At 36.1% G+C, this 66,244-nt stretch overlaps 2 protein-coding genes across 2 annotated transcripts; one reads left to right on the top strand and one right to left on the bottom strand.

The window, feature by feature from the left end:
- Positions 1–16,871: 16,871 nt before the first annotated feature.
- LOC138312216 (U11/U12 small nuclear ribonucleoprotein 48 kDa protein-like) lies at positions 16,872–17,965 on the top strand (the record flags this gene model as incomplete). The annotated part of the gene is made up of 2 exons (XM_069253215.1): positions 16,872–17,035; positions 17,360–17,965. Coding segments are annotated over 2 exons (653 nt in total), but the record flags the coding sequence as incomplete, so codon positions are not given.
- A 22,160-nt stretch (positions 17,966–40,125) lies between these two features.
- Positions 40,126–46,628, bottom strand: LOC138312215 (uncharacterized). Its single transcript, XM_069253214.1, has 3 exons — positions 46,472–46,628; positions 41,757–41,798; positions 40,126–41,378 (listed from the first exon to the last, which is right to left on the bottom strand). Exons 1-3 carry the CDS (start codon positions 46,626–46,628, stop codon positions 40,126–40,128), a joined length of 1,452 nt encoding a protein of 483 aa, XP_069109315.1.
- Between the last annotated feature and the right edge of the window lie 19,616 nt (positions 46,629–66,244).

The raw sequence follows: 66,244 nt of genomic DNA, 5'->3' as shown, positions 1-66,244 counted from the left end.
ACCAATTAAAAACTGTCAGAGCTGATCCAGGTGTCTATTACCAACAATGTTAGAGGTACCAGTATACGTGTAGCTACTGGTGTAACGGAAAAGATATGACCTTCTGTCGGACTTTTTCCTCAAAAACAATAGCTAGTTTACATGTTTATGTATCCATACAATTAACTAAGAGAACAAAATGTCTATTGCTTGCTCTACGGTTGGACAATTATTGGTTTGTTTTTAAATTTTCTGACAGTGCTTACCTAGCTTAGTGATAGTGGATGGATCTGAGGAAAGAAGCCTTCATTGGTGGTTTGTAAACATTTTATAGTTGTTTGTCCAATATGATCTCAACAACATTCTCCAGGATGTAGAAATGGACTCCTGCGAACATCCTCGAGGTAATGGAATTATCAAGTATTGGATCACAAAATTAAACATTGGTACACCTAAAAATGAAAGCAGACGCCAATAAATCTAATGTCTCAATTATCTTATTAATGTAATTAATTGTAAGAATCAGGAAAACAGTTAAATCTCGTGCAGAGAAGGCCACACCCGGGAGGGGACAACTAAACTATTGTTGTTAATAGGTTAGTCTAAGTTGTAGATATTATTATGGTGAGGGGGACTTTCAGAATTCAATTAAAAAAAATAACCCCCAAATCATTTTTTCCCTAGCTTACATCCCCACAAATAATTCACCAGTGCTATTAATTGTATTGATCAGTGAACACATTTGATAACACCCTCCCACCCCACCCACCCAACAAGATGTCTGTGCAAAAGCTGATTCACGTATTTTCTATTAACACAAACATATCTTGTATTGGTATTTATCTTTGTACAGCCATGAAGACAGAGGTCTCTTTGTCGCCATGACAGTAGCCATGTGTTGTCGTCAACCAGTCTAGAGAAGCAAATGAATCCATTTGTCAGCTTTTGAAGAAAGGTTACACAAAAGAAGATGCGGGGGTAAGCTATAAATAAGAGAGTGTACACATATTTCACTAGGCATTTACGTATACTCCTTATCTTCGTATCCTGCAGCTCACACTGATTTACTGGCTCAGTCACCCAAACGTCACTTTAACCAACACTTAACTTGCTGTTAAAACGTCATCCGATAAAGCTCACTATAATAAGCTACTTGTAAACCAACTATCTTTAGCAGCTATTAATTTCGCGATTTTGATTTCACAAAACAAATTTATGAAGATTTTACTTTCACTAATTTACAAAATTAATGGAGATTAACTTTACAACATATTGAAGTATATAACTATATACATAATATTAATATTGAGTGATTAAACTTTCATGAAAATCACTTTGATCTCGAAATTTGCGAAGTAGTAAATCGCACTACGAAAGAAAGTTGGTTTACAGTAAATATATCTTACTCTCATTGAGATAAATTCTGATGAAAAGCTTATGTAGTCACTCTCCACAAATTTGTGTTTTTAAGATACAGCAGAGAGGAGAGTAGTCGATTTTTCTACGAACGCCAGGAAGCAAAGGTGGCCAACAGTGAAGATTGGTCAGTATCCATGTGGGACCTGGCCCCAGAATCATGAAACAATCTAAGACTTAAGTTTAGACTTAGCCAATCAGAAATGGACGTAACTTTTAGTGACGTCGTCGTTGATTGGCTTCATTCATCTAACTTAAGACTATTTAAGACTTAAGACCTTTTCAATGATCTTGGGGCCAGGAGTCTCAGTTATTGTGAAATACAGCGGTTTCGAGATACCAAAACAACATGGGTGAAGTATGATTTAAGGTTGATATAGACGAACTTTCTGGTGATTTTGACGTCATAAAAAACCACATAAAAATATTTCTATCACCAGAGTGTGGGACGTTAGGTATGATCGACAGTAAATTGTACTTCACCCATGTCGTTTTATTATTAGCTCACCTGGCCCGAGCTTATATCATGGCGCGGAGTCCGTTCCGTCCGTCTCTGTCCGTCAATATTTCCCTTAAATCGCTACTTGTACTAGAGTTCTGCATGGATTGTAACCAAGTTTGGCCACAAACTTCCTTGGGGGGAAGGGGAACAGAACTTGATATAAAATTTGGCTCTGACCCCCCGGGGGTCAGGAGGGGTAGGGCCCGATAGGGGAATTAGAGGTAAATCCTATTAAACCGCTACTTGTCCCAGAGTTCTGCATGGATTGTGACCAACTTTGGCCACAAACATCCTTGGGGGAAGGGGAACAGAACTTCTTTAAATTTTGGCTCTGACCCCTGGGGGCGGGAGGGGCGGGGCCCAATGGGGAAATAGAGGTAAATCCTATAAATCACTACTTGTCCTAGAGTTCTGCATGGATTATGACCAAATTTGGCCACAAGCATCCTTGGGGGAAGGGGAACAGAACTTGTATAAATTTTGGCTCTGACCCCCTTTCAGAATCGACATATTGTGACACCGTTATTTTGGATTAATGAAAATCTCCATCTCTGTAGATAATTCTACTTCTTTCAATCGAAGATTTTATAAAGACTCTTTCATATGAGGGGTATAGAGGGTTGGGATTATTCCTTCAGAAGTGTACGTCATTCAATAAAACTCAACTCTTCAGAATATCCCTATCTTTCATATTCACCATATTAGAGTATTTTTCTCCTCTCACATTGCAGTTATGTTATGAAAAATATTGACAAATAGTGTTTATTCCTTCTGAGTTTGGCTTTTAAGTGAGAACACCATATCATAATCAGGTCACTGCAATGCTGAAAATGTCATAAACCTTAGTGACTTCACAAATGGAGTTTTCGTACCCATGAAAAATTTGTTTGAAAACTTTAAACACAAAAGTGCTTGTAATTAATATTTGGATTTTAATTACAGATCAAGAAATGACCAACAAGATACTTTGGGATCACATGTGAAAAATCGATCAAGTAAGACACAAGATACTGTAACCAGTAGCCATTTTATCTAGTGCTTCCTCAACAGTAAAATCAAGGTGTACTGCTTTTTATTTATTAGATAAAAAACAATCATTGTTTTAAAAAGTAATTAATGAGTTGAATTTGTATTCTGAAGTCAGTGTTGATTCTTTGTTGCATTTTGTGGTCGCCAGATCCTGTCAAAATAAATACAGTCTGTTAACTTAAGTCATTTTATAAATAGGACAGATTAGAAATGTCAGATTATAGATAGAATGCTTGATGTCAGATTAAAATAGAGAACAGAATGTTGTCAGATTAATAAATAGATTACAAAATGTTGTCAGATTATGTCAGATTTTAAATAGAACAGAATGTTGTCAGATTATAAATAGATGCATGTCAGAATAAATGTCAGAACAAATGATCAGATTATAAATAGATGTTTGTCAGATTATAATCAGATGATGTCAGATTATAAATAGAACAGAATGATTGTCAGATTATAAATTGAATTATATCAGATTATAAATAGATGAACAGAATAGATGATGTCAGATTTATAAAAAGATGAGATGATGTCAGATTATAAAATAATGATGTCAGATTATAAATAGATGATGTCAGAATGAATTATGTCAGATTATAAATAGAGTGACAGAATGATGATGTCAGATTATAAATAGATTGAGATGATGATTATCAGATTATAAATAGAAAAGAGAATGTTGTCAGATTATAAATAGAACAGAATGTTGTCAGATTATAAATAGAACAGAATAGATTATAAATAGATGATGTCAGATTATAAATAGATATGTTCAGATTATAAATAGAACAGAATGTTGTCAGATGTCAGATTAAATAGAACAGATGTGATGTCAGATTATAAATAGAACAGTGATGTCAGATTATAAATAGAACAGAATGTCAGATTATAAAATAGATGATGTCAGATTATAGAATAATGATGTCAGATTATAAATAGAACAGAATGATGTCAGATTATAAAACAGATAATTGATCAGTGATGTCAGTTATATAAATTGTCAGATTCATAAATAGAACAGATTAGATTATAAATGATGATGTCAGATTATAAATAGAACAGAATGTTGTCAGATTATAAATAGAACAGAATGATGTCAGATTATAAATAGAACAGAATGATGTCAGATATAAAGAATGATGTCAGATTTTATAGAACATTGATCATGATGTCAGATTATATAAATAGTATTGATCAATGTCAGATTATAAATATGATGATGTCAGATTATAAATAGAACAGATGTTTGTCAGATTATGTAGATGATGTCAGATTATAAATAGAATCAGAATGTATGTCAGATATAAATAGATCAGAATTGTCAGATTATAAATAGAAAGGTATTGATCAGTGAGGTCACCTTATATAATCCGAATGTTATTGTGATCAGTGAGATCAGATAATATAACGATAGTATTGATTAGTGATGTCAGTTATGATAACACCGTAGGTACTTGATCAGATGATGTCAGGTTATATAACCGATAGGTTAATTGAAACTGTGATGTCAGGTTTATTAACCGATTAGGTATTGATTAGTGATGTCAGGTTATGAAAACAGATAGTTATTGATTCTGTGATGTCAGGTTATATAAATCCGATAGGTATTGAACAGTCGTGCGGTCAGGTTATATAACAGATAGGTATTGTTTAGTGAGGTTCAGGTTATATAACCGATACGGTATTTAATTGATCAGTGAAGTCAGATTTATATAACCGATTAGGTATTGATCTGTGATGTCAGGTTATATAACTGATAAGGTTATTGATTCATTGATGTCTGGTTATATAAACCCCAGATAGGTTATTGATCAGGGTTGTCAGGTTATATAACCGATAGGTAATTGATCTGTGATGTCAGTTTATATGAAACCGAATAGGTAGTTGATCAGTGAATGTCAGGTTATATAACAAGATAGGTATTGATTCAGTGATGTCAGGTTATATAACCGTATAGGGAATTGATCAGTGATGTCAGGTTATTATAACTGATAGGTATTGATCAGTGATGTCAGGTTATATATAACAGATAGGTATTGATCAGTGAATGTCCAGTTTTACTAAACCGATAGGTATTGATCAGTGATGTCAGTTTATATAACCGATAGGTATTGATCAGTGATGTCAGGTCATATATCCGATAGGTAAATTGATCATGAGGTAGGTTTATCAACAGATAGGTATTGATTGTCATGTCAGGTTATATAACGATAGGTATTGATCAGTGATGTCAGGTTATATAAACCGATAGGTATTTGATCAGTGATGTCAGATTATATAAACAGATAGGTATTGATCAGTGATAAGTCAGGTTATATAACCTGATATGTATTGATCAGTGATGTCAGGTTATATAACAGAGAGATTCGATCATGATGACATGTTATATATTGATGAGTGATGGTCAGGTTATATAACAGATATGGTATTGATGAGTGATGTCAGGTTATAATAACAGATAGGTATTGATCAGTGATGTCAGGTTATATAAACTGATACGGGTATTGATCAGTGATGTCAGGTTATATAACAGATAGGTATTGATCAGTGATGTCAGGATTATATAACAGATAGGTATTTGATCAGTGATGTCAGGTTATATAACAGATAGGTATTGATCTGTGATGTAAGATTAATTTTAAACCGATAGGTATTGATCAAGTGATGTGCAGGTTATATAAACAGATAGGTATTGATCAGTGACTGTCAGATTTTTTAACTGATAGGTATTGCTCAGATGATGTCAGTTTATATAACCGATTAGGTATTGAATCAGTGATGTCAGGTTATTTAACAGATAGGTTTTGCATCAGTGATGTCTGATTATATAACAGATAGGTATTGGATCCAGTGGATGTCAGTTTATTTTAACCGATAGGTTTTGAACAGTGATTCAGTGATGATAGGTCAGGTTTAGTTAGAAACGATAGGTATTGATGTCAGTGATAGTCATGTTATTGAATATAACAAGATTGGTATTGATTATTGTCGAGTGATGTCAGGTTAAGATAACAGATAGGTATTGATCAGGGATGTCAGGTGTTCTATAACAGATAGGTATTGATCACGTGATGTCCAGTTTATATAACCGTTGAGGTATTGATCAGTAGATGTCAGTTATATAACGCGATAGGTATTGATCAGTGATGTCAGGTTATATAACAGATAGGTATTGAATCAGTGGGATGTCTGAATTATATAACAGATAGGTATTGATCAGTGATGTCAGGTTTTATATAACAGATAGGTATTGATCAGGTTGATGTCAGGTTATATAACCAGATAGGTATGATCAGTGAAGTCAGGTTATATAACACGATAGGTATGATTGATCAGTGATGTCAGGTTATATAACCGATAGGTATTGATCAGTGATGTCAGGTTTATATAACCAGATAGGTATTGATCAGTGATGTCAGGTTATATAACAGATAGGTTATTGATCAGGGATGGTCAGCAGTTTATAAAACGATAGGTATTGGATCAGGTGTCAGTATATAACAGATTAGGTATTTGATCAGTGATGTCCAGGTTATATAGAACCGATATGGTCATTGGGGGGATCAAGTAGGTTTAAAAAAGATAGATTGATCAGTGATGTCAGGTTATATAACAGATAGGTAGTTGATCAGTGATGTCAGGTTATATAACCGATAGGTATTGATCAGTGATGTCAGGTTATATAACCGATAGGTATTGATCAGTGATGTCAGGTTATATAACCGATAGGTATTGATCAGTGATGTCAGGTTATATAACCGATAGGTATTGATCAGTGATGTCAGGTTATATAACCGATAGGTATTGATCAGTGAGGTCAGGTTATATAACAGATAGGTATTGATCAGTGATGTCAGGTTATATAACCGATAGGTATTGATCAGTGATGTCAGGTTATATAACCGATAGGTATTGATCAGTGATGTCAGGTTATATAACCGATTAGTTATTGATCAGTGATGTCAGGGATTATATAACAAGATAGTTATTGATCAGTGATGTCAGGTTATATAAACAGATAGGTAATTGATCAGTGATGTCAGGTTAGGATATATAACCTGATAGGTATTGATCATCAGTGATGTCAGGTTATATAAAGATAGGCTATTGATCAGTGATGTCAGGTTATATATAACAGATAGGTATTTGATCAGTGATGTCAGGTTATATAACCAGATAGGTATTGATCAGGTGATGTCAGGTTTATATACCGATAGGTATTGATCAGTGATGTCAGGTTATATAACAGATAGGTATTGATCAGTGATGTCAGATTATATAACCGATAGGTATTGATCCAGTGATGTCAAGTTATTATAACCGATAGGTATTGATCAGTGATTGTCAGGTTATATAACAGATAGGGTATTGATCAGTGATGTCAGGTTTATATAACCGATAGGTATTGATCAGTGATGTCAGGTTATATAACCGAAAGGTATTGATCAGTGATGTCAGTTTATGGGGTATATAACAAGATAGGTATCTTCATCAGTGATGTCAGGTTTATATAACCGATAGGTATTGATCAGTGATGTCAGGTTATATAACAGATAGGTATTGATCAGTGATGTCAGGTTATATAAACACGATAGGTATAGTTGATCAGTGAGGTCAGATTATATAACCGATAGGTATTGGATTCAGTGATGTTTGTCAGGTTATAATATTAAACAGATAGGTATTTGATCAGTGATGTCAGGTTATATAACCGATAGGTATTGATCATGTGATGTCAGGTTATATAACAGATAGGTATTGATGAGTAGATGTCAGGTTATATAACCGATAGCGTATTGATCAGTGAGGTCAGGTTATATAACCGATAGGTATTGTTCAGTGATGTCAGGTTATAGATAACCGATAGGTATTGATCAGTGATGTCAGAGTTATAATAACCGATAGGTATTGATCAGTGATGTCAGGTTATATAAGATAGGTATTGATCCAGAGTGATGTCAGGTTATATAACCTGATAGGTATTGATCAGTGGATGTCAGGTTATATAACAGATAGGTATTGATCAGTGATGTCAGGTTATATATACAGATAGGTATAGATCAGTGATGTCAGGTTATATAACATAGATAGGTATTGATTCAGTGATGTCAGGTTATATAACGCGATAGGTATTGATCAGTGATGTCAGGTTTTATAACCGATAGGTATTGATCAGTGATGTCAGGTTTATATAACAGATAGGTATTGATCAGTGTTGTGTCAGGTTATATATAACCGATAGGTATTGATCAGTGATGTCAGGTTATATAACATGATAGGTATTGATCAGTGATGTCAGGTTATATAACAGATAGGTATTGATCAGTGATGTCAAGGTTATATAACCGATAGTTATTGTATTCAGTTGATTGTCAGGTTTATTATAACAGTTAGGTATTGGATCAGTGATGTCAGATTATATAACCGATACGGTATTTGATCGTGTGATGTCAAGTTATATAACCGATTGGTATTGTTCTGTGATGTTAACGGTTATATAACAGATAGGTATTGATCAGTGATGTCAGGTTATATAACAGATAGGTATTGATCAGTGTTGTCAGGTTATATAAACCGATAGGTATTGTCAGTGATGTCAGGTTTTATAAAAGTTAGGTATTGTCAGTGATGTCAGGAGTTGGTTATATAACCGATAGGTATTGATCAGTTGATGTCAGGTTATATAACAGATAGGTATTGATTTGTGATGTCAGGTTATATAAACGATAGTTTATTGTTCAGTGATGTCAGGTTATATAACCGATAGGTATTGATCAGTGAATGTCAGGTTATATAACAGATAGGTATTGATTAGTGAGGTCGATGTCAGGTATTGATATAATGTCAGATAGGTATTGATCAGTGATGTCAGGTTATATAAACTGATAGGTATTATCAGTGATCAGTTATGACAGGGTTGTCATATAACCGCATTGTTATTGATCAGGGATTGTCAGGTTTATTAACAGTTAGGTATTGATCAGTGATGTCAGTTTATATCAAAAGATAGGTATTGATAGTGATGTCAGGTTATATAAAAGATAGGTATTGATCAGTGATGTCAGGTTATATAAACGATAGGTATTTGATCAGTGATGTCAGGTTATATAACAGATAGGTATTGATCAGTGATGTCAGGTTATATAACAGATAGTATTGATCAGTGATGTCAGGGTTATATAACCGATAGGTAATTGATTCAGTGATGTCATAGTTTATATAACAAGATAGGTATTGATCAGTGATGTCACGGTTATATAACAGATTAGGTATTGATCAGTGATGTCAGGTTATATAACCGATAGGTATTGATCAGTAGATGTCAGGTTATATAACCGATAGGTAATTGATCAGTGATGTCAGGTTTATATAACAGATAGGTATTGATCTAGGTGATGTCAGGTTATATAACGAGATCAGGTATTGATCAGTGATGTCCGTTACAGGTTATATAACAAGATAGGTAATTGATCAGTGATGTCAGGTTATTATAAACAGATAGGTATTGATCCAGTGAAGTCAGGTTTATATAACACCGATAGGTATTTGATCAGTGATGTCAGGTTATATAACAGATAGGTATTGATCAGTGGATGTCAGTTATATAACAGATAGGTATTGATCAGTGATGTCAGGTTATATAACCGATAGGTATTGATCAGTGATGTCAGGTCATTATATAAACCGATAGGTAATGATCAGTGATGTCAGGTTAAATAACAGATAGGTATTGATCAGCTGATGTCAGGCATTATATAACAGATAGGTATTGATCAGTGATGTCAGGTTATATAACCGATAGGTTATTGATCAGTGAATGATGTCAGGTTATATAACAGATAGGTATTGATCAGTGATGTTCAGAGTTATATATACAGATAGGTATTGATCAGTGATGTCAGGTTTTATAACCAGATAGGTATTGATCAGTGATGTCATGTTATATAACCGATAGGTATTGATCAGTGATGTCCAGGTTATATAACAGATAGGTATTGATCAGGTGATGTCAGGTTATATAACAGATAGGTATTGATCAGTTGTCTGATGTCAGGGTTATATAACCGATAGGTATTGATCAGTGTGATGTCAGGTAGGTATTAATAACCGATAGGTATTGGATCCAGTGATTTATGTCAGGTTATATAACAGATAGGTACCTAGTTGATCAGTGATGTCAGGTTATATAAAGATAGGTATTGATCAGTTGATGTCAGGTTATATAACAGATAGGTATTGATCAGTGATGTCAGGTTATATAAAACGATAGGTATTGATCAGTGATGTCAGGTTATATAACCGATAGGTATTGATCAGTGATGTCAGGTTATATACAGATAGGTATTGATCAGTGAATGTCAGATTTATATAACAGATAGTATTGATCAGTGATGTCAGGTTTATATAACCGATAGGTATTGCATCAGTGATGTCAGGGTTATATAACAGATAGGTATTGATCTGTGATGTCAGAGTTATATAACAGATAGGTATTGATCAGTGATGATGTCATGGTTATATAACAGATAGGTATTGATCAGTGATGTCAGGTTTTATATAACAGATAGGTATTGATCAGTGATGTCAGGTTATATAACCATAGGTATTGATTCAGTGATGTCAGGTTATAGTAACATGATAGGTATTGATCAGTGATGTCAGGTTATATAACCGATAGGTATTGATCAGTGATGTCAGGTTATATAACACGATAGGTATTGATCAGTGCATGGTCAGGATTATATAACCGATAGGTATTGATCAGTGATGTCAGGTTATCCCTAACCGATAGGTATCTGATCAGATGATGTCAAGTTATATAAACCGATAGGTATTGATCAAGTGAGTGATGTCAGGTTATATAACCGATAGGTATTGATCAGTGATGTCAGGTTATATAATCAGATAGGTTATTGATCAGTGATGTCAGGTTATATAAACGATAGGTATTGATCAGTGATGTCAGGGTTATTATAACAGATAGGTATTGATCAGTGATGTCAGGTTATATAACAGATAGGTATTGATCAGTGATGTCAGGTTATATAACGATAGGTATTGATCCGTGATGGTATTGATTGATCAGTGATGTCAGGTTATATAACAGATAGGTATTGATCAGTGATGTCAGCGTTGATATAACCGATAGGTATTGATCAGTGATAGGTCATCAGGTTAGTATTAATAAACGATTAGGTATTGATCAAGTGATGTCAGGTTATATAACGGATAGGTATTGATCAGTGATTGTCAGGTTATATTAAACCGATAGGTATTGATCACGTCGAGGTCAGGTTATATAACCGATAGGTATTTGATCGTGATGTCAGGTTATATAACAGATTAGGTATTGATCAGTGATGTCAGGTTTTATAACCGTTAGTATTGCACTCAGTGATGTCAGGTTATATAACCGATAGGTACTTGATCAGTGGTATGTCAGGTTATATAACCGATAGGTATTAGATCAGTGATGTCAGGTTTATATAAACCGATAGGTATTAACAGATCAGTGATGTCAGCGATGTATATATAACCGATAGGTATTGATCAGTGATGTCAGGTTATATAACCGATAGGTATAAAGTTGAATCAGTGATGTCAGGTTATATAACAGATAGGTATTGATCAGTGAATGTCAGGTTATATAACAGATAGGTATTGATCAGTGATGTCAGGTTATAACATATAGTAGTATTGATCAGGGATGTCAGGTTATATAACGGAGATAGGTTATTGAACAGTGGATTGTCATGGTTTTATTAACAGATAGGTATTGATCAGGTGATGTCATGTTATATAACCGATAGGTATTGATCAGTGATGTCAGGTTATATAACCGATAGTGTATGAGATCAGTGATGTCAGGTTATATAACAGATAGGTATTGAACATTGGAGTCAGGTTATGAACAGGTAGTCGATCAGATGCAGGTATATATTGATCAGAATGATGTCAGATGTTATTAACCGATAGGTATTGATTGTGATGTCAAGGTTATAAAACCGATAGGATATTAGAATCAGTGATGTCAGTTTATATAACAGATAGGTATTGATCAGTGACTATGTCAGGAATATAACAGATAGTTATTCGATCAGAATGATGTCAGTTATATAACAGAGAAGGTATTGATCAGTGATGTCAGGTTATATAACAGATAGGGTATTGATCAGTGATGTCCCCTAGGTTTTATAAACAGATAGGTATTGATCAGTGATGTCAGGTTATATAACAGATAGGTAATTGATCAGTGATGTCAGGTGATATAACCGATAGGTATTGATCAGTATGATGTCAGGTTATATAACCGATAGGTATTGATCAGTGATGTCAGGTTATATAACCGATAGGTAATTGGATCAGTGATGTCCGGTTTATATAACAGATAGGTATTGATCAGTTGATCGTCAGGTTATAAATAACCCGATAGGTATTGATCATGTGATGTCAGAGTTTATATAACAGATAGTATCTTGATCATGATGTCAGGTTGATAAATAGATGTAAGATCATGTAACAGATAGGTATAGATCAGAATGAGGTCAGATTTATATAACAGAATGAGTGATGTTCAGTTATAACGATAGATTCAGTGATGTCAGATTATAAAACAGATAGGTATTGGAATCAGTGATGTCAGATTATATAACCGATAGGTATTGATCAGTGATGTCAGTGTTATATAACAGATAGGGTATCAGTGATCAGTAAATGTGATCATGGTTAGATTAATATAATAGAGGTATTGTGATCATGATGTCAGGTTATATAACCGATAGGTATTGATCAGTGATGTCAGGTTATAATACCGATAGGTATTGAGCAGTGATGTTTCAGGTTTATATAACTTGATATGTATTTATCAGATCAGATAGGATTGTATGGTTTCATATTATACAACATAGGTATTGATCAGAATGATGTCAGGTTATATAACCGATAGGTATTGTATTAGTGATGTCAGGATTATATAAAAGATAGGTATTGATCAGTGATCACAGTCTCATGATTCAGGTTAAATAACAGATAGGTAATGATCAGTGATGTAGGTAGGGATTATATGATGTCAGATTTAGGTATGAAGGTATTGAGTGATGTCAGGTTATATAACAGATAGGTAGATATAGTGTAGATTGATCAGTGATGTCAGGATATATAGAACAGATAGGTATTTGATCAGTGATGTCAGGTTATATAACCCGATAGGTATTGATCAGTGAGTCAGGTTATATAACCAGATAAGTATTGATCAGTGATGTCAGGTTATATAGACCGATAGGTATTGATCAGTGAGTCAGGTTATATAACAGATAGGTATTGATCAGTGATGTCAGGTTATATAACAGATAGGTATTGATCAGTGATGTCAGGTTATATAACCGATAGGTATTGATCAGTGATGTCAGATTATATAACCGATAGGTATTGATCAGTGATGTCAGGTTATATAACCGATAGGTATTGATCAGTGATGTCAGAATAAATAACCGATAGGTAATTGATCAGTGATTCCAGGTATTATAAACCGATTAGGTATTGATGATGATGTCAGGTTATAGTAAAGAGATAGGTATTGATCAGTGATGTCAGATTATATAACAGATAGGTATTATGATCAGTGATGTCAGATTATAAAACAGAAAGGATTATATTGATCTGGGGGGGGGTGGATGATCAGATATAACAGATTGTCAGGGTTATATAACAGATTAGGTTTGGATCAGTGATGTAGATTATTAACAGATGGTACTTGCGATTAGTGAGGTCAGTTTATATAACCGATAGGTATGTGATGATGTGATGTCAGAGAGTTATATAACAGATAGAATTTGTATGTGATCAGTGATAGTCAGAGTTATATATAACAGATAGGTATTGATCAGTGATGTCAGGGTTATATAACAGATAGTGTTATTGATCAGTGATGTCAGGTTATATAACAGATAGGTATTGATCAGTGATGTCAGGTTATATATACCGATAGGTATGATCAGTGATCAGATGCGATAGGTATTGAATCAGTGATTAGAGAGTTATATAACAGATAGATAGTATTGATCAGTGATGTCAGGTTAGTATAACAGATATGTATTGATGGTATTGATACAGTCGATGTCATTGTTATATAACCTACAGATAGGTAATTGATCAGTGAAGTCAGTATTATATAACAGATAGGTATTGATCAGTGTAATGTCAGGTTATAAAACAGAGTAGGTAATTGATCAGTGATGTCAGGTTATAATAACCGATAGGTATTGATCAGTGATGTCAGGTTATATAACCGATAGGTATTGAATCCGTGAGGTCAGATTAGAACCGAATAGGTATTGATCAGAGTTATTACTATATAACCGATAGGTATTGATCAGTGAATGTCAGATTTATATAACCGATAACAGTGGTAGATTAATAATCGCTAGTGAATGTTGTCAGGTTATATAACAGATAGGTATTGATCAGTGATGTCAGGTTATATAACCGATAGGTATTGATCAGTGATGTCAGGTTATATAACCGAATAGGTATTGATGTCAGTGATGTCAGGTTATATAACAGATAGGTATTGATCAGTGATGTCAGAGGATTATATAACAGGATAGTATATTGATCAGTGATGTCAGGTAAATAACAGATAGGTATTGATCAGTGATGTCAGGTTATATAACCGAATAGGTATTGATCAGTATGTCAGGTTATATAATAACCGATAGGTATTTGATTCAGTGATGTCAGATTATATAAACCGATAGGTATTTAGATCAGTGATGTCAGGTTAATATAACAGATAGGTATTGATCAGTGATGTCAGGTTATATAACAGATAAGGTATTGATCAGTGAGGTCAGGATTAAATATAACAGATAGGTTATTGATCAGTGAGGTCAGGTTATAAAACCGAAGGTAGATTATATGGATCAGGTGAATGTCAGGTTATATAACAGAATAGTATTGATCAGTTAGCATGTCAGATTATATAACCAGATTTTAACTGATATTAATGATCAGTGATGTCAGATTATATAACCGAATAGGTATTTGATCAGTGATGTCAGGTTATATATACAACAGATAGGTATAGATCAGTATGTCAGGTATCATAACACATAATCAGAATTGTCATGATTACATTAATAACAGATAGGTATCAGATCAGTGATGGTCAGGTTATATAACCTCGATAGGTATTGAGTTCAGTGATGTCAGATGGTTATATAAAGAAATTAGGATTGATTAGTGATGTCAAGTTATATAATCGATAGGTATTGATCAGATGATGTCAGGTTTATATAACAGATAGGGTATTGATCAGTGATGTCAGGTTAATATAACCGGATAAATAAGTGATCAGTGGTGTCATGTTATATAATCAGATAGGTATTAATCTAGTGATGTCAGGTTATATAACCGATAGGTATCTGATCAATGATGTCAGATTATATAACAGATTAGGTATTGATCATGATGGTGCAGTTATATAACATATAGGTATTGATCAGTGATGTCAGATTATATAACCCGATAGTTATTATGATCAGTGATGTCAGGAATATATAACAGATAGGTATTGATCAGTGATGTCAGGTTATAAAACCGATAGGTATTGATCAGTGACCGTCAGGTTATATAACAGATAGGTATTGATCAGTGAGGTCAGATAATATAACCGATAGGTATTGATCAGTGATGTCAGGTTATATAACAGATAGGTATTGATCAGTGATGTCAAGGGTTATATAACAGATAGGTATTGATCAGAATGATGTCAGGTTATATAACCGATAGGTCTTGATCTAGTGATGGTCAGGTTATAAAACAGATGATTGTCCATGTCAGATTATATAATAGATCGAGGTATCAGATAACAGTTAGAGATTGTTGTCAGATTATATATAGATAGAACAGAATGTTGTCAGATTATAAATAGAACAGAATGTTGTCAGATTATAAATAGAACAGAATGTCAGATTAAAAATAGAATTAAAATAGAAACTGAGTGATGTCAGATTATAAATAGATGATGTCAGATTATAAAATAGAAAAAGGTGATTATATAATAGAACAGGATGATGTCAAGATTATAAATAGAACAGAATGATGTCAGATTATAAATAGAACAGAATGATGTCAGATTATAAATAGAACAGAATGTTGTCAGATTATAAATAGAACAGAATGTTGTCAGATTATAAATAGAACAGAATGATGTCAGATTATAAATAGAACAGAATGATGTCAGATTACAAATAGAACAGAGGGATGCCTCAAAATTTTGTTATATAAGATCAAGTGTTGGGACTGATCAAATAAGATGATGGGTGTCATATGCAACTACCTTTTAATTGTATGCAGATTTCATGTAAAGTTTCCCTATTTGTATTCCAATATTTCAAAAAAGAGGGTAAAGCAGAAAAAAAACTATAGGGGGCACAAAGATCCACCTGTGATCTCTTCATATGAATGAAGGTCAAGGTCATTCATTTGAACAAACTGGGTAGCCCTTAATCTCAGCATGCTATAGGCCCGATAGGAGTATCCTGGGCCTTCTGGTTCATGAGAAGAAGTTTTTTTAAAATGATTTTAGCCTTTTTGACCCCTGTGACCGTGAATGAAGGTCAAAGTCATTCATTTGAACAAACTTAGTAGCCCTTCATCTAAGCATGCTACATTTCCAATATGAGTATCCTGGGCCTTTCGGTTCTTGAGAAGTCGTTTGAAGATTTAAGACTATTTGACCCCTGTGACCTTGAATGAAAGTCAAGGTCATTCATTTGAACAAACTTAGTAGCCCTCCATCCCAGCATGTCACAGGCCCAATATCAGGTCACTAGGCCTCTTAGTTATTCAAAAGAAGTTGTTTAAATATTTAAGACTACAATGGTCATCCTGACCCTTATGGTCAGATGACCTCAAAATCTCTTTTTGACACTGAATGAAGATTTTTTTCTGACACTTGATTATTTGCTTACAGGAAAGGACAGTGCAACAGGAAACAAACCAGCTAACTATTTAGAATACATAAAATCTGAGAGGGACTATAAGCGCCGTCGTCAGACCTACAGAGCCAAGAATGTCTACACAACAAAGAAATCCTATACTGAGGCAAGCATCAGATTCTCCTTTGTTCATTATCTGTATCTCCATTGTTGGAATGTCGTTGGGTGGAACAGCATAAAATACTTGTACATTGTAATGGTAGAATGGTTGAGATGTCTGACATTCTACCAAAATTTTAATCAAGTTAATCATATTCGATTGAAACTTAGTCGGGTTACCCTTTGCAACAAATAGGCATCAAAGACTACCATGTAAATGTTCTGTAAGGTTCTGATGTTTTTGGGGTGAAGCCATAATCTTACACTTTCCTGGTCCACTTGGCAGACCCATGTAAGATCCTATTACTATATGTTTTGTGATCTTTTACAGGTTATAAGAGATGTTATAGAAAATCAGACAGATTTGTTTGCATCCTTCATGAATCTCGGACAGCAGGGAGGTACAGAGAAGGAGGACTCCGAAGATATGTCAATAGATTCAAGTCGGACTGGTGTTCAATCTGAGGAGAAAAATAAAAATTCCACGTCTTCAAGAGATCAATTCAGAGATAAAAGTGTAGATAGGCCGAAGGAAAGAAAATATGACAAATCAAAAGAACAGGGGAGTCATTGGTCAGGGAATTCAGATCATATTTCAAGTCCATCTGATGAGCGAAGAAAGGAAAGAGTTGTCGAGAATTCTATAGATAGAGACTTTTCAGGGTATGGTTATGGAGATCATAGATTGGGAAAGGAAAAGAAAAGATCTTTATCCGCGTCAGAAAGCAGTGATAGCGATTCCAGCAAGAGACGTAAAAAACATCACAAGAAACATAAGCATAAAAGCAAGCATAAACATAAGTCAAAGTATGCTGAATAAGGTTAGCAGTATAAGACATGTACATAAGGTAGATTGTAAAGGGACACTATTCATTAGTGCTATGTCCCAATGGAAAATAAGTATGGCCTTGTTCAATAAAAATATTAGTAAAATGTTGATGTTAAAATGTTTGTTATGAATTGTAGTACTCGGCCAAAGGAAAACCTATGAGTAGTAATACAATCAAATACATTAACTGTAATCCTTTTAGGGTTTTTCGCATCAGTATTGTTCTGCTAAAATGTGATTGCACTTACCTATTGTATTTTTTTGTATCTAGTTATTGTGGTGACCGCTCTTCATTGTGGCGTAACTCTCTTAGAATGTGAATAGGACAAACTAAGTATGTTTACAGTAAACCAGATATATCAAATATCAGAGAAACATTTAAAATATTCATGTTAATCACTTTTTTAGCTTATGCCATGGCGCGGCGTCCGTCGTCCGTCCGTCCGTCAACATTTCCTTTAAATCGCTACTAGTCATAGAGTTCTGCATGGATTGTAACCAAATTTGGCCAGAAACATCCTTGGGTGAAGGGGAACAGAAACTGTACAAATTTTGGCTCTGACCCCCCCCAGGGGCAGGAGGGGCGTGGCCCAATTAGGCGGTAAATAGATGTAAATCTTATAACATCGCTGACTTATACCAGAGTTCTGCAAGGATTAGTTAGAACAAATTTTGGGCTACACGAAAAACAATCCTTGGAGGGGAAGGGGACTTCAGAACCATGTAAACAACTTTGTTTGGCCGCACATGAGTCTCCGCCTGCTGGGGCAAGGTAGGAAAAGTCTGGGCCCAATAGTTGTGAAATACGAGTGTGTAGTTATTATAAATCGAAGTACTTGTCCTAGTGTTCATGCCTGGAGACTTGTAACCAAACTAATTGGACTACAGTGAATGCATTGATTTGGGGGTAAAGCAGGACAGCAAGCTGTATAAATGTAGTTGTCGCTTCACTCGACCCCCCTGGAGGCAGCGGCGCGGTCGCCGGTCCCTATAGGGGAAATAGTAGGTAAAAGCCATAATAACTTTATGACATTGACCGATATAGTTTTGCTTCGCCTCGGGATTTTGAACCGAAAAAAATGATTGTGCCAAGGTAAGATCTATCCTTGTGGTTAACGGAATTTGAATAAAACTTTTGGCTTTGACAACCCTTTGAACGCAGAGAAGAGTGGGGCCAAATAGCGTGTAATTAGAGGTAAATATCCCAAAATTTAGCCTTCAGAAAAGAAACAATTAACACTTGGATGACAGAATGCCTTCACCTTGGAAATACAAACCAGGTGTGCTATGAACAGGCCCTCTGGGGCTACTTGTTTTTGACTTCTACGAGTTGTAATTTGTAGACGAAGCTGCGTTGCGCTTCGGTGCTATACGTATGTCCGGAAGTTATTTCATACCGAAGAACTCTTGGACGGAATTTGCTGGGCTGACGAGATTGTCGGGACTGCGCGGGAAGAATTTCAGTTTTCTACCGGGCCTTGAGAGGTGAGGGTTGTGTTTTTGAATCCTATGTAATTTTTATATATTTATCGCCCATCCTTTCCCTAATTTGCTGTTATTGTATAGTATGGAAATGCATTAACATTACTGTGTGTGTATTTTTTCGCTGTCAGTCGATATTTTTGCTATATTTTTGAGTTTGAAATACTTGTGAAATTGTGCAATGTTGGACTTGGCATGTCTCGTTTTTAGACGGGTTTCGATAGTAATTAAAGTCTTCACTCTTGTGTTGAGAGCTGTTGGTAGGCTGGAAAAGAGTGGGAGCCTCCTGTGTTGAGTTTCAGGGTTAAAACGTTAAGGAGATATTTTGAGAATCTTCGCTGGAGAACGGTGTTTGTGAAATTGGAGGTTAAACTATCGATAATTGGCCCGGTGTGTTGAGCGCCATGTGCACGGTCCTTTTTCATTGATGGGTAGGAGTTTTAGATGTCTGATTAGCGAAGATGTGAGATATATTAGGCAGCCCTCATAAACAACTGGTCGTCATTTACACTAACATACTGTCCCACTGCGGGTATTTTCTGTGATTCTGTCGCCTTTACACATGTGTAAATATTAATAAAAGACTTTAAAAATGAATTTGATATTGTCTCATTGTCCATACTCACTTAGGTAACCTATTGTAGAACATGTCTTTGCGTAGCGAGCTACATGTAGGAATCTGCAAGCTAAACGCGAATGCGCAGTCGCGGATACCCTCAAGAGCAAAAACACAACAAGACAAGATTCAATTGTTATCATTCTTACTCTATGGTAATGATTACGGTCGTAGTCAAATCTAAGTGTCTGTTACACATCTCTCTGTTTGGCGGCCCAACAGAAATAATAGACCGGTGCGGGCCCTGTATTTAACTAAATTAATTGAACTTTTTGATTTGTTGACTTTGACTTACTCGTTTATTTACAAAGCCGCTTGTGAACTAATCCCTGGTGGTTGTGAAAGTTGACAGAGGTATACTGTTTACGTTTTTGGAGAGTAGATAGATGGTATACTCGACTAATGTGTCTCGAGTATAGTGTTTTGTCGTATAGAAGAGTAAAACCAGGCGTAGCTATGTTAAAGCTTGCACAGTGTTTTTCTCTTTATATTACTGGACATAGTCTTGTTGGCGTGATTAACGAAACTTGGGTGTAGGGCGTTTCACAGTACTAGGTTACTGAGTCCGGCGAATAAAGGACAGTGGCGGAATTTATGGGACAATATGAAAATATGAGCTTTACAATCATGGGTTAAATATTTCATTGCGAGTGTATGCTCCATGGATAGGGTTACGTTGTAAACATCGCGCGCTACAGCGAGGCCATAGGAATGTGTGGAGTATGAACAGTATTACCGTGAGTTAGCACTAGATAAAACTCATATGGGTTAAAAAGGTGAGACCATCTGTAGTGATTTGTATTCTGTAGTAACTGATATGGAGAGAGTACAGACTGTTGGTCTTAAAATACTCTGGAAACTGACATAGTGTCCTAAGCACTGAAGTGAAAATACACAATACGGCGTGATTTGGAATATTTGCGAGTTGGTATTGTTTATTTAGTAGTATTTGATATTACTATTTTGATAGGACTAACAATGGTTTTTTTCTACTTCGCGTTTTTATCATATCTACTGTATTTAATACTGGTGTCCAGCCCTGCGCCTGGGATGAGGGAGCAAGGGATGGAGGAGTGTCCACGCGCACTACAACACTTTGTGTGTCATTGCTGGTCTCACATATCGTCAAGAGCGGGTCTTGGGGAAATTCGTGCAGTCACTGTTCCCGGGACCCCAACGTCCTTATTGATATACCCTGGGAAGTACACTAGTTGTGGCTATAGAAGAGCCCGGAGGAGACTTTGGATGTGGAGAAAGTGTCCGGAGACATTGAGGGTGTTGCTTGTAGTGGCCATGGTAATATAACCCCAGAGTGCTTGATTCTATAGAGAGAAATTTCAGTGTTACACAAGGAGAATCATTGATAGTTTGGGCGCCTGTATCCGGCTGAGGGTTAGAGATTAACCTCGAAATTACGCGCAGCACAGGGGTCTGGAGGACACTGTGTTCGACCCACTGAATATCCCTTCCCCCCCAGGGGGGCATCGGAAACTATTGGATAATGTGCATATAGTGAACATTCAAATTTCAATGTATTGATAAGTATTTCCTGAATAATGGGTTCATATCAGTTATATATGTTTTTCGTGTTGTTCGTTATTGGTAGGCTAAATGTATAGCTAAGAAGATCAGTTGTAGACTTAGGTTCATAATGTTAGGTATTAATTGGGGGGGGGGGGGGGGGGGGGGGGCAGTTTGTAATATTGTCTATATAATGGGGGTTGTAATGTAGGTGAATAAACGGGGGGGTATGTATAATGTTAGGTGTAATCGGTGGGGGCAACCAACCCAGGGGCATTTAGATAGGACTTGGGGAGTAGTTGTAGTTAGGTCTAGGAGAGAAGTTGTCCTAAGGAACTTCTCTATTTCAAAATTTGTTGGGGGTGGGTATTTTTGGGCGTTAGGTATTCTGGCCACTGTGGGGACTATGGTTCTGGTGGTTAAGTTGATATGACCAAACACTGGGGTCTTGTACTTACGTGGTCAGACTTAATTAGTTTGGGAGGGAGCTATACTAGGTAAACGGGAAAAAGTCACTTTGGTCTACCCCTCAAATTTTCATTCAAAGTTGGCTTAAGTAAAATTCATAAGAGTGGCTTCCCCAGTCTTGTAGGATCGTTTAGGGCCCGGTGGAAAACTTTGTTTTGTTAATTGTATGTTTTTTGTATTTGTGTTTTTTTTCCCCATAATGTCATATTTTTTTTCCTTTTGTTCTAAAAATCGTGTAAAAAGGAGGTGGTGTCCAAGGCAGGAAAAAAAAAAATTATCTAAGGGTACTTTTCTGGTTTTGGAATTGTCTAAAAGTATAAGGGTAATTTAACATGGTTAAAAGACTCTTGGGACATTGTTCTGTTTTTTTTTTTATAAATGCTGGACTGGTTCGCCCGTTGTCAGTATAATGTGACCAGGTGGGGTGTGGTGCTTGGTGTCTTCGGCGGCATGCTTCAGTGATATAGCACTATAAAAAGGGCAACAGTTCCACTATACAAGAAGACACTACATGAATATACCGCAGTCTCCCAAAACACGCACCTCGCACAACATACACGCAACAGACCGCATACATGGGAGGCCGTCCTTACATGACCATAGCTGTTAATAGGACGTTAATCAATCAAACAAACAAACAAAATATAAATGCTGGAATCTTGTGAAACCAACAAGGTTAATGACTGCAAGGGATTATCACGTTTATCTATAATCTTAAAGTTTTCGTATACGAAGTTCAGGGACATGGAGCTTAAGCTTTTTCTGCCTTGGAAAATTATTCAGCTCTCTATTATTATATAAGTTATGTTTGGTGGTGTCTAACTTTGCACAGTGGAAAGTGTAATGCGTGCAAATATATATGTTAGGGGTAAAATCAATTGCTGATTGATGTCCATTTCACAATAACAATTATTATGGTCTCACCATGGTAATACTCGACAACATCTTCTAATATACATTTATTGCAAAAGTAAGCAAGGACCCTTGCTTACTTGCCTGTTACAATTCGTTTAGCACCCATTTCTGCGCTGAAATTCTCCAGTCTGCTCCGAGGTCACTTGGCATTGTACATACGTCAGGTGGTAGTACAATATATATATATATATACATGGCATTTGCAGTTGATTGCTAGGGCTGTAAAACAAGTATACAAAGAGAAAGAAATACAAAAGAAAAGGAATGAAAAACAACCATGCCCTAAGCTATATATATATATAATCACTACTAAACAGAAGTGATTGATGTACTCGTAGAGAAAATAAGTGATATTACAGGTGAGCGGAGTATTGAATTTTGCTAGCCACCAGCTACTACCTATACCAAGGGCACATAACTCATGTGACTCTCTGAGCTGTCTGGGGGTTTCATAGCTTGTCGCTGCCAATACTACATTTGATACAACAGGTTTGGCTATAGTGGATGTTTTCAGGTACATACCAGTGGTGTTACAGAATAAAGATGTTGTAATAATTAGATATCTGGAAAAAAAAACATAAGAGAAATAAAAAATAAGGAAATATTACTTGTAATTGGTTGCAAATGAAAAGTCGTAGATTTGCACAGGATTCCTTGATGAAATATAATGTTTTCGTTGTTTTAACCTTTGATGCACTAGCATTGTGGTTATTTAGCAAAAATATTAATATTGAACATCTTAGGGATAATTAATCGGTGATACTTGTACATGTTCTATACTTGTTATGTGATATAATTGTGTACTGGCATTGGGATGATTGTTTTTTTTTTAATTCCCAATTCCACTTCAGTATATTTGTTATATAGAGAGTCCACCTCCTTTGTTTTTGGTACCTTGTTGTACAATTGTTTTTTTGTATGTTTTTTGTTGTTATGATTGTGATTTTGGCCAGTGAGGGATAATTTAAAGATAATGACATGTTCTATCTCCTGTTTAGAATGGCTGCGGTATGTTGATGCATTTCCGTCCTCTGTAATTGTAGGAAGTTCTCACATTATTTATTTTTTATCTTGCAGTAGGTTGTTAGTGGCTGCGGGTCGCATCCTGTGTAGGTGGTTGGGGGGACAATATACAAACTTGGTGTTTTTTTTTTCATTTTTTTCCCTTAGCTGACCTTTCCTTATTAAGGCATGTTTGTCTTTGTGCAAAATTTTGGGTTTTATTTTTTTTTCTCGGATTACCTCCCTTTATTAAGAAATGTTGACGACTTTGTAGACTTAAGGTTTTTCTTTCCTTAAATTACCTCCCCTTGATAGGTTCTTTAAAATTTAGTTTTTTTTTTTTATTCTATTTTTATTGTAGTTCGAGTTCGTGAACTGGATACTTCCAAATTTGAAATTTGTGCAACTTACTTTAGGCTTTAAATGTTTCGACTTTTGGCCGGAAACATCCTTGGGGGAAGGGGAACAGAACTTGTATAAATTTTGGCTCTGACCCCCCCCCCCCCCCCCGTGGGCAGGAGGGGTGGGGCCCAATAGGGGAAATAGAGGTAAATCCTATAAATTGCTACTTGTCCTAGGGTTCTGCATGGATTGTAACCAAATTTGGCCAGAAACATCCTTGGGGTTAACAGAATTAGTATAAATTTTGGCTTTGACCCCCTAGAGGAGAAAGAGAGGGGCCCAATAGGGGGATTAGAGGTAAATATCCAAATTCCTTCAGAAAAGAAACAATGAACTTATATTCAGAACATTACTTGGCATTACAAACCAGGTGAGCGATACAGGCCCTCTGGGCCTCTTGTTTTGACTTCTACATGTATTTGTAACGAAGCTGCGGTGCACTTCGTTGCTATGTTTTCCGGAAATTATATTAACCAAGACTTTGGCGGGAATTTGCTGGGCACGAGATCTCGGGACTGCGGCGAGACTTTCAGTTTTCTACCGGGCCTCGAGAGGTGAGGGTTGTGTTTTTGAATCCTATGTAATTTTTAGCTCACCTGGCCCGAAGGGCCGGTGAGCTTATGTCATGGCGCGGCGTCCGTCGTCCGTCGTCCGTCGTCCGTCCGTCCGTCCGTCCGTCCGTCGTCCGTCGTCCGTCTGTCCGTCAACATTTCCTTTAAATCGCTACTAGTCATAGAGTTCTGCATGGATTGTAACCAAATTTGGCCACAAACATCCTTGGGGGAGGGGGAACAGAACTTGTATAAATTTTGGCTCTGACACCCCGGGGGGCAGGAGGGGCGGGGCCCAATAGGGGAAATATAGGTAAATCCTTTAAATCGCTACTTGTAATAGAGTTCTGAATGGAATGTAACAAAATTTGGCCACAAACATCCTTGGGGGAAGGGGAACAGAACTTGTATAAATTTTGGCTCTGACCCCCCGGGGGAAGGAGGGGCGGAGCCCAATAGGGGAAATAGAGGTAAATCCTTTAAATCGCTACTAGTCATAGAGTTCTACATGGATTGTAACTAAATTTTGCCACAAACATCCTTGGGGGAAGGGGAACAGAACTTGTATAAATTTTGGCTCTGACCCCCCGGGGGCAGGAGGGGCGGGGCCCAATAGGGGAAATAGAGGTAAATCCTTTAAATCGCTACTTGTCATAGAGTTCTACATGGATTGTAACCAAATTTGGCCACAAACATCCGTTGGGGAAGGGGAATAGAACTTGTATAAATTTTGGCTCTGACCCCCCGGGGGCTGGAGGGGCGGGGCCCAATAGGGGAAATATAGGTAAATCCTTTAAATCGCTACTTGTCATAGAGTTCTGAATGGAATGTAACAAAATTTGGCCACAAACATCCTTGGGGGAAGGGGAACAGAACTTGTATAAATTTTGGCTCTTGCCCCCCGGGGGCTGGAGGGGTGGGGCCCAATAGGGGAAATAGAGGTAAATCCTTTAATTCGCTATTAGTCATAGAGTTCTACATCGATTGTAACTAAATTTTGCCACAAACATCCTTGGGGGAAGGGGAACAGAACTTGTATACATTTTGGCTCTGACCCCCCGGGGGCAGGAGGGGCGGGGCCCAATATGGGAAATAGAGGTCAAATTTCCTTTAAATCGCTACTAGTCATAGAGTTCTGCATGGATTGTAACCAAATTTGGCCACAAACATCCGTGGGGGAGGGGGAACAGAACTTGTATAAATTTTGGCTCTGACACCCCGGGGGCAGGAGGGGCGGGGCCCAATAGGGGAAATATAGGTAAATCCTTTAAATCGCTACTTGTAATAGAGTTCTGAATGGAATGTAACAAAATTTGGCCACAAACATCCTTGGGGGAAGGGGAACAGAACTTGTATAAATTTTGGCTCTGACCCCCCGGGGGCAGGAGGGGCGGAGCCCAATAGGGGTAATAGAGGTAAATCCTTTAAATCGCTACTAGTCATAGAGTTCTACATGGATTGTAACTAAATTTTGCCACAAACATCCTTGGGGGAAGGGGAACAGAACTTGTATAAATTTTGGCTCTGATCCCCCGGGGGCAGGAGGGGCGGGGCCCAATATGGGAAATAGAGGTAAATCCTTTAAATCGCTACTTGTCATAGAGTTCTACATGGATTGTAACCAAATTTGGCCACAAACATCCGTTGGGGAAGGGGAATAGAACTTGTATAAATTTTGGCTCTGACCCCCCGGGGGCTGGAGGGGCGGGGCCCAATAGGGGAAATATAGGTAAATCCTTTAAATCGCTACTTGTCATAGAGTTCTGAATGGAATTCAAACAAAATTTGGCCACAAACATCCTTAGGGGAAGGGGAACAGAACTTGTATAAATTTTGGCTCTTGCCCCCCGGGGGCTGGAGGGGTGGGGCCCAATAGGGGAAATAGAGGTAAATCCTTTAATTCGCTATTAGTCATAGAGTTCTACATCGATTGTAACTAAATTTTGCCACAAACATCCTTGGGGGAAGGGGAACAGAACTTGTATACAATTTGGCTCTGACCCCCCTGGGGGCAGGAGGGGCGGGGCCCAACAGGGGTAATAGAGGTAAATCCTATAAATCACTACTTGTCATAGAGTTCTGCATGGATTGTAACCAAATTTGGCCACAAACATCCTTGGGGGAAGGGGAACAGAACTTGTATAAATTTTGGCTCTGACCCCCCGGGGGCAGGAGGGGCGGGGCCCAATAGGGGAAATAGAGGTAAATCCTATAAATTGCTACTAGTCGTAGAGTTCTGCATGGATTGTAACCAAATTTGGCCAGAAAACATCCTTGGGGGAAGGGGAACAGAACTTGTATACATTTTGGCTCTGGCCCCCCGGGGGCTGGAGGGGTGGGGCCCAATAGGGGAAATAGAGGTAAATCCTTTAATTCGCTACTAGTCATAGAGTTCTGCATGGAATGTAACCAAATTTGGCCAGAAATATCCTTGGGAGAATAAGAACTGAGTTTGTAAAAATTTTGGCTCTGGTCCCCGGGGCAGGAGGGGCGGGGCCCAATAGGGGAATTATAGGTAAATTCTATAATTGCTACTTAATTGTCCAAGAGTTTTGTATGGATTGTAACTAAATTTGGCCACAAACATCCTTGGGGGTAGGAGAACAGAACTTGTATAAATTTTGGCTCTGACCCCCAGGGGGGCAGGAGGGGCAGGGCCCAATAGGGGAAATAGAGGTAAATTCTATCATTCGCTACTTGTCCTAGAGTTCTACATGGTTTGTAACCAAATTTGGCCACAAACATCCGTGGGGGTAGGGGAACAGAACTTGTATAAATTTTGGCTCTGACCCCCCGGGGGCAGGAGGGGCGGGGCCCAATAGGGGAAATAGAGGTAAATCCTTTAAATCACTTCTTCTCATAGAGTTCTGCATGGATTGTAACCAAATTTGGCCAGAAACATCCTTGGGGGAAGGGGAACAGAACTTGTATAAATTTTTGCTCTGGTCCCCTGGGGGCAGGAGGGGTGGGGCCCAATAGGGGAAATAGAGGTAAATCCTATAATTCGCTACTAGTCATAGAGTTCTGCATGGAATGTAACCAAATTTGGCCAGAAATATCCTTGGGAGAATAAGAACTGAGTTTGTAAAAATTTTGGCTCTGGTCTCCGGGGCAGGAGGGGCAGGGCCCAATAGGGGAATTATAGGTAAATTCTTTAAATTGCTACTTAATTGTCCAAGAGTTTTGTATGGATTGTAACTAAATTTGGCCACAAACATCCTTGGGGGTAGGAGAACAGAACTTGTATAAATTTTGGCTCTGATCCCCCCCCCCCCCCCCCGTGGGCTGGAGGGGTGGGGCCCAATAGGGGAAATAGAGGTAAATCCTTTAAATCTACTTCTTCTCATAGAGTTCTGCATGGATTGTAACCAAATTTGGCCAGAAATATCCTTGGGGGAAGGGGAACAGAACTTGTATAAATTTTTGGCTCTGATCCCCCGGGGGTAGGATAGAGGTGGGGCCCAATAGGGGAAATAGAGGTAAATATTAAAATTCCTTCAGAAAAGAAACAATGAACCTGTATTCAGAAAATTATTTGGCATTACAAACCAGGTGAGCGAGATACAGGCCCTCTGGGCCTCTTGTTATATATTTGTTGCCCATCCTTTCCCTAATTTGCTGTAATCGTATAGTATGAAAATGCATTAACATTACTGTGTGTGTATTTTTCGCTGTCAGTCAATATTTTTGCTATATTTTTGAGTTTGAAATACTTGTGAAATTGTGCAATGTTGGACTTGGCATGTCTCGCTTTTAGACGGGTTTCGATAGTAATTAAAAGTCTTCATTCTTGTGTTGAGAGCCGTTGGTAGGCTGGAAAAGAGTGGGAGCCTCCTGTGTTGAGTTTCAGGGTTAACCGTTAAGGAGATATTTTGAGAATCTTCGCTGGAGAACGGTGTTTGTGAAATTGGAGGTTGAACTATCGATAATCGGCCCGGTGTGTAGCGCCACGTGCACGGTCTTTCATTGATGGGTAGGAGTTAACTCTGATAGCGAAGACGTGGGAATATTAGCAGCAAAACTGTCCATTACACACTACTTCCCACTGCGGGTATTTTCTTGTTGTCGCCTTTACACATGTTAAATATTAATAAACTATAAAATGAATTTGATGTCGTCCATTGTCCATACTCACTAGTACCTTTGATTATTGTAGCGAGACATAGGAATCTGCAAGCTAACGCGGCACTCAAACCCAGAGCAAAACAAATTAATTGTATCATTCTTACTCTATGCTAATGACTACGGTCGTAGCGAAACAAGTCGTTACATATTGTAGCCCAAGATACTCTGGCTCTGACAACAGACTTAGACCTTATGACAAATAGATGTCTGGTGTAGGGCCTGAGCGCACTGCTATATGAAAACGTGGAATTCACGACACTGTTTGATATTTGCCCAGGTCCTTTTCAGACTGCTTACAAAACAATACTACAGAGTAACGCTGCTTGCCTTGCTCTTTTCAACAGTTGAGTAATTTATCTACCCATAGCAATCCATTGAGATTTGAGGCAATTTACATATTATGAGAAAATGGTGACGGCGACAATGGAAGTTTAAAGTTGCGTCAAAGAAACTACTCTATTGACATAATAGAATGTGCATGCCTGATAAAATGGATTGCTATGGGTAGATAAATTATTCGTTTGATATCTATCCGTCATAATGTCCAAGTCTGGTGTCAGGGCCAAGGTATCTCTTGCTGCATGTATTGTAATCCAAGGTTTGTTTATGTAGGAGAGTAGATGTTCCACCGCTGACAAATGGTATTTTTTCACCATCAAAAACAGGAGCAGACTATTTAGTATTTTTCTTCAGTTACAAAAGTTACTTTACATCATTACCACCATTGAAAAGTTTGAGCTTCTAATTTTACTTCAAGTTAAAAATATGAAAAATAATAAATTGCATCCTGAAAAAATTCCGTGGCACTATATCCTATATGGAATGAAGCATTGCACATGCACCAAAGGCGAAATAAGTTATTTTATGTTATTTTTTGTGTTAATTAGGCATATATATACATGATTAAACACCAATTATTGTTCAAATGATGAATATCATTTATGCTCTGTGGGCGGTGGAGCATCTTTAAGTTCTGAGTTTCCTTTTGTCCAGTGCTGGTTATCTGTATCTTTTCATTTACATTACTTGGTCATGTGCTAGATTGACTTTAGCTAAGTTTTGGCAGAAACATCTTTTGGGAATGTCATCAGATACTGCATAAATGGGAACACCCCAGGCCAGAAAGGCAGAAATAATCATGCAACTACAGTAATCTAGTCATTAAGATTTTAACCAAAATTGGTCAAAAAGATTTAATTTTTTTGGAAAGGGGATCAGATTATGCATAAATTATGATTTTGACCCCCTCAGTCATTCCTGAGAATTTTTTTTAATCAATTTCATATTGATAAGAACTACAGTTGTTATTAGCATGAGGTAGGAACTTAACATTTACTTATATTTCAAAATTATTCTCAACTTCCAGATAAAATAATTCTCTTCACGGCCACCAGTTCTAAAAGTGTGCAAAGGTGTTCATTTTACCAATTTTTTATATGTCAAAGCACTTGCCTAAATTTGAATGAAAAAATGAACAAAGCCTGTGTATGGTCGCCAGGTGTCCATTGAAATCAATTTGTTTGAAAAGATAAAGTCATGTTGCACATCTACACATGGTACTGAAGTTTCATCGCAATTGGTCCAGTAGTTTAGGAGTTGTCTAGACGACTGAAGGACATCCAGACAGGGCGACTACAGTACATACAACCCAACTTTGTTGTAGGGGTTCAAAAACAAAACAACAAAACAAGCAAGTTATACATGTTTTTTATTTATTTATTGACATTTTTGGCATTTTTATGTTGAATTCTTCCCTTTCCACATACATAAAATATAGGAGCTGTAGTGTGTAGAGATGCAATATACAAAGCATGATAATTTGGTGCTGATATTCAAATTAAGTATAATAAAGCAGCAATATTGACAGCAAGCATAAGTACTTAGTGTGAAATGATATGTACACCGTGAATGTCTACCATAAACGACAGAAACATTGATATGGTTGAAGCAAATAATAAATTATTAACATATATATATAATATATTATATATAACTATAGAAATTGAATCCATATACTATGTAAAAAAATGTGATTTATCATGGTGTTTTTTTCCAATTCTATAATACATCTTCAAGCACTTACAAGAACTTCACCACCCTATTTGTATACATTGTATATGTAATATGTAATATATGTCATAGTTTTTTGACAAAACAATAATTTCATTTAAAATGTTGTTCCAATAAATTGTAATTATTATGCAAACTTAATCGTAATTCTGACTTTAATATCCTACACTGAGAGAATAAATCATGCCACATTACAGAACAGATATAATACAAACATTTCCTTGGTTGTTTTCTTATAAACAGATTTGATTTGAATTCAGAATAACTGTTCGACTTGAGTGAAATAACTGAAACAACGTCATTTTTGTCTAACTCTGTGTTAAATAATTGAAACAAGGTCATTTTAAAAGAAAAAACAGAAGGGATTCAAGATACAAGGAAAGTATCAACACCAACTTGACCTGCATGTTGTGGGGGAAAGAAGAAAAACAAATAAAAAAATATCTCTGTTTTTTCTCACTAGCTATACCTTTGTGACTTCCCGGAATTTCTGCAGTTCGTTAAGTCAGCACCTTTGAAATGAGTTCCAAGCGAGCACCATGAAGTCAAAAATGTTGGCTCCTAATTCAGCAAATTTTTTTTTTCCTTTTCTTGGTTCAAATTATACAGAACAATTTTTTTAATGTTCTACCAAGACTAATTCTTCAGTGATTTGTTGCAGCCCTAAAACTGGAGGAATTTAAAGGTGTTCCGAGGGGTTAAATGAGTGTTTTTGTCCTTTGGTATATATGTAATATAGGGTGACTTTATATAAATTTGATCACTGCCTCCACTAGGGATCGAACCCTGGACCACCTGGATTATTGTCAATTATTCAAGATAAAGAGAAGTGTTCGTTTGCCGAAAGGACTATTTAGATTAGTATTGTTTACCACTATCGTATTCAAATTTATATCACTTTTAAAATCCAATAACATAAGAATTGGGGTTCCCTACATACCTTCACACAAAAAAAAATCTTAATTGGAATATAATATTTTCTAAATACAGTATAATGTACCGAGTTTTTGTTGCACAAAGTTCTATTATTCTACCATTATAAACTATGAAATCTATATAAAATGTGGCACATACACCTATCACAAATAATTCGTTGGATTTTACATAAAATCAGAAAAAAATTCTGTGACTTCATAACGATTCATCAACAATAACTTGAACTACAATATTTCAAAAACAATTATACAAGGTATCTAAACAAGAATTGCACCATTATAGATTGGTATAATAAAACATTTATAACACTCTGTATCGGGCTATATCCAGAACCATGTGAGGGTTTCCTCTCTGTCTCGGGTTAAACCCTCAATCAACACCAGGAACATGACTTTGGCCACTTTCCTACACAGCGGGACCTAATTTGTATTATCATATTCATGTATGAGTAGAGAACAGAGTACTGGTCAGTAACGAGACGTATAGTTTTCATTTTACCATTTCATTGATGTGTGAAAATTTACAATGGGAGATAAAAGTGCATTAAATGATATCATACAAGATGTCGCTAGCAACGATAAAAAAAAATAATAATACAAAAAAACAAGAGATCCCAGAGGGATCTTGGCACCCACCAAAGAATGATCTATGTCTGACAAACAAAAGAGGGATCTTTTCTCTGCTTTTCAAACTTTTTGTACAGCTATACATATTACTACATATGAAATGTGAGAATGATCTTTTGAGTACTTTCTGAGTAACAAACTTCAATTATCAATATCCAAGATGGCTACCTGTCGGCCATTTTTTTGACTGATTAGTCCGAAAATGCAATATGCACAAATAAGGTCCTAGGGGAACTTCCATATACAATTTGAGACAGATCACTTCAGTACTTTCTGAGCAATAGTGGTAACAAGCTTCAACTATCAAAATCCAAGATGGCGGCCTATATATCGGCCATCTTGTTCATCAATTTGTCCGAAAATACAATATGCACAACTAGACCCCTAGGGGAACCTGCAAATGCAATTTGAGACAGATCCCTTCAGTACTTTCTGAGAAATAGTGGTAACAAACTTCAATTGTCAAAATCCAAGATGGCGTCCAGTCGGCCAACTTGTTAACCGATCGGTACCAAAATGCAATATGCATAACCAGGGACCTAAGGGACCATGCACATAAAAATTTGAGACAGATCCCTTCAGTACTTTTTGAGAAATAGTGGTAACAAACTTCAATTGTCAAAATCCAAGATAGCGTCCTGTTGGCCATCTTGTTGACCTATTGGTCCCAAAAAGCAATATGCATAACTAGACCCCTTGGGGAACCTACATGTAAAATTTGAGAGAGATCCCTTCTTTACTTTCTGAGAAATAGCGGTAACAAACTTAAACTATCAAAATCCAAGATGGCTGCCTGACGGCCATTTTGTTGATCGATTGGTCCCAAAATGCAATATGCACAACTAGAACCCTAGGGGAACCTACATGTTAAATTTAAAAGAGATCCCTTCAGTACTTTCTGAGAAATAGCGGTAACAAGAATGTTAACGGACGGAAGGACGACGGACCACGGACAAAAAGCGATTTGAATAGCCCACCATCTGATGATGGTGGGCTAAAAAGAAGAAGATAAATTTAGGTAGTTATAAATGTATAAAATGATTGGTACCCACATGCTTGATCCAGTGTGCACAATTTGATAACTATAGTATCAAAAAGGGAAACAAAATGGGATATTCATGTACATAACTTCACTAGTGACGGTCCATATACATAACTTCACTAGCGACGGTCCATGTACATAACTTCACTAGTGACGGTCCATGTACATAACTTCACTAGTGATATGGTCCATGTACATAACTTCACTAGTGATATGGTCCATGTACATAACTTCACTAGTGACGGTCCATGTACATAACTTCACTAGTGACGGTCCATGTGCATAACTTCACTAGTGATATGGTCCATGTACATAACTTCACTAGTGACTGTCCATGTACATAACTTCACAAGTGACATTCCATGTACATAACTTCACTAGAGACGGTCCATGTACATAACTTCTCTAGTGACGGTCCATGTACATAACTTCTCTAGTGACGGTCCATGTACATAACTTCACTAGTGACGGTCCATGTACATAACTTCACTAGTGATATGGTCCATGTACATAACTTCACTATTGACGGTCCATGTACATAACTTCACTAGTGACGGTCCATGTACATAACTTCACTAGTGACGGTCCATGTACATAACTTCACTAGTGACGGTCCATGTACATAACTTCACTAGTGATATGGTCCATGTACATAACTTCACTAGTGATATGGTCCATGTACATAACTTCACTAGTGATATGGTCCACGTACATAACTTCACTAGTGACGGTCCATGTACATAACTTCACTAGTGACGGTCCATGTACATAACTTCACTAGTGATATGGTCCATGTACATAACTTCACTAGTGATATGGTCCATGTACATAACTTCACTAGTGACGGTCCATGTACATAACTTCACAAGTGACATTCCATGTACATAACTTCTCTAGTGACGGTCCATGTACATAACTTCTCTAGTGACGGTCCATGTACATAACTTCACTAGTGACGGTCCATGTACATAACTTCACTAGTGACGGTCCATGTACATAACTTCACTAGTGATATGGTCCATGTACATAACTTCACTAGTGACGGTCCATGTACATAACTTCACTAGTGAAAGGCCATGTACATAACTTCACTAGTGACGGTCCATTTACATAACTTCACTAGTTAAAACGTAAGTGTAAATGCAAATAAGAAAGGCAGTATAATAGATATTCAAGAAGAATAATGTATAATAGATATTCAAGAAGAATAATGCATTATTGGTAAAAAAGGCACACAAATGATGAACTTTCAGGAAGGAAATGAACAAGACTACCAACTCCTGTAAAACATAAATGCTGCTCCAGGGATCCTGAAATATCAAGTTGATTGATAACTCGTCTAGGTGAGATTTTTATAGATTTGATTAACAGAAACTGGATGCTCCCAAAATGTGCAACCTGAACAACACATGAACACGAGTACAAAAGTAGGGATTATGTTATCGTAGATATTTTGAGATGAGATTTTTGTCCTGGAGACAAATCCCTCCAAAAGTTTATTTTCAGATACATGCATATATTATTTGGATAGATAAATTTCCATACACAACATTAGTTTGCTCACTGGAACAAATGGAAACACTTGACACTACACTTTTAAGTTGCTTTTGAAATAACTCTCATTTGAAAATTATGTTTATAAACTGCTCCTGTGTTGATAATGAGCTGTTACTAAGTTGACCTTAGAATTTTTATGTACATGTATAGAGTGTATAGAGACACATTTGTGACCTTGACAGTTGGTCACTGCTATCAATTTAAACTGACTTTTTTTGAAAGTTTAAATCATTCATCTAATTTGAAATTATATACAGCTAATGAAGACGAATGCGTGAAAAATGCCCTTATGATTTATGTGTAGGCTTCATGTCGGATGACTGAAGAGCTATAGCAATGCTGTAAACATATACAGTATTCACATTTTGACTTGCAGAAAAAACTTATAGAATGTTATCTTGAAGAAGTACTTTCAGGAAATCACTGAATATTAAGCCTAGGTAAAGATGTGACTTATCTGGACCACCAATTAGCACTGAACCAGGCACACACATCAACAAAATGTACTCTCAATATCCTTAGTGGTTAAGTACATCTGCCATAAAAACAGTGTAAATAAGGCTGAGGTAGTTCAAAGTGAATCAATTTTTATGTTTATACATGCAAAATCTGACACAAGAGTTTTATATGATGTAAATATCCTGACATCAAACATCAGCTTATACTGTCAAGTAGCATAATGTATAGACTGACAGGACCAAAATGTTTATATTTTGATTAAGATGAAACAAAATAACTATCTTTTTCTGTCAAGATTTGTCATTTAGTGAACATTACAAGTAGCTTTGGTCTTAGAAGTAAGTGAATCGTTGATGTACGGTATTTGTATGAGTTTATATAGACCATGAAATTCCATTTAATTTGCACTACATATGGTAGCACTTGAGAAATATCATTAAAGGGACAATTCAGTCTAAGAGAACATTAAAATTTGTACACAAATCAGAAAAAAACCCAGTTCTAATGGAATCAGTTGGTTTTGCTGTGATATGCCAGAAAAGCCCATGGTGGTAAAATGCGTGTGAAATGTTAAAACTCGCTCGCTGTCCGCCATAACACATTGTGGTTGAACATCTTGAATGCCGAACCCTGTCCCTTGCTTGTAGAGTAATGCAACATTTATCTAGAACTGCTCATCATTTTGTCACCTCCTCAGTGGTTATGTAGTTCATTTGTTTAACGTGCGTGACTTTGGCTCGGGTTTGGGTTCAGCGTACATACTGTATCTGCTTAATCGTATTGATCAATGATTTGTAATTTGTCAATATTTTGTGTTATATATATGTTTCATAAGAAATGTAGAACAATACATTTAAGACATATTTTGCTTCTTGATTATGTAAAAGAATTAGCCTTAGTGAATTGTCCCTTTAACCAGTGTAGATACTACAATGTGTTTATAGATATTCCACAGGGTCCACACCGACTCTCTCACACCCCACTCTGCTAAACGCATAGAATATCTGCTCCGAAGGGGAGATAGCTGTATTACAATAACACTCAAAACCTGTTACATACACACATGCTTCCATGCGCTCGTTATATTGTAATGATGTTCAATATATATACATAAATTTACAAAAGGTTTCTGTAGGGTATTTACAATCACAGGAGACAAAAAAACAAAAAAGATACAGGTCATAAGTATTCCTATGAGATTGTGGAACAAATGGTAACAACATTGATGTAGAAATTCGTGACCCTAACCTAAACAGGTGTCCTACCACACTGGTATCTACAGTTTGGCACGTTGACGTAGGAACTCAGTAAATCACGTTTATAACATACACACTTTCTAAAAATTCACATAGAACTTTTTACCCACATCAAGGTTCCAAGAAGATGTTTGCAGTATGTGTGTAACGACCATGCTAACATAACACAGTAAGTTTGTTGGAGCCCAAAGGCTTGTTATAAGCGTGTTTTACTGTAGTAATTTACTGGCTTGTTAATAGGGAGTGAACATCCTCCCTTACATGTCTGTATTGATCAAGTCTACTTATCTCTTACTCAAAACTAAAATGCTCAAAAAGTGAAAAGAATAGATAACTCCTTCAAATATTGTGGTTATCAGTTGATAATACTATTCATTGCCATTCCCCTCTAATGAGCAATTATTGATTATTATTTTTTTTCCGAAGAAGGTGGGCAAACTAGAACACTGACACGTCAGAAAGGGCCCCGCTATGTGTCTGACGTGCTTAAGTGGAAAAGTAGTATTTTGACAACGAATTCTTCCGTGTTAGCTATATGTTGCTAATAAATAATTAATGTCAACATTAATTGGGAAACCGATGATGGTACATTATTATAATTCTTTGGAAAAAGTCTTCCAAGTATTTAACTTGAATCCTGATTCCAAGCTAACATTACATTAAGAGCATACAATTAACTCAAATAAATTTGACCTTGACCTTTGACTTAGTAACCTTGGCCCATGACCTTACCTTTGGACAGTCAACTCCTTGTTTAATTCTGAACAACTTTGCATCATAATGTTATAACAAAATGTTTATCAGTTAAGAGCAACAAAACATTGTGATTTTTTTAAATGTTAAAATCCAAGATGGCCGATTTTTTAATTTAATTTCAGCCTGAAAAATTACCAAGCAGATCTAGGATGGATGGGGAATCATCATGTAAAATATGGGGAAAATACTCCACTCCCTTCCATCATTAATGTGCAAAAGAAAAAAAATGGACAGACGGACGGACGGACGGACGGACGGACAACCTGATTACTATAGGGCACCCGCATCTCGATGCGGGGCCCTAATAATGATAATTTCGAAACTAACTTTACCTATCCAAGAAGAGTAAAACCAATTCAGGTCAAAATGGCTATTGTCTTTATTAAGTAGTGGTCTAATAGACCTTACTATTATTTTATTACTTCGATCAAGACAATACATAGATGCAGCTTTTTTCTGAAGTGTTTCACAGAAGTACAGTTAAGGCCAAAAAAAATTTGTGTGTTTAGACCTAACAGACCCTAATTTTTTACCCCCGACCCTATTTTTTCCCTCCCACTTTTTTACGAAAAAAAATATATTGAAAATTCGGGATTTCGATCAGACTTTGGTTCCGGCCATCATTTTAGAGTGAAAGAGACTAAAAGGAAAAAAAAATCCTCTCCGCCTACCGACCCCATTTTTTTTTTGCCAATGTAACCCTAACCAAACATATTCTTTTTGGCCTAACCATCAACTATTTGCGCTTCTTTTTTACCATGCACAACTGTACAGCTGGTAGTTTTTTGCGATTTCACTGGACATTGCATTGATTGCAGAAGAAATTGAGTCATATATGTATATACCCTTAAAGTAATTTAAATTTCTAATTTGATTTTCTCATTTTTTCTTTTAGTTAAGATCACAATAACTTGTATAAATAACTGTCTAAACGGTATGTTAATAAAAAAAAAACAACAAAAAAACAAATCGAAGTTATGAGAATGAAAAAGGAATTCTATTTATGAAATTTGGTGATATACATCAACAATTCATTTTAAGCACTTGAAAATGACCATGGTAAGTCTTTATATGTTATATAAATCTGATATAGTAAAACTTTAACAACAACCAGCTCAGTGCAGTGGTCACCTCTTTAATATTGGTATGACCGATTTCTTTGAGTCCTGAATGGTCAATTTCAATTCAATCTGACCTACCGATCTTTATATCCCTTGGTTTCACTGTATATCTTCATTTTGCAGTTTTAAGACGAATAACATAAGTTTGCTTCTCTAAACATGTATATAATTCTGCCTTTGTCCGTGGGTGGCTGCTATACAATCTAATATTTATATTCATATGAGCTTTATATATTTAAAATGTACATTAAGTATAGTTATTATCACATTTCTAGAACTAGAAATTTCACTGTAAATTCTTCCCTAGGTGACAAGGTCACCAACAGAAATTAAACTTATATGAAAATAATATGTATACATATAGTGATATTTACAATAAATTATTTTAAGTTTACAAATAAAAAATGTATTTTCATAAAACTTGTTCTCAGAAATTATGATCACAAAGTCATCCATCTGAAATCAAATGGCAGACACAAAGAGACTTGTTACAGTTCAAAATATTCACAAAGATACATAAACATCCACATCCATGTATCGCAGTGAAACCTACAGTCTTCTCGACTCTCAATAAGGACAACAGTTATGAATGTGCAGGGGATGGTAGGCACTTGTTTTGATACATGACTGTGTTTGCTAAATCTGATGCCCTCAAACTTTCCCAGATTTACAGATAATTCTCAAAGAACCTTTAATTACTTCTTTAATTTATTAAAAGCTGTTCAATTCATTTTATAATATGTCTTGATTTTTTATTTTCTTTGCTGGTGTAAAATATTAGGTAAAAAAAAAAAAGAAGAAAAATAAAAATATGCTGTTTTTCTTTCGTCTGCCATTAATTCCTGTACCTGTTAGAAGTACAGGGTAAGTAATCCTTCTACATTTACCGACAGACAAAAAACCTGTAGGATTCTCTAATTTAGTCTTTACATGCAAACATTTATCATTTAAATAGGTTATTTGAATGTCAACAGACTCCTGTACACTATATGGGTACCCACATTTACACAGTAACACAAATAAAACAGTTTGTTCTTTCAGTACAAAATCACATACTTCTTGATACTTTTGCTTTGGCAGATAGGTGATAAATACAGGACAACAGTAGTCAGTATACTTAAGTAATCCTTTACCAAAGGTAGCTATATATATGTAATCATAATTATAGTTAAGATTGGATAAAAATGATAAAACAATATTATGATTTAATTGTTTACAGAACACAGGAGATTGCTATGCAACATTGATATAAGACTTGGAACACTGAAAACTGAACCCATTGCTCGTGAAATATTAATTTCAATCCTAAATATCACATTTCACTTCTAGGAAATTTTATATCGCTAAGTTATAACAATTGTCTTCAGTAGAGTACATCATGTTTTTCAAAGTCGGAGTAGCGGAATTGTGATTGCGGCTGTATAAGTGGTGCGGTGATGTCTTGGCTTTGTCCTTCCACGTCAATGTCCAGGAGAGTAGTCTGATGAGCAATGTGCGGCGGAGTGTGACCAGGAGACAGACTCGAGCGAGTTGAGTAGTAAGGGGTGGTGTCAGAGTTTCCATCCTGCTGCCTGTACATTGCTTCATTCTTATCCACCTGCACAGGTGACGCTTCACTACCCGGCACCTTTATGTTGTTTTGTTGAAGCGGCGGTATTCTTACGAGTGTTGGTCTATGACGAGGCCCCACGTCCAGCGTTGACGGCCTCTCAGGCACTGGCACATCTCCGTTTGTGTTGATTCGACGGCGAGGAGGAATAGGTGGAGGAGCATCAGACTCCTGTTGTCTAGAACTATAGTCACTGCGATGTAAAGAAGATCTATTAGGTGTGCCGCGGGCATCAAAATCGTGAGATGGAATACCAGAACCTGAGGAATTAGAGGGAGAGTGTCTACTTGTATTGACCTTACTTTCTCTGTTGTAATCTGGTCGGAAATCATCTTCAAAAGTCACAGAATGTCTATGGGAGTTTTTAGATGTTCTCGGTGTGTCGTAATTACTACCATCTGAGGTTTGTCTTTGAAGCGTGGCATGGCCCCGATGTTCAGGGTACGGTGAGGGAGATATGACAGTGCTTGTGTCGCTGTCACTATAAAAAGACTGGCGTTTTGGTGTGGAATGTGATGTAATTGTGCTTGTGGTGTGAGTTGAGGGAGTGGTCGAGTTTTGTTCGTTTTGTTCAGTAAACCTTATAGGCACCTCCATGTTAATGCTTGGGCGATGTCTTACGTTGTAGCCATGATATGTATTGTGTGGGTAGCCGGCAGTTGAGGTAAAACGATAAGCTGAGAATTCATCGGGTTCTATGAATGAATCCCGCACAGCTGCCATATAGGCATCACGTCGGTTACCTATGTACGAGTCCCTTTTTCTGCGCACAACACGATTGTCCTCCTTTGAGTTCTGTGGGGCAGGAGGGGCCGACCTGATGTCAAACCCTGCTGCCACGGCAACCAACATGGCTGCCATATTGAGCAACACAGACTCGGTTTTATTTTCAGTTTTTTTCTTGTCTGGAAGTGAAGAACTTTTCCCTGATTCCCCAGACTCGTATGGAATGTTTCTCCCACGGACCTCCTCAAAAAGTTCCACAGGCAAGTCGTTCTCATCACCGTCTAGAACAGTATCACAACAAAATATACAAACATGTCATAAAGTACAGGTCATTGGATTTTATGTTTCCAATGATTTCAAATTCTTTTTATTTTACAGCGATCAAAATTAAAAAAGTCAAAATTAAATCCAACACCATGTCCATGAAATGAGCAAGGCCTTTCTATTGGGCAACTCATTTTGACAAACAAGTCTCTACAATGTCACCACAGTACTTGGTTATTATCCTCATCAGTTATTCTGTATTTGCATATTACAGAGTTATCTGCCCTTGCCGGTAGCTATTGATTGTGACGCCACGTGTAAGTGTTAGTGTAAACTTTTCTGAGAAAAGGATGGGAATTGCGCCCAAATTTGTTTATGTTACAATGGATACCTACCTGCAAGGGTGCTAACTCTGTAATATGCAAAGGCGGAATACCCTGAAAGTTAAACCCAACACCTAATGTCTTCAACATTTTGTTACAACCAATAACTTTCTTGTATTATAATCAAAACTCGACTAGTTTAAGATTCAGGACAGTCAAATTCACAATTCATGGTTCAAATTTGTTATAGTCAGTCCCTGTCAACATAAAATATGCAAATTGAAATGTTTTAAACAAGATGTTTGATTCCAAGCAACAGTTTAGAAATGAAGCAAAAATGTCCCATCAATGCAGGAATGATTAAATTCATAACGTTGTCTCACCCAAAACCTTATTCTTTGAACCTAACTGGATGCTCTTGCCCTTAAGAGGCTACAGATTTGCTCACATTAATGTTGACCAGTTAGCACCTTTTCTGTATGTACCTATTGCTATTTCATATTAATACTGTACGGATAGCTTAACTTGACTTCCAACACCAAAAAAGGGAAAAAATTTAAAAGACGATTCATGCAAAATAGAGAAAATACAGAAAGTTTTTTATTTTATAAGAAAGAAAAAGGCGGTTCTGGGAAGAATCTATTTCTAAAGACAAGATGACCCATGACATCTGACATTTGGAGCAGTAACAGGGCTGTAATTTACAGCAAGCTTAACGCTGACGGATGTGTTAATTTACGAACCTAATATAATGATGATAAACTGTTCTATAGAGGATCTGATAAAACTTAATCAGAAAGTTTGGCATGACATTCCACTGGTAACCCAAAATGTGTTAATCTTGCCGAAACTTATTAGAATAACGGCAGAATACTTAATTTTTAACAAGTTTCGGCAGGATTAGCATATGTGCTTTTTTATTCAGTATTAACCCTTTATATTAAGACTTTTCCTCAGAATTCCAATTCGATTAATAAAATTAAGTATTTCTGCCGTAAAATTAAGTATTTTTCTGTCCGCCGTGGGTCATGACGGCTGACGGCCGAATAACAGAGGGTGTCAGTCACAATTACCCAACTTCGTTACGTGCACGGCTATTTATTGCTACATTGTCGGAGGTTGGGAATCGCCAAACTTTTCCGATGCGACGGTGAAATTAACAGATTCTTCGCGATAGAATTAAGAGTTTCTGCGTTTATATTCAGTGTTTCTGCATTTATATTCAATGTTTCTGCGCTAATATTAACACATTTCGTCGCTTACATCGAGCGGGCGCGCGCGAGCCGTGACGGCCGAGCACACGGCTTACACAGGTAAACTTTACCTTGTGAAACGAGACTTACAGTACGTACAGCCGCCAGCCGATTGTACCTGTAAAATAATTATGTTTACAATTCTCTTTTCCCCTTTAAAAATACATATATCCTCATTATCCTATTCTCCTATCTTTTGTTGTTTTCTTTCCCGCATCTCGTCATTTGAGCTATGCATTTTGCACCTTTTTTCGGAAGAGTTCCGATACGAGCGGTAACAAATGAATAACTGTCTAGGTTATGTGTAAAATATGTGTATATACACGGGGATTAACTATGACAAACAAATTATGTGTTTGATTATGTGCAATTACATGTATGTATATTCTTCTCACAAATTTGAATTGTTGACGATATTAAAATAAGATCGTTTTCCAAAAAATAAATAAATATTTGTTATTTACAGACGTTTTGAAAGATATTTTGCAGATGCCTTTGATTGTAAAAATGCTGATTAAGTGTTATACATAATGATCTGCTTTTCAGGTTTGCTGAATTGATTTGATATACATTAAACGACCGATATCATATTCTGGTAATATTTGATGTACTTTGTGGCACGTAATTCCAGTATTTATTTATTTCTGCGTTCATATTCAATGTTTCTGCGTTTATATTCAATGTTTTTGCGTTTATATTCAATGTTTCTGCGCTAATGTTAACACATTTCGTTGCTTACATCGAGCGGGCGCGCCGAGTCGTGACAGCCGAGCACACGGCTTACACGGGTAAACTTTACCTTGTGAAACGAGACTTACAGTACGTACAGCCGCCAGCCGATTGTACCTGAAAAATAATTATGTTTACAATTCTCTTTTCCCCTTTAAAAATACATATACCCTAATTATCCTATTCTCCTACATGTATATTTTGTTGTTTTCTTTCCCGCGTCTCGTCATTTGAGCTATGCATTTTGCATCTTTTTTCGGAAGAGTTCCGATATGAGCGGTAACAAATGTACACGGGGATTAACTATGACAAACAAATTATGTGTTTGATTATGTGCAATTACATGTATGTATATTCTTCTCACAAATTTGAATTGTTGACGATATTAAAATAAGATCGTTTTCCATAAAATGAATAAATATTTGTTATTTACAGACGTTTTGCTGTTGCCTTTAATTGTAAAATGCTGCTTAAGTGTTATATACATAATGATCTGCTTTTCAGGTTTGCTGAATTGATTTGATATACATTAAACGACTGATATCATATTCTGGTAATTATTTGATGTACTTTGTTGCACGTAATGCCAGTATAGAGGCCAAACTTAACTGGTGAACTAAATACGATAAAATTTAATTCATATTGTCAGAAACAAATTATACATATAATGGTTTCTGATTAAATACATGTTTACAGTTTAAGAAGTATTCGTCAATTATTTATAATACAAGAGTGCCCAGAGGGCCTGTATCGCTCACCTGGATTGTAATGCCTAGGAATGTTCCGAATACAGGTTCATTGTTTTCTTTTCTGAAGGGAAATTTGAATGTTTACCTCTATTATCCCCTATTGGGCCCCTCTCTTTCTGCTCCAGCAGGGGTCAAAGCCAAAAGCCAGAAGTTCTCTTCCCCTTCCCCCAAGGGTATTTGTGTTTAAATTTGGTTACAATCCATGCAGAACTCTAGGACAAGTAGCGATTTAATAGCAAAAAAATCCTCTATAGACTTGAATGGTGATTGCATAAGGAATAGAAAGTTTCTCCCTATTGGGCCCCACCCCATTCAATGCCCCAAATGGGATGTCAGAGCCAGAAATTTAACACGAATACAAGTTCTGTTTCCCTAATCCCTCAAGGAATGTGTTTTGATAGCCAAATTTGGTTTACAATCCACTCTGTCATGAACCTTCTTAGGATTCGCAGAGTAGCAGATTCTTATCTATATGGAATTTACACATAAATTCCCCCTATTATGGGCCCCCAGCCCTGCCAGCACCCGAGGGGCCAGAGCCAAAATTTATGACCAAGTTTCTGTTTCCCCTTCCCCTCAGGGCATGAGATTATCGTGTTGGTCCCAAATTTGTTTACCAATACAATCCATGTAGAACTCTATGATTGAGTAGCGGACCTTAACAGGATTTAGCCTCTCTATTTCCCCTATTGGGGCCCTGCTCCTCCTGCCCCCGGGGAGTCAGAGCCAAAATTTATACAAGTTTTGTTCCCCTTCCCCCAAGGATGTTTGTGGTCAAATTTGGTTACATTCCATTCAAAACTCTATGACTAGTAGCGATTTAAAGAATTTACCTCTATTTCCCTATTGGGCACGCCCCTCCTGCCCCCGTGGGACCAGAGCCAAAATTTACACAATTTCCTTTCCCCTTCCCCAAGGATGTTTGTTGCCAAATTTGGTTACATTCCATTCAGAAACTCTATGACTAGTAGGGATTTAAAAGATTTATCTCTATTTCCCCTATTGGGCCCCACCCCTCTTGCCCTGGGGGATCAGAGCCAAAATTCATACAAGTTCTGTTCCCCTTCCCCCCAGGATGTTTGTGGCTAATTTTGGTTACAAATCCATGCAGAACTCTAGGACAAGTAGCATTTTAAAGGATTTTACCTCTATTTCCCCTATTGGGCCCTGCCCCTCCTGCCCCCGGGGGGTCAGAGCCAAAATTTATACAAGTTCTGTTCCCCCTCCCCAAGGATGTTTGTAGCCAAAATTTGGTTACAATCCATGCAGAACTCTAGGACAAGTAGCGATTTATAGGATTTACCTCTATTTCCCCTATTGGCCCCGCCCCTCCTGCCCCCAGGGGGGTAAGAGCCAAAATTTATACAAGTTCTGTTCCCCTCCCCCAAGGATGCTTGTGGCCAAATTTTTGGTTACAATCATGCAGAACTCTATGACTAGTAGCGATTTAAAGGAAATGTTGACGGACGGACGGGCCAGGTGAGCTAAAAATTATAAATAGTATACATGTGTCAATTTTCAGTTGTTTTTATTCATGCTAAAAGATATATAATTCGTAATATATAAATGCGTATTTTCGAGTGTTCATGGGTCTTTTTGTGATATTTGGGTAGCCATGAAAAGGCTTTTTTTTATAAAGGATTGGCTGATTAATAAGATCAAGCCTCATGTGTCTGATGGCCCGGTCAATGCTGTTGGTGGAAAGCAACTTCCGCCGACGGTTTAGGTGTGTACCATCTTTAGCTCGGATTGAGGTTGTCTTCAACAAGTCTCCGTCGTGTTGCCAAATGATGTCAGGGTGTTTGTTTCTTCATCATTCTGTTGATAAGTGATGCGGTCTTGTTGAATTTGCGATCGTGTCTTGGAAAAAGCTTGCCGAACATCACCACTTCTACACCCTGGGCGATAAACAGTTGATGGATTTCTTGAAGAAGTCCAATTGTACGGGCCGTTGACTGGTCAGCAATGTCATTTTCGCCTATCTGTACAAAGACGGAGTGATAGATGGAAAAATCTTCGGCTAGTACGATGTCTCTCAGCTGTCGAAGCTACAAACCACCTCGTCCGAAGGCATGGAATGACCAATTGGGTAGTGGTATTTCTTCTTTTCTCCATCGGGCGATGAGGCGTCTGATAAAGCTGTGACCGAGGATGCAGGTCTTCTTGGTGTCGCTGGTCAGGTATCGGTAGGTTGCTTCTTGAAAGGTATTCATGTTGTATGATACTATAAGGATTGTGTGAGGGAGTATTTATAGCCTTGGCCACTGATATTTTTTGTCGGAATGACAAAGACTATAAAATCAAACAAGATTCCGGCAATTAAGAAGTTTAATTGGTCATTAAAAAGATCACTCTTTTCTCACAATTGTTTTTTTTTTATTTGATATTACATAATTACATGTTTGACTTAAATAAACAATGGTGATATACTGTCTTTGCTAATTAGTCAGTGTTTATGGTAAAGGTTTTTACTACTACCCCTAATTACGAGGCCATGCCCAGGCTTATGTTATTACAACGAAGCGAACTTAGCTTGGTCATGTATGATTTCTTTTGTGTCGTCAAAGAGAGGTACTCTGGATACGACCATAAGGAGAGTAGTGTAGGGAGCTGTATTCATCGATTGGTTAAATGATAAAACGTGTATATTTCTTCATATTCCAGTTTACACATAATGGTAGTGAGGTTTCAACAAATTTTTTTAAAATTTATTATTTCTTTGTCGATTAACTTATTGAATCTGAAACTTAACGACATACATTAATTTTTTATACGTTTCTGATTCAGTATGCATTTTTTATACTCGTGACGTCGTTACACCTAAAAATATCTTTAAAAGGTTTTTTTCCTAATATTACTATCACTGGACAATATTAAAAACGTCTTTAAAAGCAACTGGTTAGCTGGGGATATTTGTTAGATCTATGTACAACTCGTTATAGGAAATGACATCGGGATATACCGGTGTCTGTATTAATCATCATATCTTATTTCTGAAAAAAGAGACACAAAAGTGAAAATAATATTGGTTTGAATAAATATCCTGATGAACCGTCATGGCACGAATCGAATAAAGCACTAATAAGAAGGTCACATAATAACAGAATTTTCATACAATTTTCAGTTTAAGAGCACACCTTTCGAAAACCCAGTTACTGGGAGTTATCATAGCTGGCATGTTATTTATTACACCATAAAATACACATTAACATGGAATATTGTGTCAACACAAACCGACCAACATGCTAGCAATTTTTTTTCAAGGCAAAAATTACAATCATTCTATTAATTTAGTGCGTGACATAAACGATAACACAACGTCACTATTTATAACGTAAAAATATCATATGAACAGGTAATCACTGTGCTATACATTGTTAAAAATTATTCATACTCAAATGTTATCAACGAAAGATAGAGACTCGATTGTCAGTGAAGTTCGGGAAGGACCCTTTTTTAACCCAGTACACTTTAATGGGGGTTTACAAAGAATGAAACTTTACAAAAAAACCACAACTTATTGCAGTCACTGTATGTTCTTCTCTCTCTGTCAGGTGAATTATATTACCTGTACATTTACTTATATGTTGTCGCCATGGATACACCTCTCAGGTGTACTGTGTACCGCAAACGTGTATCCGACTAATTAACTCCACAGATAATTCTGGTGCCGTGGATGCAATGCTATTTGCCCTATTGGGAAATCCTGACACCATACGGGTAGGAGCTAGCTAGCGGTACCCTGCGGGGTTACGAAGGGGATGCGTATGCATTTTGGGGAGCTCGAAGTGTGGAAAAATGTCGACGATCTGTTTGTTACACTTTTTCAATGCGATTGTTATGTGTATGATTTTTAACACCAGAAACACAGTCATTTTACAGCTACCTAATAATTTAATGAGACCATTATATATAGTTTAGTCTATCCCGGAGTATTATTATGTCTAATTTCTGTGAGCACTTTTTCATTTATTATGTTTGGTCGCTTATAATAAGATGATAATCTGATTACTAAGGATTTTTGTCTAAAATACATCCTTGATGATACAAGGACGTATGTGAGGTGAAATAAGTCACGCTGGGAAATTTTTGGGCAAGTACGACGTAGGAGCTTTTGCGTTTGTGTACTGACCGTTTGACATTTGGGCGACGACTGATGTTTTCCGTTGATATGTTAATTTCCGCCGGCGCATTTTGATGTAGCTGTGTGGGTGCGAGGGTTACCGTCTTACTTTCTGAAGCGTCATTTCATGAGTTGTCGTATTTTTAAAGAGTCAATTAATTTAAGACATATCTTCTAAATCTTCCGTCCTTAAAGCAAGTGCATATGAAATAACTTTAAACATTGTGAAATTTTATTAACTTTACATTTATAAACTTGTTCGTGGACTCGATTTTAACGTTCGTTAAGAGCGTTATTATGGTGTTTAGTATCGGTAAAAGGGTAAAGAGACAGTTCTCACTTATAAATCCTTGATGATATTTTTGACGATGTCATGGGATACATTTATGGGGGTGGTTTCAATTTACCAAGTATTTACTTTGAATTGTTGGCATATTATAGATACATTCACTTGACTATTATATATATATAATCATTGACACACACACGCCATATTGCAAGTCAGCAATTTTAGGAGATTCAATGTAACAGTACGATCCGGGTACTCGGTATAATCTGTACACAATTTACATTTTTTTAATTATGATAAAATGGTGCGTTTCCAACGATAACTATTAGGCCTAAATCATTCGTTCAAAAAGTGTTAATAAAATACGGAAACACGATTACATATATTATATATATTGATTTATAAGCATTTATAATTCCATTGATTATTTAAAGGATTTGTGCAGTCAAAAATGATCGCTTTCCATTTTTATGCTGGAAATGGCTTTTTTTAGACACGTGTAGAAACCTCTCCGTGCCGCGCGCGACCGGAATAACCTGTAAACCGCCGTCGATATCGAGGTCAAATTTTCTGACCGCCCGATTATGCATATTTTCTAGCCCTAAACCGTGTGACGTCACAATAGTCCGTGGCATCTTTTGCATACATGTGTACTTTAACTGATGTGCTATCACTTACATCGACGGTCACAGGAAAAGCCGATCAAAGATTTTTTTTTATGATTACTTTTGAGTGAAGTTAATCGTACAATAACTTTGTCTCGAATATAAATAACTAAAAGAGTGAAATTCGATGTTTCAAATACTCTAATTTTGCTCTAATAGCAGGTATCTTCGTGTAATTATGAAAGAAAATCCACACAGAAATAAAAGTTTCCGATTTTTTTGTCGAGGAGTTCAGCAACGAATACGCTTTAATTAAATAATAACATTTTCCTGTATATCTGTATCTTTGATACATTGTGAATTGCAAAGATATGACTGTAGAATGAAATTTTACGTAACAATTGAATAAATTCTTGATTAAAGCATCAAGGATATGATGTTGACATACGTACTTACACCGATGATTTATCATTACAAACATTGTGTTGTGTTTGCTAAAATAAATCGATATACATTTATTACAATACCGTAAAATTCATCAATGTGGTAGAAAGAATTTACTTTCGATATTATAAAAGATCTAAATATTGAGATATTAAGTGTAGAAAACATTCTATTTTTTCAGACCGTATACTAAATCGCTTTCAATTTTTAATCGATTCATTGTAGATACACCGACATTATAGATATATAATTAGCCATGCCTTTTGGTTTGATGGTTATGTTAATACCTTGACCAGGATGTTATTTACCTGTAAACAACGCCATTCAGTGTTCAACTGAAAACCTGAAATTATTCGTATAGGCTGGCCGCGGATATAATATCAATTTGCTATTCGGTGGACTATAAAATATTTGCTATTGTCTTACTGTCAATCATTTAACATCCGTTAATTTAGTGGATTGTGATTTGAATTATGGAAACATGTACAGTAAGATTCGAACATCTACATGCTTAGGTTTTTTTACTAATCACCTTAGAATTTTTAGAATTTCTAATGCCACGATTCCGTAATTACAGTCTAACTGGAAATAATTTATAAGGTTGAATCATACCTAGTTGAAATAGTTATTACATTTTTGTTTCTGAATAAGTACTTACACAGGTTGTTTTAATGGTACGACATGATATATATATGTATGTAATAATATTCCTAGGTATGATCAGGTATATTTCAACTTTTAATTTGCTAAAAATTATTTCAGTCTAGACTTAATTCTAAAAATGGAGGTGACAATAAAAAAACCTTGAGCATAGATGTACGGGGTTTCCATAATTCAAAATCACAATCCATGTAACGGATGTCCTAACCTGATTGACAGTAAGACAATAGCAAATACCCGATATAGTCCACCGAATAGCAAATTGCCCGCGGCCAGGTATTTACAATATGAGTTCGATGAATGGCGTTGTGTAAAAAGGTAAATAACATCCTGGTCAAGGTATTGCATAACCATCAAACAAAGGCATTTCAATAATTATATATCTATAATGTCGGTGTATCTACTAGTAAATATCGATTAAAAATATTAAATCTGAAAGCGACCGCACGGTCTGAATGAAAAAATAAGGTTTGTTTTGCTTAATATCTCAATATTTAGATCTTTTATAATATCGAAAGTAAATTCTTTCTACCACATGTTGAAACGTTTTACGGTATTGTAATAAATGTATCTCGATTTATTCGGTTAGCAACACACAACACAATGTTTGTAATGATAAAATCGGTGTGTCGTACGTATGTCAAGCATCATATCCTTATCCTTTTAACTTTAATCAAGAATTTCTTCAATTGTTACGTAAAAATTTCATTCTACAGTCACAAACTTTGCAAATTCACAATGTATCAAAGATACACGGATACAGGATAAATGCTAAATATTATTTAATTAAAGCGTATTCGTTACTGAACTCCTTTTTTTATTAAAAATCGGAAACTTTTATTTCTGTGTGGATTTTCTTTCATAATTACACGAAGATACCTGCTATTATAAGCACAAATTAGAGTATTTGAAACATCGAATTTCACTCTTTTTTAGTTATTTATATTCGAGAACAAAGTTATTGTACGATTAACTTCACTCAAAAGTAATCATAAAAAAAATCTTTGATCGGCTTTTTTTCTGTGACCGTCGATGTAAGTGATAGCACATCAGTTAAAGTACAGCAATAAGCCACGGACTATTTGACGTCACACGGTTTAGGGCTAGAAAATATGCATAATCGGGCGGTCAGAAAATTTGACCTCGATATCGGCGGTTTACAGGTTATTCCGGTCGCGCGCGGCACGGAGAGGTTTCTACACGGTCTATGACTAATAAAGCCATTTCCAGCATAAACTGAAAATTATCATTTTTGACTGCACAAATCCTTATTTTAAATATATCATGGAATTATAAATGCTTATAAATCTTATAAATCCTTGTATAGATTGTGTAATCGTGTTCCGTATTTTTATTAACACTTTTTGAACTTGATTTAGGCCTAATAGTTCATAAATCGGAAACACTACTAACGCACCATTTTATCATAATAAAAAATGTAAAAACTTGTACAGATTACCGAGTACCCGGATGTACTGTTACGTGAATCTCCTAAAATTGCTGACTTGCAATATGGCGTGTGTGTCAATGATTTATATATATAAAGTCAAGTGAATGTATTATATATGCCAATGAACGATAAATACTTGGTACTGAAAAACCACCCCCATTTTGTATCCCAACATCGTCAAAAGTATCATCAAGGATTTATAAGTGAGAACTGTCTCTTTACCCTACTAAACACCACGCGTAACGCTAGACGAACCGGGAAATCGAGTCCAACGAAACACCAATGTAAAGTTAATAAAATTTCACAACGTTTAGTACTTGCTTTAAGGACGGAAGATTTAGAAGATATGTCTTAAATTTTTGTTAAAAAATACGACAACTCATGAAATGACGCTTCAGAAAGTAAGACGGTAACCCTCGCACCCACAAGCTACATCAAAAGGCTGCGCCGGCGGATATCAACGGAAAATCAGTCGTCGCCCAACGTCACGGTCAGTACACAAACGCAAAAGCTCCTACGTCGTACTTGAACAAAACCATAAAAACATAGAATGTCTGACGTAATCACCTCAAATGGAAAATTTCCTCGGACATACGTCCTTGGTATCATCAAGGATGTATTTTAGACAAAAATCCTTAGTATCATATTATATCATCTTATTGCGTAAGCGAACCGCGGTGTGAAAAAGTGCTCACAGAAATTAGACATAACACTACATGAAACTATATATATACTATGGTCTCATTAAATTATTAGGTAGCTGTATGACTGTGTTTCTGGTGTATTAAAAAATCATACACATATGATCGCATTGAAAAAGTGAAATACAACTATCGTCGGCCATTTTTTCTCACTTCGAGCTCCCCAAAATGCATACGCATCCCCTTCGTAACCCCGCAGGGTACCGCTAGCTAGCTCCTACCCGTGGTGTCAGGATGGATAAAAATAGCAAAGCATTATAGCTAAATTTGTCCACGGCGTCCGTTATCTGTGGAGTTAATTAGTCGACTATGGATGACACGTGTGCGGTACACAGTACACCTGAGAGGTGTATCTATGGCGACAACAATAAGTAATGTATCAGGTAATATAATTCACCTGACAGAGAGAGAAGAACATATAATGGCAATAAAGTTTTTTTTTTTTTGTAAAGTTCATTCTTTGTAAACCCCCATTAAAGTGTACTGGGTAAAAAAGGGTCTTCCCGAACTTCAATGAAATGACAATCTAGTCTCTGTCTTTCGTTGATTAGCATTTTGAGTATATAATTTTTACACAAATGTATAGCACAGTGATCGTTCATATGATATTTTATATTTTTATCATAGTGACGTTGTGTATCGATTACGTCACGCACTAAATATAGCCTTGAAAAAATTGCTAGCCGTTGGTCGGTTTGTGTTGACACAATTTTCCATGTTAATGTGTATTTTATGGTGTAATAAAAACGGGTAATGCCAGCTATGATAAATAACTCCCAGTAACTGGGTTTCGAAAGGTGTGCTCTTAAACTGAAAATTGTATGAAAATTCTGATTATATTATGTGACCTTCTTATTAGTGCTTTATTCGATTCGTGCCATGACGGTTCATCAGGATATTTATTCAAACCAATATTATTTTCACTTTTGTGTCTCTTTTTTTAGAAATAAGATATGATGATTAATACAGAATACCGGTATATCCCGACCGATGTCATTTCCTATAACGAGTTGTACATAGAGATCTAACAAATATCCCCAGCTAACCAGTTGCTTTTAAAGACGTTTTTTAATATTGTCAAACACTTCTACATAGTAATATATAGAAAAAAAAAACCTTTTAAAGATATAAAGGTGTAACGACGTCACGAGTATAAAAAATGAATACTGAATCAGAAACGTATAAAAAAAATAATGTATGTCGTTAAGTTTCAGATTCAAAAGTTAATCGACAAAGAAATAATAATTTTAAAAAAAAAATTCGTTGAAACCTCACTACCATTATGTGTAAACTGGAATATGAAGAAATATACACGTTTTATCAACAAAACCAATCGATGAATACAGCTTATGAAATTACTACTCTCCTTATGGTCGTATCCAGAGTACCTCTCTTTGACGACACAAAAGAAATCATACATTTGACCAAGCTAAGTTCTGTTTTCGCTTCTATTTGTAATCAAACATAGGCAATTGGAAAATGGCCTCGTTTATAATTAGGGTAGTAGTAGTAAAAACATTTACCAAATGTCTGACTTTTAATTAGCAAAGACAGTAATATCAAATTGTTTATTTAAGTCAAACAAGTAATTATGTAATATCAAATAAAAAAAAAACAATTTAAAAACAAATATAGATCATTTTTAATACCAATTGAAAACTTCTTAATTTGCCGGATCTTGTTTTGAATTTTATAGTCTTTGTCATTCCGACAAAAAAATATCAGTGGCCAAGGCTATAAATAAATCCCTCACACAATCCTTAAAAATCATTATCATACAACATGAAATAAATTTTCAATAAAGCAATAAACCTAAAATATACCTGAAACCAGCGACAAGAAGAAACCTGCATATCCTCGGTCACAGCTTTATCAGCAAAACGCCTCATGTTCGCCCGATAGATCAATTTAAAAAAAAATGTTACCACTAACCCAATTGGTCATAAAATATGCCTTGATGGACGAGGTGGTTTGAAGCTTCGACATTATTAACAGAGACATCGTACTAGCCGAAGATTTTTCCATCTATCACTGAATTCCGTCTTTGTACAGATAGGCGAAAATGACATCGCTGACCAGTCAACGGCCCGTACAATTGGACTTCTTCAAAGAAATCCAAAACTGTTTATCGCCCAGGATTAGAAGTGGTGATGTTCGGCGAGCACTTTTGATAGAGACACGATCGCAATTTCAACAAGACCGCATCACATATAATAATTAGACCTATATGACAAAAAAACAAACACGGTGGTGGATTAACATCAGAGTATGGCCAACAGGCACGAGACTTGTTAATAGAAACCTCAATTTACAAAGTATGATGTACAACCTGAAATATCCTTTATATGAGGCTAAGACGTTGCTTTTGGACTTATTTGCTTATATTCGGGCCATAATAGACGACTCATTTAAATATTCAATCAGACAATGATCATTTTCTTATAATCAGCCAATCCATTTAAGTTAAAAAAAAACCATTTTTCATTGGTTCAACAAATATCAAAAACAAAGATCATGAACATCGAAAATACGCATTATATATTACGAATTTTATATCTTTAGCAAATAAAAATCGAACTGAAAATTTGACAATATGTAGATTATAAATAAATTTATAATTTTGGATATAAATAATTGACGAATACTTCTTAAAACTTTAAACATGTATTTATTCACACATATATGGTATAATTATAAAATCGCTTGTATTAAATTTTCAAATCATTATTAGTTCAAGGTCATAAGTTATTATGGCCCTAATACTGGTTTACAATTTGCAACAAAGTACACAAATAATTACCAGAATGTGAAAGTTGTGAAATGTAACTTCATAAATCAAATTCAGCATATTGAATACAGATCATGTATTATTTTAATGAGCATTTTTTGAACTAAAACGCGATAATAAAATACGTGTTTTGTAAATAACAAAATGTTATTCTGCAAATTTAACGCATGCATACTTATTAAAATAAATAAGTACAATTAAACATTGTGAAATAATATACATTACATGTTTCTTTGCACATAATGGAAACACATAATGTTAGATGACATGTTTAGTTTGGTGTTACATTTGTACATGTAATGACAGTATATCACTGTGATTAAAATTGCAACTCTTCCGCTAAAATTTAATGCATGAAAATGCATAGCTCAAATGACGAGACGAATTTAAAGATAACAACAAACATATACATGTAGGAGAATAGGAATTATTAGGGTATATTTGTTTTTTATGAAAAAAGATGAATTGTAAATTATTTAATTTATTTTTCAGTACAAATATGTTCCAAAACGGCGTGTACGTGTTTATGTTATATTGTTTCAAAGAATGTTAATTTACCCAAGGCCGTGTGAAATTAACGGCGCAAAAATTTTGTATAGGAAATTAGGTAAAAATAATTTGCAATAATTTAAAAAGAAAATGAATATAAAACGCAGAAACATTGAATAAAAAAAATAAATAAGAAAAAATTGAAATTTTGTTACGTTAAAGTACAAAATCACCGAAATATGGATATAAAGAATTTAGGAAAATGACAGCCAAATCAATGACAGCGAAAAATGAATTTAAGCAATATAAAAAATGTTTCCTTAATTTAGCATTTTACAATTATTTAAAAGGCTTAGATTAAGCAAAATACCTTTAAATGTTTTTTTAATGGGAAAAAATATTTACAAGATTTAAAACAAATTTTATTTATATGGTCAACATTTTCTAATTTGTGAGAAGTGAATATACATACATGATATCACAGTAATTCCAAAAATACATCAGCTTTTTATACACATATCAAAACACAGTAGTAGAAATTGTTGATTCAAAACACATCCGGAATCCTCTTATTGGAAGTGTTTGAACAATGATATAAGAAGTGTTCCAAAATATGAATTCTTCAATAATCTAAAAATTGAAAGCGGAAATATATCAACACTTTTCAGCGAAGTCAAAAAATTGAAACTTGTAATACACTTATTTGTAAAAATTTTACGAAATGGAAGACGATTTACATGAAATTATGATTCTAAGATGTTCCATTTATTCAATACGGAAAAAATATATTAAAAAAAACATTGTCAAATCTAGTTTTTAAAAACTTGTAAAATTTTTATACGCCAAATATATTGTCCGCTTCCGAATCTTAAAAACAACTTTAGCATTTGCACGGCTCGGCGCCGGGTAAAATACGAAATAATTAGCCGATAAATACTTCTTAAATAAACATACTAACTTAAATACTTTGGTTGCTGTTATAATTGTTTTCTGACAATATGAACATAATTTTCAATCGTATTAATACAATTAAATGATTTTCGTACTATATAATGGCATTCGTGCAATGTACATAAATCAAAAATTAAAACATTTTAAAAGAATATGATATCGATCGTAATATGGATGAGTGTATCAAATCAGACTGTATATGTATGAAAAAGGCCTGAAAAGCAGATCATGATGTAACTTGTAATTACTTATTAGCACGTTTACGGCCCGTACGTTGTTAAATTGGGCAAAATATCTTATCACAAATGTATCTGTGAATGCATCATATGTTTATTCGTCATTTATTTTAATATCGGCTCGTAATTGCGCGCCATATTTTACATTGAACCTTACAGCTCAATTAAACTCTTAAAAAAAAAATGCAAAAAATCTCAGTCCAGACAAATGCATCTCAAAATGACTTTTGATATCGCTATCAAATTGGAAAACAACAAAATCTAAAGTAGGAGAATAGGATAATTTGAATTTATTGTATTTTTGAAAGGGGTAAATGGATGAATTGTAAACATAATTATTTTTCATATTTTAGAAAACGGCTGGCGGCTCGTACTACTCAAATTGTAGTTTCACAAAAAAGTTATACCGTATAACCCGTGTGTATACATGTATAGCTCGGCCGCATCACTTGCGTCACGGCTCGGCGCCCGCGCCCGCTCGATGTAAAGCGACGAAATGTGTTAATATTAGCGCAGAAACATTGAATATAAACGCAGAAACATTGAATATAAACGGAGAAACATTGAATATAAACGCAGAAATAAATAAATACTGGAATTACATGCAACAAAGTACATCAAATATTACCAGAATATGATATCAGTCGTTTAATGTATATCAAATCAATTCAGCAAACCTGAAAAGCAGATCATTATGTATAACACTTAATCAGCATTTTACAATTAAAGGCAACAGCAAAATATCTTTCAAAACGTCTGTAAATAACAAATATTTATTTATTTTATGGAAAACGATCTTATTTTAATATCGTCAACAATTCAAATTTGTGAGAAGAATATACATACATGTAATTGCACATAATCAAACACATAATTTGTTTGTCATAGTTAATCCCCGTGTATATACACATATTTTACACATAACCTAATTTGTTTGTCATAGTTAATCCCCGTGTATATACAGTTATTCATTTGTTACCGCTCGTATCGGAACTCTTCCGAAAAAAGGTGCAAAATGCATAGCTCAAATGACGAGACGCGGGAAAGAAAACAACAAAAGATAGGAGAATAGGATAATGAGGATATATGTATTTTTAAAGGGGAAAAGAGAATTGTAAACATAATTATTTTACAGGTACAATCGGCTGGCGGCTGTACGTACTGTAAGTCTCGTTTCACAAGGTAAAGTTTACCTGTGTAAGCCGTGTGCTCGGCCGTCACGGCTCGGCGCGCCCGCTCGATGTAAGCGACGAAATGTGTTAATATTAGCGCAGAAACATTGAATATAAACGCAGAAACACTGAATATAAACGCAGAAACTCTTAATTCTATCGCCGAATCTGTTAATTTCACCGTCGCATCGGAAAAGTTTGGCGATTCCCAACCTCCGACAATGTAGCAATAAATAGCCGTGCACGTAACGAAGTTGGGTAATTGTGACTGATACCCTCTGTTATTCGGCCGTCAGCCGTCACGACCCACGGCGGACAGAAAAATACTTAATTTTACGGCAGAAATACTTAATTTTATTAATCGAATTGGAATTCTGAGGAAAAGTCTTAATATAAAGGGTTAATACTCGAATAAAAAAGCACATATCTTAATCCTGCCGAAACTTGTTAAAAATTAAGTATTCTGCCGTTATTCTAACAAGTTTCGGCAAGATTAACACATTTTGGGTTACCAGTGGTTAAGATTTTGGGTTCGACATACAATTAACCCATGCCCTCCATTTAATGTTGATGTTCGAATTCTGTGAATATGCCAGGTACTACCGGCTTGTCGGATGGTTTTTTCTCCGGGTACTCCGGCTTTCTCCTCCACCAACAAACCTGGCACGTCTTGGCTATAATAGGACGTTTAAAACTAGGTCAACCAAACATTATTAGATTCTAGCCGGGTGCTAGTCTCACTTTCCCCATCAGTACTCTGTTTTAATATGACGTCTTTAATAGTTTGATACTTGAACCTTATTCACTCGGTTCTTTAATCTATAGGTTGTTACAAATCTCCCCTTTGTTTGGAGTCTAGGCGTTGTAAATTCTGTGTTTCCATTTTCTCTCTTTTAATACTATTAATAATTTACCATCATCCGTATATTCCTCGTCGGACTTCTTATCCGAGGTTTCAAACCTAATACTAGGTTTGGGAATAGCCCCCTGACTGTTTAATTATTAAGGGGAAGGAAACCTCACTCTCAGCTGATCCAAAATTTTCTCAATATTTTTGAAAGGTCCACTACTCTATATAATATGGAGTGCTAGTTGTTTTGATAACCCAGGTTAGCAGGAGTTCTGCTTCCGTTACAAACCCACCTCCTTCCAATCAGAAAACAATATCTTGATCATCTACATTCTTTATCAATATTGATATCACAAAAAACCACCCAGCAAAACAATACAAACAAAAACATGTTTTTGAACATTGTACACAGTGACTGGTCACTTTACTGTCTGCCACAAACCATCTACATACGTTTACAAAAATTTTTGTTGATGTTTTTTCAAAATATATTAGACATAGCTTGGTCACAATGTTACAAAAAACAAACTATGTATATATTAATCGTTAGTTGAGAAATTGGGGGATAATGTTATCATGTTTTGATCTCCTTGTTCATATGGTCACTATTTGCCCATTCTTTATAGTGCTAATCAGGGTGAAGTTTGCCCCGGTGTTTATCAAGGAACACACCCGTCTGGTTCACATTAATATGAGACAATGAGGGTTAGAATCCGAGTCTATGTAGCTCCCAATTGCTTTTTAACTAACAAGAATTTACTCGGCCCCTAGGGAGCCCTCGAGCTTCACATTGCACGGCCTCCATTGTCCACTGATTCACATTTACATTGGAGACCGTCGCTGACATAGATAGAGCTGTTGCATAGGATTGTAAAATAATTTGGCCGCAACATAAACATCCTTGGGGTGCAAACAACATTCTTGTTTCAATTCTGTTTTCTCTATTTAATGTTTGCCGTTAGTCTTGCCCAATTGGGTTAAAAACTGGTAAATACAAACAAACAAATGTATCCTTAAAATGTTGTCATATATATATTGTACCCAATTTATTGTTATGAGGGGAACATACATGTTTTTACAGTTATATTACACTTAAGTGTTCTATGATATAACCATGTAAAAACTAATAGAGGTAAAAAAGCCAGCATAATAGATACATAAATCCTCGTTGTATATGACACTGTGCTGGATTGATGCAAAATAACACGAAATCATTTGGCTTGATGAAAGAATCTTGGGGTGAAAATTCGTATGATAATTGTGTTCTATGTACAATTTACCCACTATTCAAACAGTAATCTCAAGCGTGGAAAGCCGGTCCATCAAGGCACATCGTTGTAGATGCTATGTGTTCTATAAAAGGGCAACGGTTTTCACATAATACATGCTTTTTTTGTTTGTTTGTTTGATTTATTAACGTCCTATTAACAGCTCTGTATGGTCATGTAAGGACGGCCTCCCATGTATGCTGTGTGCTGCGTGTATGTTGTGCGAGGTGTGTGTTTTGGGAGACTGCGGTATATTTATGTTGTGTCTTCTTGTATAGTGGAAGTGTTGCCCTTTTTATAGTGCTATATCACTGAAGCATGCCGCCGAAGACACCAAGCAACACACCCCACCCGGTCACATTATACTGACAACGGGCGAACCAGTCGTCCCACTCCCTGTATGCTGAGTGCAGTTAAGCAGGATAACAAGACATACCGCACTTCCCAAAAGACTTTATGTGTCTCGGCACAGGGTGCATACATTGGAGACCCTATCCGTCCTGACAGACCCTGGCTGTTAACGCGTTAAAATAATCGATTACAAACAGTATTGAATGATTGTGCAAACAAGGCATTAGGAAAGACTTTAAAGTCTAATTTTTCTATAAGATAGTTTGATTACTACCTCGTCTTGAGTTGACGTTCGCCCCTGTGAGGAAAGGCTCTGGTTCTAACGCCCTACCTGGCCGAGGCTAAATAGCTATAAAAGTCCGTATTTCATTTCCTGTTCTTTGGCTTGTGCAATAAAATTATTGGAATGCACTAAGTCCGTTTGACATTCATGTTCATTTGGTATGTGTGTTGCTTGAATGTCTTCGGCGTTGTGACATGGTCCAGTTGATTAGTATAAAATAGTTGAACTGTAAACTATACAAGAAGTTCACACATGAATAATGATGTTACCGCATTTCTTTCATATTTCACTCACAATATACACGCCATAGCATACATGGGAGGCCATGTACAATATACATAATAGCTGTTATGTAGGCATAATTACCAGTGGAACATGAATTTCGTACTAACAAATCCATTATTAGGTATTATGTGAGTACGAAATGATGTTCAAGTGACATTGAAACTATTGTGATCGCCTTTTTAATTATCGTATCGTTGTCGTATGTCTATGTAAACAAATTTACATTTTCGTTAGTTTCTCCAAACCTGCTGAAGACAAAAATTTCAATAAAATTTTGTACACAACAGCATACGGATAATCATAATCCTTAATTAATGGTTCCCACATGTGAGGGGGCAATAAATACAAATCAATGTGGTGTAATAATTGACTAAAAATTTCAATAATTGGTAATCCATCAGAGATCATGGTTATGTGAATTATTTACATCTCAGCGATGGAGTATACGGTCCATTAAGGCCATCTTGATATTTAATCCATGGTAACAGTTGTGTTATGTATCTATGAACTGGGGTCTCATATTAATGCACTCCCTCAGGAGGGCTCAAGTTTACTACAGATTATATGAATGCACAGTCCGTTTTCACAGCTCATTTTTTGCCGTCGGGCAGACATCTTGGATTAATGATAGTTGAAGTTACTGCTCATTTCTCACAAAGTCTGTATGTAAGCGATCTTCTCAAATTTTATAAGTATGTTGTTTGAAAAGGAGAGAAAAGATCCCTCTTTCCATCTGTCATGTGCCAACATATTAAATGCATCAAGTCTTTGTTTGCGCCAAGACCTCTTGGAACTCTATGTGCCTAACTTTGAAATATAAGTTTTGAACACCTTCACAGTTCTTTTGGTTTGCTTGTCAATATTGAATTCACTAAGACGTTAGACATTCACAGTTCCATGTGCATGTGCCAACATATTGAATGCACTAAGTTTTTGACTATTCACATTTCATTTGCGTCAATTGATAAATAAACACATGTTTCAAATTGAGCATAATACCTTCATATTACTCATATTTCCACCATGATTGTCCATGAGTGTGTTTATGGTAAACAATTTCCATTGCTAAATGGCTTTGTAGGCATATCAAGTGGAAGAATTTGCAAATTAATTAATAGTCACCTGAGACAAGTCTCAAGTGACCATTCATCATCGGCTTTTGTCCGTCTATCGTGCAGGTGTATGTCGTAAGAACAATAATTTACATTTTCCCTTCTTTTCTCTTCTGCTAACAATGACATAATTTGTTTTTACATGCCTTCTAGTGCATACGGCTCTCAGTTTTGGCCTTAAGTATATGCGTCCCCTGTGAGGAAGGGGAAGCCAGGGGGCAGTGTTTATTGTGGGAGGGGCCAAACTGGATGTAAAATTGATAAAATTTAAAATCTTTCTTGTTCACAAGATAATGTGTGAACCATGACTCTTCACAGATGAAACTGTCTTAAGGCCCTTGATAAAAATTGTGAATTTATATGCACCCCTGTGATCTAGTTTCCCCCTCAGCTTTCCCTTACTTGCTTGGTTTACCCTGAATATTTTATCGGATGTGAAATGCATGACTTGTAGTTTGTAAATGACATAGTTGTCGATGGGCCGTGTTAAATGTCAAACTGAAACAAACAAGTTTATATGGGGAGGGGGTTATATTTATATTTTAATAGGGAAAACACATTTTTGAATGCTTTTGTTTGCCGTACGGGCAGAATGTACATATGTATTTGATGGTTCAATGTTTGTTACTGCTATTTCACAGAAAGCTCAGTAAGCCAATTTGTCTCAAACTTTTATATGTTAGTATGTTTGAAAAGAGAGAAAAATCCCTCTTTCATTGTCAAACATATAAAGATCTTTTTTCATATGCGATTTTTCAAGATCCCCTGGGAGTTCATGTTATAAACAAAAATGATAAAGTTTCTGAAAAACATCTTCCCAGAATTATGATCGTCAAATGCTCGTTTTTGTGATATTTTCCCAGTGCATAGATGATCCTAGTAACAAGTCACATATTGTTTTTGACTATGGGAATTTTGCTGTGCTCTTGATAGTTATAATACACATGAGATTAAAGTCATTAATTTCTATCGAAGTGTTTGACTCAACTATGGAACATGATTTTGGGTCCTAACATTTATCTTCTCCTGGAAACAAAATTTCCTTTAGCTAATGATCTATACCAGTTTTGATCTAAGTAAGACAACTATTTTTTTCATACAATGTCACACAGTATGACACAGCCATACGGCTTTGGCCCTGCAGTGAAGGGCTAAGAATTGTACCCCATTTTCCCTATCTTTTTTTCTTCTTCCTAACTCTGACTTTATATACCTAATGCCTCCCTTGGCACCGTAATCAGTTTATGCCATAATTGAGCATTTATCGCCCCTGTGAGGAAGGGAAAGTAGCATTGGGGAGCGAAACTATGATGTTTGGGGACAAAAATAGAACTTGTTGTTGTCACCAAAATAATGGAACTCATGATTCACTGCACTTTGCTGTATAGTGGATACATGTGTTGCCGCGTTATCCCTGTGAGTACAAATAGCTGCCTAGTGCCCAAGGCTCTGGGTTCTAATGGCCGAGACACATAAAGTAATAAAATGGTATTTCTGCATTAATGCTTATTATTATTTCAGCATTAGTAACACATGGGACCAGTAACTGATGTTTAGCCCTTGTCAGTATATTGTGACCGGGTGTTTCGTGTTGCTCTTGGTGTACTTCGGCGGCATGCTTGTGATATAGCACTATAAAAAGGGCAACAGTTCCACAGTAAAAAGAAGACACAACACGAACATACCGTGTCTCCCAGTACTCACTCACCTCGCACAACATACACGCAACACAATTTGCATACATGGGAGGCCGCCTTACATGACCAATTCTGTAAAGTAGGACGTTAATAAAGCAAAGTACTAAAAACAAAAATTTGGTTTTAAGTTTTTACCATGTGAAATATATAACTGTTGACATTTAATAACAAAATAGTCTGATAAAAGATTTATATGTATACGATAGTAAATTTTTCAGGGGTGTCGCCTATGAATATTTTGTCACCGTCAGCAGAAATACATCAACTTCGTTCATCAGTAGTCACAGAAAAGAACAATTTGTGGAACTTAAAATGCAGCAATGTAATCAATGAAGTCCAGGCAAAGGATGATAAATTAAAGGGGCTCGTGAAATATTACCCCATGGAAGTCGGGGCAGGACACAAATATTAATGTCTTTGTTATATGTAGCTATATAGAGCCGCCCCATGAAAGTGAGGGCAAAACATGTACAGTGACAGCATTATATGTATAAAAATTATCTCAATAACCCATTCAATTCAAGGCAGAACATGTGCAACTTGGAAATTTTATATATCCTAATTTGGCGCAAAAACAACTCGTATATAGTAGATGCTTTTTTTTTGTTTGTTTGATTAGTTAACGTCCTATTAACAGCTATGGTCATGTAAGGACGGCCTCCCATGTATGCGGTGTGTTGCGTGTATGTTGTGCGAGGTGCGTGTTTTGGGAGACTGCGGTATATTCATGTTATGTCTTCTTGTATAGTGGAACTGTTGCCCTTTTTATAGTGCTATATCACTGAAGCATGCCGCCGAAGACACCAAGTAGATGCACTCCCATAACTCATAAAACACCTTAAAGAATATATAAGGAATTGTGAACAATATAAATGACCTCATATAGCTAAAAGTGAGACCCAAACCAACTTTATAACTGAGCTGGAGTAATTATCATTTGTTCTCATGATTAGTGCTGTACACATATTAGTGGAATATACCACTGAATTAAATGTGCGACTGACACCGCCTAATAAAAGCACATGTACTCATATAAATATTATGTCAAACACGACTAGTTGAAACTACAGTGTGCACTATGTTTACACGCCTAGGCTTACCTAGAATTGATGGCATTTGAGAAGTCGACAATGCTTAAGCTTTGTGGCCATCAACCTCAAGCTGAACAAGATGTTGTCATGCATGTATTATGGACTGCAGAATCAAACCAAAAATAGATTCCTGGAAATCCCCTTTTAGGCACAAGATTTCATAGAGAGGTGAATGTTTCGGAGCCTGCTGATTGGGTATTCAGGGCGCATCAGTTTCAAATGTTTAATGTGTGGGTTGAGCATGTAGATGTAAAATATGTAAAGAAATTTTAAAATTCTGTCCAGTGTGTTTGTGACAGGGGGAGGTAATCAATATTGGAATTTTATGAATATTTTGGTCAATGTTCGGTGCGGAATTCAACATAAGATGACCCCCCCCCCCATGGAAGTTTAGAAAGAGGGTAAATCTTGATTTCTTTATATTCACAGGTATGTCAGATGCAATTCTTCAAAAATAGTGACCTGTGACCAGACTTGAATATTCCATTAAACCGGTATATAGCGAAATCATTTGGTTCTGCGGTCTCTATAAATGCCAAATGCATACTCCTATAAAACTTCTTGGTTCCAATATCATTAAGATGACATCCGTCTCTTAAAACAAGTTAAACGGACTAATGAAAATCCTCCTGTGAGGCCATAATCGCATGCGATCCTGACCCAACAACAGAACACCCAGTCCTTTGTTGACCGTTTTCCGCCTGGTTTCATATAACTGAAGGGCCACCCCACGTGGAGTAGGTTGTAAAAAAGGTTCACAAACGTACATTAACAAACAACACTGTGACAAAAGTTCCGCAGCAAAGTTTTAAATAGTGTATAATGATTGATCAGGAGAAATATCCAAGTTCTAAAAATCAGTGCCTCCAATTTGTAAAAAAAAACAATTTGAGGCTAACAATCTTTCAACCATGTATACCACGCATTGTTGTAAACCGAAATTGTTTTATAGGCTCCCTTGTTGATCGCTTCAAACAACCTCCA

This window comes from Argopecten irradians, unplaced genomic scaffold (genome assembly GCF_041381155.1).
Source record: "Argopecten irradians isolate NY unplaced genomic scaffold, Ai_NY scaffold_0252, whole genome shotgun sequence".
NCBI classification, from domain to species: Eukaryota; Metazoa; Mollusca; class Bivalvia; order Pectinida; family Pectinidae; genus Argopecten; species Argopecten irradians.
Note: the sequence above shows the minus strand (reverse complement) of the source record. Positions and strands in the feature narration are given on the sequence as shown.

Bases quoted from the DNA above. Each gene is read 5' to 3' on its own strand.
- LOC138312215 (XM_069253214.1), bottom strand. From the start codon at position 46,628: ATGAATACCTTTCAAGAAGCAACCTACCGATACCTGACCAGCGACACC. The intron at 41,799-46,471 runs GTTTGTAGCTTC...TTTAACTTTCAG, and splicing joins CCATGCCTTCGGACGAGGTG to GGTATTCCGCCTTTGCATAT. The intron at 41,379-41,756 runs GTAGGTATCCAT...ATACTGTTCTAG, and splicing joins CAGAGTTAGCACCCTTGCAG to ACGGTGATGAGAACGACTTG.